This window comes from Phascolarctos cinereus, unplaced genomic scaffold (genome assembly GCF_003287225.1).
Source record: "Phascolarctos cinereus isolate Bilbo 61053 unplaced genomic scaffold, phaCin_HiC Scaffold_4;HRSCAF=312, whole genome shotgun sequence".
Classification (NCBI taxonomy): domain Eukaryota; kingdom Metazoa; phylum Chordata; class Mammalia; order Diprotodontia; family Phascolarctidae; genus Phascolarctos; species Phascolarctos cinereus.
In genome coordinates, this window is record NW_027555847.1 from 510,228,927 (window position 1) to 510,301,015 (window position 72,089).

Here is a 72,089-nt window from a genome sequence, read left to right on the forward strand (position 1 = left end):
TAGATGTAGATATAGATATAGATATAGATATAGATATAGATATAGATATAGATATAGATATAGATATAGATATAGATATAGATATAGATATAGATATAGATATAGATATAGATATAGATGATATAGATATAGATATAGATATAGATGTAGATGTAGATATAGATGTAGATGTAGATATAGATATAGATATAGATATAGATATAGATATAGATATAGATATAGATATAGATATAGATATAGATATAGATATAGATATAGATATAGATATAGATATAGATATAGATGATATAGATATAGATATAGATATAGGTATAGATATAGATATAGATATAGATGATATAGATATAGATATAGATGATATAGATATAGATATAGGTATAGATATAGATATAGATATAGATATGGATATAGATATAGATATAGATATAGATATAGATATAGATATAGATATAGATATAGATATAGATATAGATATAGATATAGATATAGATATAGATATAGATATAGATATAGATATAGATATAGATATAGATATAGATATAGATATAGATGATATAGATATGGATATAGATATAGATATATAGATATCAGTTTTTCTTCAAAACAACAACTCTTGGAGGTAAGTGCCATTATTGTCCCTATTTTGCAAAAGAAGACACAGAAAGGCAAGGAGTGAAGTGATTTGCCCAGAGCTTAAACACCAGAGGTAGGATTTGAACTCAGGTCTATTTTGAGTATAGGTCCAGCACTCTATCCACTTCACTACATTGTTTTATTCTTTGTGTAGTGGAAATCTCATATATGCAAATAGTCCGTTTTATAGATGAAAAAAAAATGAGGCTTAGAGAGGACAACTAACTTGGCCAGTGTCACATAGATAGTTAATAGAAGGACAGTAAAAGAAGCCTTTCTAGAGAGCAAGTTTTGGTAGAGAGGAATATGGGAGTACTGGCTTTACTGAAGGGATGAAGGAAGACTCCCAAAAGAGGGCAAAAGGCGGAATGGAAAAAGGACTAGGTGAGAGTAGGAGGCAAAAGATAAAATTCAGAATTTTATTTGGGGTCTTAATTTTATTTAAAAATAGAACTGTTGTTGCTTAGTCATTTTCAGTTGTGTTTGACTTTACATGACCCTATTTGAGGTTTTCTTGACAAAGATACTGGACTACTTTGCTATTTGCTTCTCTGGCTCATTTTACAGATGAGAAAACTGAAGCAGACAGGGTTAAGTGACTTGCCCAGCATCTCACAAATAGTAAGAGTCTGAGGCCAGATTTGAACTCAGGAAGATGAGTCTTCATGACTCTAGCGCTAGCACACTATCCACTCTGCCACTTAGCTGCCCAGAAAAAATATATACAAATGATCATTTCAAGCTCCTAGGTAATAACTTTCCTGTTTTTGTCATGGGCAAGGAGTGTCCATGAAAAGAATTCAAACTAAAAATTAAGAATCCTAAACTTTAAACCTACTTCTTTTGATTACTAGCTCTGTGCTTCTACACAGCAACTACCTTCTTAGGGACATTCATAGCTTCACTACCTTCTTCACAGTGTTGTTGGTAGGATAAAATGAGATAATAGTTGCGAAAGTGTTTCAGGAAGTTAAAATTCAACAGAACCATAAGGTAGTCTCAGTATAAGCAGTTAATTAATGACGGCCATCAAATAGTTCTACTAAAGAACACTTCCTGCTTGTGTTTCCTCATCTAGAAAATAAAAGGTTTGGAATAATTTATAAAGTCTGTTCTAGATCTAATCCTCTACAATTCAGTTTCTTTACTATAATTTGTGAGACATCATGGCTTGGTTTAAATCTCATCTCAAAAATTTAAAAGTTGTATGACCCTGGGCAAGTCATATACTTTCTTTGTTCATCAGTTTCTTCATCTGTAAAGAGAGGGGTTAGAACTCCTTGGCCTCCTAGGGTCATATTAGCTCTAACTTCAAGAAGCTGTGAATACTTTTTTACTGTTTAATTTATCTTTCAATTCTGAGTCATCCAACCAGCACATTCATTATTAAAAATTAAAAGGCAATAAAATATTATATGGTGTGTTCTCCTTGGGGGATACCCATAGGGCCATCCAAATAACACCAATTTCTCCTTCCCTCATCCTTATGTAGCCATCTACTAACAAATATGACAACAATTTGGACAATTGTTTCTGAACACATGCTTCATTTAAAATCCCAAGTTTCTCATCAATTTCATTTATCAAACTGTAAATATCACAGATCTCTCTGAATCTTACAGAAGATAAATGGGCACCATTTCTGTCCTCCAGTACTGAGCTTAAATGCTATTCTTAATTGTACTTAGATTTTTAATAAAGGCATCTAGGGAAACAGTGTATGGGTTTGTAATTAAATCATTCATCTCAACAAATAATGGAAAGCATTTTGCCTACGTATGCCTTTTTCTTGTAAAAACAATGTCATTTTCTTTATATAACTCTTCACCAATCCTTATTTGGTTATCTCAGTACTGAATTAATTACATGTACCAAAAAATCACAAAATAACTATTAACTTAAGGGTTTACATTAATAAAATAGGGAATCTCTCCTTTCTCTTTTAGAATGAAAACATATTCCAATTTCACTAATTTTATGGTTTAAAAAAAGAATTGACATTTCGTATCCAAGAAAATCCAGCTATTTCCAGTACTGATTTAGGATGTATGGTTGCTATGGTGATACAACACAGTTGGCTGGATTTCATCAGCTACAGCTACTAACTCTCTATTATTTTCTGCTTGTTTATTTATGAATCACTTTTTAAAAGGCAGTAGACTCATTAGAATTCTAACTGCCAAAAGTACACCATGCTCTGCTCATGTGGAAGGGGTATGTCCTCGAAGCTTTTGTATATACATATATGTACCATATGCATATATTGCATATATGTATATACACATGTGTGTATATGCACAGACATATATACACACATATGTACACACACATATATGTATGTATATGTGTGTGTATGTATATATATATATATATATATATATGATAAATAGCTTTCACCACTCAGAGAAGACTAATAATTCTTGGGTCATAGCTTCTAAATCCAGCTAACAAAAGCCAGGCATTATAAGTCAGGTAAAGAGTAAATATTTTCTTTTGATCTCTCTGTATTCCGAGACTTTACATTTTGTGTATGTCATGCTTTTATGTATATGGGCCTATATGCGCATGCTATGGGGAAAAAGTTACTAGAGTTTAGGTATTTTAGTCTAGAAAAGTACTATTGTTTTTCCAAAGACCTTAATTTAGAAAGGCCAAGGTCACCCATCATTGCATTCTGGAACATCATCAGTAGTCTTACCACTGGAATCCAGTGACTCTGGAGGAGAGAGTAAGGCTGATGACTTTGATCAGCTTTGCCTCACTTAAACCCAATTCATTCAAAAGTCAAGATATCACTCTTGTGATGCCATTGGTCCTCTTTGAGAACAAAGGACAAATAACAACAACCTATTTTCCCAATCATCAAGGTCTCCACCAACCTCTTAAAGTACTTCTGTATCTTATATACAAACCCTCTGCTGTGCCTTCCTCCGTCTCAAACATTGTTACTGCTCTGCAATAACTATTAGTAAACTAGGAATATTAGAGGGTCCTGGAACACAACGAAGAAAAATACTTGGAAGGGTTTACTTATGTAGCTCTCCTAAGAAACCCCATATGCTATGTGGAACTTTGTTACCGAATTCTGCCGATGATATTATATCGTAAATAATAATAACCTACATCTACCTATTGCTTTAAAAATTTGAAAACAAAACACTTTATATACATTATCTCATTTCATCCTCAGAACAGTTCTTTGACAGCACAAAAACAGTGGGGGTTTCTTGCTAACAGATATATACATAATAAAGGCTGGAAGGTGTCAGAGAAGACTAATAAAAGCGGGAATCTAGGTTGTACAGTGAACAATGACCTTGCTTTTCATCCCGGTTCAAATTCATTGTTGTTAAGCTGTTCAGTCATTTCAACCATGTCTGACTCTCATAATCCCATTTGGAGTTTTCTTGGCAGAAGATACTGGAGTGGTTTGCCATTTCCTTCTCCAGCTCATTTTACAAATAAGGAAACTGAGGCAAACAGGGTGAAGTGACTTGCCATGGGCCACACAGCTAGTAAGCATCTGAGGTCAGATTTGAGCTCAGGAAGCTGAGTTTTCCTGACTCCCGATCTGGCACTCTATCCACTGTATCAGCTAGCTTCCCTGAAATTCATTAGCGGGCCTCGAGATTTTCTAGTATTGAACTAGACTTTGTCTGAGAAAGAAGAATATGATCTTCTTCCCATACAGAGAGATCAAAAGAAAATATTTACTCTTTACCTGACTTATAATGCCTGGCTTTTGTTAGCTGGATTTAGAAACTATGACCCAAGAATTATTAGTGTTCTCTGAGTGGTAAAAGGTTTTATAGCTATTTGTCATATATATATATATATACACACACACACACACACACACACACACATACATATATGTGTGTGTACACATGTGTGTATACATGTCTGTGCATATGCACACATGTGTATATACATATATGCAATATATGCATATGGTACATATATGTATATACAAAAGCATGTAGGTATATGAGTATTACAATACATACATATGGTGTATGCATGCATGTATATGTATACATATACATAAGGTATCTGCACATATACATACCCTGTGTATACATGGGGTGTGTGTATATACATACACATACACAATATACATATATACATTATACAGATCTCTATATACTTCTCTACACAGAGATACATATGTAGATACAGATATAAATACAGTATATATACCCTAGTTGACTGGACCTAGGATGACTGGCAAGTGTTTCCCTCAAGAGTTAAAATTCAATAGGCATCAAGACAAAGATCAATACACTTTGGTATCTGAAGTCAATGCCCAGTGGAGAATAGATGCCAAGTCACCACAGTACCATCTAAGATCAGCAGAACACAATTCAGGTGAGACTGTGAGTGCAGCAGTTACTCTCAGTTGCAGCACCAGCAGAACAATGCCTCCAATGGAGAATCCATATCAAGCAGGAAGCAAGCCCATCAAGAACAACTTGTGACATCTCCAGAAGGCATTGGTGGCCTTGAAACAATCACAAGCATGAACTGCCTTTCCAGAGTTATAACAGGTCATGCCTTCCCCTGTGTGGGATGCCCATGTGTACCCACTCTTGCCACTGAATATTTATTTATGTGAAAGTGTCTCCAGGTTTATGGAAGGAGTAAGGTTCATTTGCCACTTTTATTATTATGCTACTTCATTAAAAACCTTGAACTGGTTATATTATACAATTAATTACAAAAAACAAATATATGGTGGGGGCTATCTAGATGAATGTGGACCCACAGAGTATCTTGAACTGGAGTTGCTATTCTAAGGGTCCTACATGGGAGAAAGAGACCTCGGCTTCTAGATACAAGTGTCAGCTCTTATGTAGTTCCATAGCTAGGGAAACTGAGGCCCCTCCAAATTGAGTGGCATCTATTTACACAGTAAGTTAGTGGAAGAGCTGGAAATAGAATTGTTTTCTTGGCTTCCAGGACAATGTCATTTCCTTCAGACTACATCACTTTACTTTCCATCCCTCAGATGTACCTCACTTCCAATGTCACTCAGGCTATATACTGGGGTAGTCATTCTCTACTTTCAGCAACTTATGAAGCTCATGATGTTCCAAGGTATGCTTCCTCCCTAGGGTGGTTGTATCTCAGGTGAACTTACCTGAGGTATAAAATTTGCCAGTTGCAGCTCTAACACAAAAGAGGAACCAGAAAGGCAGATGGATTGGATCCTTTCTCCTTGTGTCTAAAGATGGGCCAATATCCCAAGAGGTCCAGGATAGCTATGGGGCCTCCTAGTTCAGAAGATTCTCAGAGGGCCCCTGCCCTCTTCCAAGATCTTTTGAGATTTCTTCATCAGCAAGAATGGTCTCAGACAGTTCTAATAGGTAAGAATCTTCTGTTGAACCTGAAGCATACTATCAAGGACAATTGTTAAATGTGCTAACACTGACTTTGCCCAAACTCTGGAGAAGACTTCAAAGAGACATGTGAACTCAGTCATATATACATGAAACAATCAGTGTTGGTGGAGAATATTTTGTTGTTGTTTAGTCACATATGATTAGTCATATCTGATTCTTTGTGACCCCGTTTGGTGTTTTCTTGGCAAAGATATTAGAGTGATTTGCCATTCCCTTCTACAGCTCATTTTACAGATGAGGAAATTAAGCCACACAGGGTTAAGTGACCTTCCCAGGGTCACACAACTAGTACAAGTCTGAGGCTGGATTTGAACTCAGGTGCTTCTGATTCCAGCGCTACTGTGCCACCTAGTTGTCCTTGTGGAGTGAATATACATATTATCTATTCTCCCACCTTACTTCCCAAAGGGGGTCAGTGTGCTTCAAGAACACATTTATACGCACACATACATACATGCGTACACTCACAAAAATGTAGATGTTGTCTCTGATAAAGACCTCATTTCTAAAATATATAGAGAACTGAGTCAAATTATAAGAATATAAGTCATTCCCCAATTGATAAATGGTCAAAGAATATGAACAAGCAGTTCTCAGAGGAAGAAACTAAAGCTATCTATAATCATATGAAAAAAATGTTCTAAATCACTTATTGATTAGAGAAATGCAAATGAAAATGACTCTGAGGTACCACATCACACCTATCAGATTGTCTAACATGACAAAACAGGACAATGATAAATGTTGGAGAAGATGTAAAATTGGAACACTAATACATTGTTGGTGGAATTGTGAAATGATCCAACCATTTTGGAGAGCAATTTGGAACTATGCCCAAAGGGCTATAAAATTGTGCATACCCTTTGACCCAGCAATACCATTTCTAGGTATGTATCCCAAAGAGATCATACAAATGGGAAAAGGACCCACATGTACAAAAATAATTATAACAGTTCTTTTTGTGGTGGCAAAGAACTGGAAATTGAGGGGTTGCCCATCAATTGAGGAATGGCTGAACAAGTTGAGGTATATGAATCTGATGGAATTCTATTGTACTATAAGAAATGATGAGCAGGAAGACTTCAAATAAACTTGGAAAGACTTGAGAATATTGTACACAACCACATTATGGGATGACTGACTTTGATAGACTGGGCTCTTCACGGCAATGCAAGAATCTAAGACAACTCCAGAAGATTGATGATGGAAATTGCTATCCACACCCAGAGAAAAAGATATGGAGTCTGAGTGCAGATGGAAGCATACTATTTGCTCTCTTTTTCCTTTGTTGTTTTGTTTTATTGCTTCATTCTCGTGGTTCCTCCCATTAGTTCTAATTGTTCTTTACATCATGAGTAATGGGAAAATACGCTTAACATGAATGTATATGTAGAGCCTATATCAAATTGTATGCCATCTGTTGGTGGGAGAGGGGGAGAAGTGAGAGGGCAGAAAATTTAAAACTCAAAAACTTATGGAAGTGAATGTTTAAAACCAAAAATAAATAATTTTTTAAAATGTAAAAAACAAACAAACAAACATAGATGCTTAGGGATTCAAGACCACCTGTACCCTCATTGCCTCATCATAGCCATAGTCTTAGTGTTTCCTTCTTATTTTCTCCCTATGATAAGATTGTGGTTTGCATTGGCATAATTATAAGAGGACAATTTCACTTTGGCAGTAATTGCATTTCCTGGCTAAGAGTATCAGGCCTGATTGGATATTGCAGGATCATGATATATCCAATGGTGAAGTGTGATGGGGTATGGTAGAGAAGTCAAAGAGGTCCAAAATGAGTGTAGCTGAAGAAGTCAAAGTTCAAACTGCGATAGCCGGTGGGAAAATTATAGTCTTAAAAGAGAAGGAGAAAGAGTGTTGTCAATGTAGAGGTGATGACCTGGGAAAGAACTATGGGGTAGAGGGATTGGAGGTCATATTAAGGACAAAGAAGAGGGTTGTGGATCTTAAGACAAAGGGAAAGATGGAATAACAGAAAGTTCTGATCAGATAAAGGAATTTGGGAGTTCATGAACAAGAAAGTGGAACTCTTGTTGGTGATGGAAAATCAAGGATATGACAATCTCTGCGTGTAGTTGAAGTGGATTATAAGAGTAGGCCATGGGAACTGAGTACATTTCAGAACTAGGAAGTTAAGGTATTTGAGGAATTATCAATAAGTATATTGAAGCCCCCTAGTATGAACTTGAATGGACATTGTAAGCCAGGCACTGAAGGAAGGAAGGACAATGTTATTTCCAGGTACTCCTATATAAGCTCTGGATCCAGGGTCCTGGGCTGTGACCTCTTCACTCTGAAGTCAGCCCCATATCCAAACTGCCTGCCTGTGGCCTCAGATTTTGATTCAGGGCCTTCACCAGTGCTCTGGAGACCTTTCTTAGATTAAAAGCATCTTAAATTACCAGTTACTTGCGTTAATATTAAAATTGGTCTTTTTCCATTCCCTTCATCTGGCTATTACTGTGCACTGGCTCCCTCCTGATGACATGCTATCCCTTGTCACCCTTTCTAGTACTGATTGTAGTTTCACTTTGTTCCCCATTTCCACTTCTAGACTGTCCCTCTTCTACCTATCACTCAGGAACCTCTTCTCCTTTGAGGATAATTCAATCCAAATGCATTCAGTCAAGACCCTGGTAGCTATTGTCTACCAACCAGAAAGGCCCCATACAGAAAGTGGTGCTTAAGCCAGGCTTGAAGCATATCCAGGTTTCCAGGAGGGAGAGGTGAAGAGGAAGAACATTTCAGCTGTAAGCAACAGCCAGTGCAAAGGGAATGAGATGGGATATAGAATGTCACATATGAGGAACAGGAAGGATGCTAGTATGGCTGGGCTATCCAGAGGAGAGAAGCAATAGGAGAGAACAATGGGAAGGTAGGGTGGGGTCAGGTTGTGAAGAGTTTTAAATTCCAAAGAGAGAAGCTGTATCCTAGAAATAAGAAGAAGCCACTGGATTTGATACCAGAACTTTAGGAAAATCATTTTGTTTCCCATGTGAAAGAAGGATTTTACAGTAAAGAGACTTAAATTTTGTGCAGGCAAAATGTGATGAGAATTCGAGTGGTGATTGTGTTAGTAGAGGGAGAAAGATACATGCAAGTGATATGGTGGAAGTAGAAAAGACAAGATTTGGTAACTAGTTGGTTATGCAAGATTAGTGAGAGTGAGGAATTGAGGATGGCATTGAGGCTGTAAACCCTGAATAACCAGGAAAATGGTGATGATGAGTTTATTGTATCATCGAGTTGTTTTGTAGAACTTTTTTCTGTGCTCAATCAATTCCATGCTACTTAACTCCTTTAAAAACAATCAATCAATAGATGTTTATTTATTAGAAATGTAACTATGAAAATGAGCATGAACAACTAAACTTGCTCAATAACTATTTCCATTTAAATTAATTAACTTCAACTCAAGTACCATGACACAGTTTCTCTTCCCATCAGAATTCTGTTTTCATTCTTACAAACTTTGTTCATGTGACTCCGTTCTTTTGGTTTTACTATATTTGTTTAGTATTATTTCATCAATATCTTCCCAGAATTCTTTGCTTTCCTTAATCTGGTCCACTTTAATTACATTATACTATTCCATTTTATTACTGTACCACAACTTATTTGTGCCTACCTTTAAAATGTACACTATACTATGAAAATATTTGAACAGATTTTTCTTCGTTGTAGTGGTGATTTTGCTTATCTCCTTTTTAACACACTTGGTTGATTCCCTTTCCTGCTGCCTCATGTCTCTCCGTGTTGCTTTTTCCAGGCCAACATGTGAGTCAAAGGTTGGTAAAACGGAAGTGCCAAATGCAGCATTAGCCACACATGAGTAATTTAGTGATAATTATATCAGGGCTCCCATAGTAAATATTTTCCACTTCATTCCCTGGCTATAATTCTAGTTTTGGTACCAACTCATTGTATGACTTAAGTTCAGTCTTTCCCTTACTTGCTACATCTGTAAAATTGAGATCCACTCTTGCAGTAGGAAAGAGACAGCTGTAATTTGACCAATCAACAAGCATAATGCATTTTGAAAGGATAAAATGTGGTAGCACCAAAAGTCCTATCAAACGACACATTCAAAAGATCTCAATCAAAATCAAGTGCGTATTGATAGATAATTGTTAGCACAAAGCAGTTGATAACCACTGTCAGAGAGGCATCCTTGGCTCTGCTTTGAGCAGCTGGTTTGTATGAATTGCTTATGCTGTACAGTAGGCTGTGCAATTAGGATGTGAGAGCCTATGTGCTTTATTCTAACAAAATCATCTCTCTACTCATCTGCTTGTTCATTACATTTTATGTTGGAAGTTGAATGCCTAATGAAATTGCATACTTCAAATGTCACATATCCTTTAAGAAAATCACATCTACCATATAGGTGCTATGAAAAGATGTGAATGGCAGATGGAAGTGTACTAAATGTTCATAAGCGGAAAAGGAAAATTGACTCCAGAGACATACACAGAAACAAATCATATAGCATTTTTCAGGAAGCTCTCCAGTGTTTGAGCATCTCACATGCTAGGGCTACAATGATAGAGTCATAAGGATAGAAGACATCTCAGGAGTTCTCTATTTGAATCTTGCTACAAAGTATGAGTCTCTGACAAGTGATCATTTAGTTTTTCAATAAATATTTGTAGTGATGAGGGATCAGTAATTCTTGAGGGAGTCCATTCAATTTCTAGACAGGTCTAATTGTCAGGAAAATTTTTTTCTTATACTGAGCTGAAATCTGTTTCCTTATCACATTTACCTACATTCCTCTCTCTGGGTCTAAGGGTACAAGTTGTCTGCCTTCCACAAGACAACCCTTCAAATATTTGAAGATGATATTGATTGTATATCTCCTAAATCTCTTCCCCAAGCTATACACAATTCATTTCCTTCAAATAATACTAATATGGCGTGGTTTTGAATTTCCTCACCATGGTGGTCAGTTCCTTTGGAATGATCTTATCAATGTCCTTCCTAAAATATAATATCATCAATTAAACATAATTCTTTGGATATGTTCTGAATTATCACACCTTTCATTTTAGATACAATACTTCTGTTAATGTAGTCTGAATTACACTAGCTCTTCTGACTTCCATCTCATGCTGCTGAGCTTATAGTTCCTACAAACAGCTTCTTCTCCACATATCTCCTAATCTGTACCTATGCAATTGATTTTTTGGACACAAGGAGGACTTTACATTTATTTCTATTAGTTATCTTTGTATTAGTTTCCACTCACTTTTCCAGCCTACCAAGATCATTTTGGATTCTAATTCTTCAATCCCTTTGTGGAAGAAAGAAGTTAGATTGTTTGGCTGACACTATTATCTACTTGATGATAGGCATATAGCCATGTTCTGGGGGGGGGGTTGTTTGTTTTATTTTCTTTGATCTTTTCTTTTCTCTTATTTTTGTTTTGTCTTCCTTTGCCTTGTGTTTTTACTTAACTTACTGTATACCAGAACTTAACTTCTTTTGACTCCTACAGTCCTATCCAGTAGAGCATAGTGAGAGGAGCAATGGTATAATAGATAGGGCATTGGGCTTAGAGTCAAGAATATCTGGATTCAAATTCTACCTCAGATACTTATGAACTTTCTATGCCTCAGTTTCTTCATTTGTTAAATGAAGGTGCTGGTCCCTTCCAATTCTATATCTATGATCCTATGGGCTATATAAGCAGACCTATGTGACCCTAGGTAAATCTTCAAAATTTCCATATGCCTGAGGTTCTTCTTTTGTAAAATGAATGGTGTGCACTTGATGGTCTCTAATGTCACTTCTAGTTCTAAATCTATAATGCTATGATCCTAAGATAAGTCATTTTCATCACAACCCAAATCCTTGCTAACCTCTTTATTTTTCCTTAAGAACTTTGTGCCAGACTCTCTCAATAGATGACATAAAGGCAGTGCCAATATTTTTCCATCTAGCCCTCTTTTGGGAGAATAAAACCTTCCATGTTCTAGGGGTAACTGGGTAATTCAGAATGTAAGATAGTAGTCCTACCCAGGTATTTATCATTAGGCACCACTGCCTATACAGGGGGAATCTGGGATAATGTGACTTATGGGGCTGCCATTTCAGGGCCTTCCATGACTGTATCCATTAGTGTAAGGTGTTACTAGATGACGTCATTTCATCAGGGGCTTCTAGGTGGTGTTGTGGATAGAACACTAGGCCTGGAGTCAGGAAGAATTGAGCCCAAATCCAGCCTCAGATACTTACTAGCTATGTGACCCTGGGCCTCAATTTCCTCATCTGTAAAATGGAGATAATAAAAGAGGAGGAGAAATTAGCAAGGAAAAGGCAGTTGATAGTGTCGAAAGCTGCAGAGAGGTCAAATCCTAATCTTTCAAAACCTATCTGCTCTATTTGACACTGTTGCCCATCTTCTGCTTCTTGATATTCTCTTTTTTCTGGGTTGTCATGACACTAATCTCACCTCGTTTGTCTCATGGTTTTGCTCCTCAGCATTATTCTGAACTCTTGACAAATCTTGCCGTTATTACTTTCACAGCTTCTCCCAATCCAACCTGTTTTCTTCTTCAACTACCACCTTAGTTCAGCCCTTTACCAACTCTCACTTGGATTATTGCAATAGCTTCCTAATTGGTCTTCCTACCTCAAGTATCTTCTCATCCCAGTTCATCTTTTTTTTTTTTGCCAATTTTCCTTGAACTCAGATCTGACCATCTGACTTGCTTGCTTTTGTCTGTAGGATAAAATACACCATCTTCTTTACCTACACATCATAGACTCTCTCCCTTCCTTTAAGATGAAGACAAATCACAATCCTCTACAAAAATCATTTCCTGGCTCCATCCCAATTGCTAGTACCCTCCCACCCAAATTGTATAGAATTTAGTTACTACTTTATAGATGTTTATATTTATTAACTTTATAAATGCTACATATACATGGATGGGTATACATGTATGCATTGTATATATGCGTGTATTGCTGTTATTCATTCAGTCGTGTCTGATTCTTCATGACCCCATTTGGGGTTTTCTTGGTAGAGAAACTGAAGTGGTTTGCATTTCCTTCTCCAACTCATTTTACAGATGAGGAAACTGAGGGAAATGGTGTTAAGTGACTTACCCAGGATCACCAGCTAGTGTCTGAGGCTGGATTTGAACTCAGGTCTTCTTGATTCCAGGTCTGGTGCTCTAACCACTAAGCAACCTAGCTGCTTGTGTGTATTGTAGATACATAATATGTGTGTATATGTGTGTGTGTGTGTGTGTGTTAATATGTACTTGACATTCACTAGAATGTAAGCCAACATTAAGCCTTTTGTTAATAGGAATTGTTTCAATCTTTGTGCTTGAACATTCGGTATCTTGCATAGTACTTGGTAATACTAAATGCTTAGTAAATACTTGTGGAATGAGTAGAATGAAGATTTCAAAAAATTAATTGGATTTAGTAGTCAAGAAATCATTGGTAATTTTGGAAAGGGTGGTTCCAGTTGAATGATGGAGCCTGAAGCTAGATTGAGAGACTGACATGTAAGTGGAAGGTGAGGAAGTGGAAGTAATGAGTGTAGGCGGCCTCTTTTTTCCCCTAGGAATTTGACTGTGAGAAAGAGAAGAGCTACAGAATGATAAGCTAAATCACTATTAGGATCAAGTGAAATTCCTTTAAGGATGGAGGATACCTGGACATGTTTGTAAGTGGTAGGGGAAGAGCAAGTGACTAAAAGAAATTGAAATGGGAGAAAGGGAGGGAATGATCAACAAGCATTTTTTTTTAGTATCTACTCTGTGCCAGGCAAGGTATATTTAAGGTGGAAAGTCCTGAAGGAGATAAGTAAAAATGGAGTCAAGATGATATTGCAAGGGATAACATAGGCAAGGAGAATGCTCACCTTTTTGTTCACTATTGGAGTAAAGGAGAAAACAATGGGAAGTATGAAGAGAAATTTCCAGGTATGGAGCAGGGGAGAAAGATCATGACAGATGGACTCTCTAGTATGCTGGAGGAATTATAGGAACCCCCAAAGTCACTTAAGCCTTAGAATCAAATGAATAATAGATTAGACTCAGCGTTGAATGGCTCTAAATGTCCATCTTCCTACCCTCATATAAAAGAACTCTTTTCTATAATGTCCCTGATGTAGAATCACCCAACCTCTTATTCATGAATTTTACCCTCTTTTGTGCCACGGACTCCTTTGACAGTCTCATAAAGTCTACGTCTTTTCAGAATGAATTTAAATAAGTGGAGGGAATTCCAGATTTCATTTAAAATTATTAGGGGTAAAAAGGTCACCTACACTCATTGCTTCCACTTCCTCACCTTCCACTTACACGTGAGTCTCTCTTAATCTAGTTTCAAGCTCTACCATGCAACTGGAACTGCCCTTTCCAAAGCTGTCAATAATTTCTTAGTGAAAACAAAGGTGTAAAGGGAAAAAGGACCCATATATACAAAAATATTTATAGTAGCTATTTTTGTGGTGATAAGGAATTGGTATCTGAGGGGATGCCCATCAATTGGTAAATGGCTAAACAAGTTATGGTGTATGAATATGATGGAATACTATTGTGCTGTAATAAATGACAAAAGAATAATTTCAGAAAAACCTGGAAAGACATATGTGAGCTGATGCAAAGTGAAGTAAGAACTAGGAGAACATTATACATAGTAAATAGCATTATTGTACTGATAATTAACTGTGAAAGACTTAGCTACTCTAATCAGTACAGTGATACATGATAATTCCAAAAGCTCATGATAAAAAATGCTATCCAACCCCAGGGAGATAATTGGTCAACTCTGAATACAAATTGAAGCATAATTATTTTCACTTTATTTTCATTTATTTATTTATTTGCAACATGGCTAATATGGAAATATGCTTTGCATGAACTTCATGTGTATAATGGGCATCATATTTCATGCCTTAGCAAAGTGTGGGGAAGGGAATGGAGGGAAAGGATTTGGAAATGAAAATAAAAATATTTAAAAGTAAAAGTAAATAAAGGTCACATTTATTCACTTTCAGGTCCATGGGTTCAGGTTAAGAACTCCTGCTCTATTTGAACAGTTTTACTGACAGGGAGCTCCTTCTCGTTAGTCTATTCTGTTGTACATGTCATTTTCTTGGTTTATGACTGCTTAATTTTTTGTGTATATCTGACTTTTTCTAAAGAAAAAAGTGCTTGGATTAGGAGAAAAGTACAACTATTGACAGCTGTCTTGGAACAAGTACCTATTAAATCTTGCTTTCATCCTGGTGGTTACTATTGGAGACCATGTGTTTCCTTGAGTGGCTGTGTGGGCATTTGACAGAAATGTCATGTGGGAGATTTCTTTATCAGGTAGGACTTGGCCTGGATGAATTCTGAGTTTCCTTCCTACCTTAAGTTTCTAAGAGCCTGTCATTCTAAAAGACAAAGGTGAGATGAGACAGATACCTTTCTCACTATCTTGGTAAGTATCGTGAAGTCATAGCTGTAGCAGGAGGGTGACCTTGTGATCAGGAGCAGCACATTAAGTAGTACGTCCTCAAACTGACCATGATGATTTTGAATTATAGCTGGAGCCCATACAAGCTTTGCAGAGCATTTGTGTATCACCTTTCTTTTTTTCTTTTAAACTAAAAGCACTTCGCTCAGAAAATTGTTGGAAAGAAAAATTCTATCAAAGACTAGTAAGGAGACCTTGCTGTAGATTCAACCCATGGAAGTAAGTGTAGGGAGTGGGCAGGCTATATACCAGAAAGGAAGTCAATAGGATCAGTAGAAAGGAACAACCACAGCTATTTGACGTATGTTTATGTTAAGACAAAGAACCCTCAGCATTGTGCCAAAGAATTTTCCCTAATTGCCTAACCTTTAAAGATAGATGACAAGGAGTTCATTTTTTTTTTCATCTTTGGCTATTTCAGACTTATTTGTTGTTCACTTGTTTCTGACTCTATGTGACCTCTTGGACTTGTCCATGGTGTTTTCTTGGGAAATATACTAGAGTGGTTTACCATTTCCTTCTCTAATGAGTCCCTATGTTAAAGATGAGAAACTGAGGCAAATAAGAGTTAAGTGACTTGCTCAGAGTCACACAGCTAGTAAGTGTCTGAGGTTGAATTTGAACTCAGATCTTCCTGACTCCAGGCCTGGTGCTCTATCTCCTGCACTACCTAGCTGCCCCTTGAGTAGAGGGCTTATGGGTTCCCTCATAGAATGAAAAGTAGAAGGGACCTAGGAAAGTATCTACATCTAATCTCTTTGTTTTGCAGATGAGGAAACTAAGACCCAGTAAATGTAAATGACTGTGGGGCAGCAAAGACTTGAACCCAGGTCCTCTGTATCATAATCCCTCACTGTTATGTGTGGGGGAATACTAATTTTGTGATTCTAAGTCTGTATATTCTTACTCTCCATGGATACTACAAGTTAACACTGTATAATTTTTTGCTTTTAAAAGTTTCTCTTGCCATAGCAGTTTTACATCCCTTCCCTCTCTCTTCTTCTGCTTGCCATACTATTCCAATGCCTTCCCTCCTTTAGTTATTTCATATTTATCCTATGTAGAACTTGCTTTGCATATATTTGTTTGTATGTTGCCTTCCCCATTAGAGAGTAAGCTCCTTGAGGGCAGGGACTGTCTTTTGCCTTTTTTAATATTCCCAGCACTTAGCTTAGTACCTGGCACATAGTAGGAGCTTCATAAATGTTAATTAATTGAATATTCTTTCCTTTTGGCAGTAAACAAAATGAACACTTGTGAAATTGGATCCGTAACAGGAAAGCATAACTGGGTGTAAAGGGAGTGGCCATTCCTACTGAATCACTATCCCTCCCGTTGGAGCTCAGATAGGGACTTTTGAGCATGCTGATGCCATAGAAGAATGAGGCCCTGGGCAAGGAAGGTATATTAGTAAATGCAACATTTCAGAGTCATAGTATGTTGCAGTATGTTCTCCTGGGACTCTGAGCTAACTTCCTTGGCTTTATGGGCCTCTCTGTTTTGTTTGTTTCCAACATCACAATATATATATATATATGCATATATATATATATATATATATACATATATATATATATATATGCATATATATATATATATATATATATATATGTATATATATATATATATGTATATATATATATATATGTATGTATGTATGTATCCATCAGGCTTGAACTTTAAGATGAATTTTGTTTAGACCTATTCTGACTTTTAGTTTACACTTTCTTGTATCATAGGTTGGGTCAAACAGTAACCATTAAGTGGTAAGGTAGGCACCTCTTGTTGGCCAATCACCAAGAGCCATTGCATTTAAGACAGGTCTTTAAGAAAGAAATCTAGCCAGTAAACCTTGGGACAATGAGTGAGGCACATAATCTAATATGAGGAAGAGACAGGGGAGATCACATGTGAGAAGTGATACAGTGGTTTTTTTTTTCAGTTATCCAAAGCTACTCCTGACCATTAAGCCCATCTATTTTTTTTTAATAATAGCTTTTTTTTTAATAGCACTTACATTCCTATTATGTCCTTCTCCTTTCCTCTTCTCAGACAGCCATCTCTTAAAGAAAAAACTAAAATGTAAAAAAGACTGAAACAGTTCAGCAAAATCCACCAACAAATCAACCTGATGGGGTCATGGAACCTGAACCCCTGAAAGGAAAAGACCCCTAAAAGACCTGAACTTTCCCATACTGGTGTAAGACCATGTCTTTGCCTGGAACTTTCCCATACTGGCATTTGGCCCACCTAGATACTCAATAATTCTTTTAACTGTACTTTCATTGCTATCCTACTGTTGAGGTTTAGGGGTTAGGGTGCTGGGACCCCAAAATCACAACATGCGAATCCTATTCCAAAGAATTCAACCCAAGCCTTCTTTCAGTCAAAGACAAAGTTTATTAGAACATCCATCATATTGAGCAGCCTCTTAAGGGGTCTGGATGTTAGTGAGCAATTGGCTAGATTGTAAGAATCTGAGCAGTTTAATGGAGACAAGATGGACCTTATATACAGAAAGACTGTGGGAGGGATCTAGGAGTGGCCAAATACTCTATGAGGTAATAGAACTCCAGGGACCTGAACCTTGTGGCCAAGGGAGAATGGAGCCTAGATAGGATTAAGGATAGGAAGTGGCCTGGGGCCATAGGGCTAGCCTAGGTTAAGGATAATTGGGAGATTGGGTGTAGCCACAATGAAAGGCCAGTTGATGGGATTATAGACTAAGGGAATGCCATATTTGGCCACATGGGAAAGTACAGGGTTTTTCCTTTTGGGGTCTAGATCCATCTTCATCACTACCATTTAACTCCTTTCATTGTCTGCACTCGGCCCACCCCACACTAGTAGTTACTCCTTAATCCCATCCAGATCTTTCCACAGTCTTTTTCTGCACAAAAGTATCAGTCCCATCCTCATCAAATTTGAAGATTTACTAGAAATCCTGCCCACCTAACCAATGTCATAATAAAACCTCACTACTCTGACTGAAAGGTTTCAAGTAGTCAAATTCTTTCAAGGCTGATCCACTCTATACCCTTGCATTCCAGAGTTCCCAGCACCCTAAACCACAACAAACCTAGTCTTACATTATATGCAATGTTTTACTCTCATAGTCCCCTTCCTCTGATGGGGTGATGTGACCTGGACCCCTAAAAGGAAAAGACCATGTCTTTGAAAGCAACCCAGTCTCCAAATTTTCCCATACATTCCAGTAGCCCAAATCACTGGCCCAAGGAATCTGGCTCGCCCCAGCCCACCTAGATAACTTAATTAGTTTATTTGACAGTCTTTTCACTGTTTCTCTTGGCCCACCCTAGACTACTTACACATACCAACCACTACTTAATCCCATCTAGATCACTTAATTAGCCCACTTAATATTCCTTTCACTATTGCACCTGGCCCACCCCAGGCTACTTTCCACTCTTTAATCCCATCCAGATCCTTTCACTGTCCTTTTTGTGTATAAACATCAGTCTTACCCTCATTAAGTTGCAGGTTCACTAGGAACCCTGCTCACTCTATTGACATTATGATAAACCTTGTTATTTGACTTGATGAAGGTTTGAGCTAGTGAATTCATTCCAGATAGATGCCATCCTGTACCCTGACATTTCAGGGTTCCCAGCAATCCCAAACAGAATCACCTACACACACATCTGCAAAGAAGGAAGGAAGGTGAATTCTCAATTCTCTTCTTTGGGGACAAGCTTACTTACTAAACTTTCATGTTATTCAGTCTTAATTACTTTTTATTATTCATTCCATTTCCTTTGCTGTAATCATTAGGCACATTGTTTTCCTGGTTCTACTTATTCTCTTTCTGTCACATAAACCTTCCCATTCCTCCTTACATTCTTCATATTCATCATTTATTATTGTGTAATAGTTGTCAATCATATTTACCCCAATTTGTTAAGCTATTCCCCATTTGATTGGCATCTGCTTTCTTTTCAGTTCTTTGCTTCAACAAAAAGTGCTACTATAGTTTGATGTATATGGGATCTTTCTGTGACCACCCTAAGGTATAGGTTGCTAGATGGACCAATGAATGGAATACTGGAATAGGAGTCGGGAAGAACTGGGTTTAAATCCTGCCTCAAACATTTACTATCTGTGTGAAGCTAGGCTAATCATTTAAACGCTCTGCCTCAATTGTCTTACCTGTAAAATGTAGATAATAATAACCCCTACCTTCTAGAATCATTGTGAAGATAGATGTGCAAATAAATTGAGTAAATATTTGTAAAGTGCTTTGTAAACTTTAAAATATTATGATTAGCCCAGCAGCAGCATCTCTGGGTCACAGGGTAGGGAAATTTCCAATCATTTTCTTAGCATAATTAGAGGAAGGTAGGGGGTCTAGTAGAAAGTAGAGTTTGGAATCAGGAAGATCTGAATTCAAATAATTTCTCAGACATTTACTCACTGTATGATTCTGAGAGAGTTGCTTAATCTCTCTCAGACTTCAGCTTCCTCATTTGTAAAATAAGGATAATAATATCACTCGCTTTGTAAGATTATTATAAGTGTCAAATGTAAAATGTTTTGTAAACTTAAGGTATTATATAAACGTTAGCTATTATTATTAGTAATAATAATAATAACAATATTTAAATTCGATATTGCTCTTCAAAACTGTTGTGCCGATTCACAGCTCCACCAACAGCATATTAATGTGTCTATCTTTCTTCAGTTACTCCAGCATTAGCTGTTCCCATCTTTTGTCATCTTTGCCAATTCACTGGGTGTGAGATGAATCCTTACGGTTGTATGAATTGGCATTTCCTTATCATTAATGATTTGGATCCATCTTTCATGTGTTAATAGTTTGGAATTCTATTGAGAATTATTTGTTCATATCATTTGACCTCTTATTCTCTAGAGAATGGCTTTTTGGTCTTTTATATCTCTTTCAGGTGTCTATATAACTCAGATATCATACTCTTGCAAATAGGTTTTTGTTTCCCCACCCAATTATTTTTTCTCTAATCACTTCTAGTTGTGTTAATTTTGCTCATGCAAAACCTTTTCAACTTCATGCAATTGAAATTACCTATTTTATCTTTCATGATTGCCTCTATCCCTTGTTTGCCTAATAATTCTCTCCTTACCCATACCTGTAAGAGGTATTTGATATGGTTCACTTAACTTTTTTTATGAGATGACCTTTAAAATTCACATATCCATTTTGAGCTTAATGTGGTATATGTTGACCTAAACTTTATTTCTTCCAAACTACTTTCCATTTCTCTTACCAATTCTTTTCAAGTGGCATTTCTTCCCTAAATAAGTTGTGTTCTTAGGTATATAAAACACTAGATTATTGAGTTTAATTATATCTGCTCCCTAACTCACCTTCCTTCCTTCCTTCCTTCCTCCTTCCTTCCTTCCTACAATTTTGATGATAATTTCTTTGAAATAAAATTTGGGGTCTAGAACTGCTGTTCCTTCTTCATTCTCACTTTTTTCCATTATTTCCTCCACAGTAATTTTCTTATTAAGGGATTTTGTTCAGCTCTATATAGTACCCCTTTGGTAATTTAATTGAGATAGCACTAAATCTACAAACTAATTTAGTTATTATCATTTTAATTATATTGACATGGTCCTGCCAAAGCCCCCCCCCCTTTTTTTTTAAACACTGGTTCTTCCTGGTGATAATATATGACTGCCAACTATGGAACTCCATAATCTGAAAGTAATCATAATCAGAAGTGACCAAAAAGAAAATTAGTGAATATAGCTGGTATGCAATGTATTACCAAACATGATTTGCATGCAAGAAGTGGAGTAAAAGGCATGACTGGTATGCATGACCACAAAAAGAGATAGACCTTTCATAAGGAAAGGAGGAAGTATAACAGATGGCCAGCCTCAAGGCTGTACTGGTATCCATGAAAAGTTTAAAAACTTCAACAAAAGTCCCCCAGTATACTAAAGCACGTCTCTATTGGGGCTTGGGGGTGGGAAGTGCAGGGGAACAAAATACAAGATGAGAATGCACAGGTGGTTTGAGATATGCTCTTTGGAAGGTAGAACTCACACCAATGAGATCTCAAATCAGTTAAAATTAGAGTACCTTGAGAAGGTCATGCAGTGTAATCCTGAAGTCAAACAATCAAGACAAATAGTATTGTGTAAATAATAGCAATAATAATATAAGCTTCTATGGAAAGGAGAAGTCCTATGATTTCATCAAATGTAGGAAAATCTCCAGAAAGGAAAGTCCTTTAGCTGCCTCTCATTTATATTTGCACAATATTTTATCTAAGGTTTAAAATGCAAGGGGCAGCACGGTAAAGAGAGAACCGTCATGGAGTCAATAGACTGGAGTACAAGCACTAGAACTTGTGTTTCTATGTGCCGTTGGCACCTAACCACCTCCCTGAGCCTCAATTTCTTCATCTTTAGAATTAGGGTAATAATTCTGAACCCATCCTCCATAGCCCCTTCTTTCCTGAGCAACAGCATGACCAGAAGCTTTATCTACTCTCTTAGCAGCATAACTCAAGTTAGTTTCCATGGGTCTCAGAGACTGAACCTGTTTCCCAAACTCTATTTCATGAGAAGAAATGCACACATGGTCTTCATCCAGCTCTGCCACTCTCTACACTCAAACTGTGCTAAGGCTTAAGGTGGCTTCCACTAGGTCAGGTCATTCTCTTCCAGTTTTGATGTGAAAGGAGGGCAGTAGTCAATCAATAAGCATGTATTAAATGCTTACTGTATGCCAACACTTACTATGTCTCCAACTACCAACTGGGAAGCCAAAGACAAAGGAAAAAAAATGTTCTGCCTATAAGGAGCTTATATTTTAGTAGAAAGTCACTTAAGTTGGCATGTGCAGGACACAGATGAGATGGAAGGTAACAGTAAGGTTGGGGATGTGGGTGGAGAGAGGCACTAACTAGCATCTTTCAAAGCCAGAGCTCTGAAGAGGAGAAAATCAGGAGGGTGTCTTTTGCACTAGAGAAGGGAGATTTGAAAGGATACTTTACCTTTTATACCATGGACCACTTCGGTGGTCTAGTGAAGCCTATGGACACCTATTCAGAATAATATTTTTAGATTCATAAAATATGGAGGATTACCAAGGAAAGTAATTTTGTTGAAATACAGTCATAAAATATTCAAAAACAATAAGTTCTTAGAGTCTAGGTTAAGAACCCCTAGAGGAAATCTTATACCTCAGCATTTGGGAGAAGTTGGTCTAGAGGCTGTCAAAATCAGAATGCTGCAAGTGATGAAGGAGCTAATCAGTTTATTCAAAACTATATTTAAATAATCTATTTCTTCAAAATGACATTTAAAGAATCACTTAATCATTCAGAAAGAGGAAGAAATGGGAAATTATTTATTCTGAAATTAGTAGCTACCAAGAAAAAAACTAATTTTTTTTTCAAACAAGGTCATACATAAAATCATGAACTCCAAACTATTTACAATGCGTTGTAAGAAAAAATGCAAACATTGGGGTTGTATCCATGTTCTGATATTTCTTTTGTCTGAATATTTTTCCAACTTCATTGTTGTAGTTATTATTGGTTCTTAGTAAGGATGAGTATTCTTTTTTTCTTCTGATTCTGCTTTTTCCATTTTACATCCCTTCGTAGACATCTCTCCATGTGTCTATTTTCTTCAGAATTGTCATTTCTTACATCACCACAATATTCCATTACTTTGATATACTACCACTGATTCAGTCATTTACATTTACTGACAATATAGGCTTTATTTTCCCAGTTTTGTGTATCAAAAGCACTACTGTTCTGAATATTATTGTATAGATGGATTGTTCCTTTTTTAATAGCATCCCTAGGATACAGCCCTAGTGATATATTACTGGCCCCAAAGGCAATATGGCTTTTATAATTCTTATTGCATAATTACATATTGCTTCTTCCAAAAGATTGTAGTACACAAGGAAAATAGAAGTTATTTAACACCAACTATATTTCCAGATTATAAAGTATATGATCTGTAACTTTTATGTGGCTACAATGATTAGTTAGCACAGAACTTTTGTTCTTCAGCTAGCTCAATAGTTGGCAGTTAGATGACTACATGATGTGGTTTCAGTTCTACTCAGCCCAATTATTTTCCCCATCAGCCTGCCATAGGTGACAGGGCTTGAAATTCCACAGTCAGAGAATTTAAGAGTTGAGAATCCCTGTGGCCACCTAGCCCAACTAACCCTGAAACAAACAAACAAACAAAGAATCTTGTCTAGACTGCAGTCCCTATGCCTGACAAGGTTCATTCATTCAGCCTTGCTCGAAGACCTTCCAGTGAGGGAGAATTTATCACCTTCCTAAGGCAATGAATTCCACAATTAGGCAGCTCTAATCTAGAAATTTTGGTTGTTTTGTTGGAATTAGTCTAAATATGTTTGCCTACAAATTTTATGCATTGCTCCTTGCTCTGGTCTCAAGCCAAACAATTAAACACTAAATTGGAAGTCCTAAAATTAAAGGTAAGATTAATAAAATTGAGTGTAAAAAAACATTGAATTAATAAATAAAACTAGGAGTTGATTTTTCTAAAAAAAACAAAGTTAATAAACAATTGGTTAATTTGATTAAAAAAGAAAGAGAAGAAATCACTAGTATCAAAAATGAAAAGGGTGAATATACCACTAATGAAGTTATAAACAAAGCAATTATAAGGAATTATTTTGCCCAATTATATGCCAATAAATTTAACAATTTAAGTGAAAGGGAAGAATATTTACGGAATAAGTCTTATCTTGCTTCCCACGTTATCACCCTTCAAATAGATGAAGACAGGTATTATGTCTTCCTTAGTAATGTCTTTTCCAGACTAAATATTCCCTGGTCCTCTAATCCATCCTCATTTCTCATGGTGTGTCAACTCTTCACCATTCTGATTATCTTCTAGCTTGTCAATGCCCTTCCTAAAATTTTGTATCCAGGGGTATACAAAAGAAGAAGGAGGAGGAGGAGGAGGAAGAAGAAGAAGAAGAAAGAAGAAGAAGCTATATGTGATATAAAAAGTGGGACTATTGTGTCCTTATTCCATTGAGCTAGCAGAATATATTGTTAGGCTTCTTGGGTGCCGTATCTCATTGTTGACTCTCAGTTGAGTTTGCTGTGCATCAAAACCCTAAGGTCTACTTGGATCAATTGCTATCTAACCTTCTCTTCTCTCATTGCTTCCTTGTGAAATTGATTTTTTGAGTATACATTTTTATCTTATTCCACTGGTTTCTACATTCTATCCTGTTAAGATCTTTTTGAAACTATTATTATTCTTCCCAAGTCTGTAACATAGGCAAAGTCCATTATTACTCATAAGATCATAAATCCCAGGGTGTGAAGGGGGCCTTAGAGATCATTTAGTTCACTTGTGGCATGAAATATAAATAACAATATCCTTGACACAAGTGGTCATCCAGCCTCTTCTTTAATGTTTCCATTGAAGGGAACTCTTTACTGCTTAAGGCTGCCAATTCCTTTTTCGGACAGTTCCAATTGTTAAGATATTTAAATATTTTGAAGACAATTATCATGTTCTGCACTCCTTTTTCATTTCCCTAACCTCTCTTCTCCAGGCTAAATAGGCACAGTTTCTTCAAATGATAACCATTCACATGGTCTTGAGGCTCATCACCATCTTCTAGATGTTCTTTAGCTTAACATCACAAATATAATTCAGCACCCCAAACTATACATCAGATGTGACCTGACCAAGAAAAATTATGGTGGGACCATTACAATCCTTATTCTGGAAATTGTATTTCTATTATTGAAGCCCAAAATTGAATTAGTGATTGGTGGAGATATATCACGTAATTGACTCAGAGTTAGTTTGTGGCTCACTGAACAGCATTCTTTTTCAGATGAATCACTCAGTGAATTTTCAATGTGCTTCTTCTATTCACTGGTAATACTAATGTAAGAGTTTTATCCCATCTGTAGAACAGTGTAACTACAAGTGACCTATGAAAGTATTATGTGTTAAAAATGTATAGTTCAGATTAATTTGGCATTGGAATAGTCATGGGAATGGGGAGACTGAGAAGGAGAGGAATTGGACTTATAATTTCATGGGGAGAAACTCCTTCTACCCTTGCAAATAAGGCAACTTCTTTGAAAATTATAGTCTTAGAGAAGTGCCTAGGTCACTAAGAGGTATTGGATAAAGGAAGGACTGGAACTCAAATCTTCCTATAGCACAGTAGATAAAGGACCAGGCTCTGAGTCAGAAAGATTTGAAAAGAAAGAGTTTAAATCCAGCCTCAGGTACTTAATAGCTGTGTAACCCTGGGCAATCACTTAAATTGTGTTTGCCTCAGTTTCCTTATTGCTAAAACTCAGATAATAATAGCACCTAACTCCCAGGGTGGTTGTAAGGATCAACTGAGATAATTGTTGTAAACTGCTAAGTGACTTTTCTGCTTACCTCTTTCTTATTTCTCTTCCTCTTTCCCTCTACTTCTTTGCTTTCTTTTACTTCCTTCCTTTTTCCCTTCCTTCCTCTTCCTTCCTTCCTTCCTTCCTTCCTTCCTTCCTTTCTTTCACTTTCTTTCTTTCTCTCTCTCTCTTTCTTCCTCTTTGTTTGTTTCTTTCTTTCTTTTCTCTTTCTTTCTTTCTTTCTTTTCTTTCTTATTCCTTCCTTCTCTCCTTCTTTCCTTTCTTTCTTTCCTTCTTTCTTTCTTGTTCCTTCCTTCCTTCCTTCCTTCGTTCCTTCCTTCCTTCCTTCCTTTCTTCTATATCTCTCAGATTTTCCACCCTTCCTGAAAGTGCACTTCCTTTCCTCTTACCTCCCATTTATAAGTGTTAACTATTTTTATGTGCTTGGTGTACAGTATTTTGTACTCTATTTCTTATGTAGCTGTGTATGTCTCAAGTCTCCTCTGATAGATTAGAATCTCCACGAGGACAGGAATTTCTTGAAGAATAGAAAGGAATAAATCCTTTTCTGGGCAGCTGTCATTTAAAGTGATAGAACTTTGGAATATGAAACAATCAATCTCCATCTTATTTTGTCTTATGATTTTAAGAGTGCTAGGTACGTCTGTGGGCTGCAGGACCTGCCTGACCACCAAGAGAGATTTGACTATGCTTTCACTGTATTGTGCCCAGAACTTCACCTCAAAATATGTTGAATCCAAGACCAAAACCCAGCAACTTTATATCACTCTATAAGTTCCTTAAACCTATATCCCATTCCCCCTCCAAAAGGCTGGTCAGAGATCACTAGGCACCTGGGCAGTCAAATTCAATTAATACTCAAATGGATTCCATTCAAAAGCATTTCTTAAATTCCACCTCCATTTAGATTGAGGACCTGTTAGGCCTTGAGTGAACTACAAGGCTAGAAGGTACTGGCCACAAGGAAGATCCATTACCGCAGTGAAGAGAAGACATCTACACAAAACATTGTATTAATAAACACGCTATATTAAATGACATGTGCAACATGTACAACCTATATCAAATTGCTTACCATTTTAGAGATGGGAAAAGGAAGAGAAGGAGAAAAATTTGGGACTCAAAATTTTTTAAAATGACTGTTAAAAACTGTCTACATGTAACTGGAAAAAATAAAATACTATCTTTAAAAAAAAAAGGAGAATTTCCATTCTGAGTGAGAAAGTGAATTTTTCTGGGCAACAGAATCAAGATGAGAATGGCTGATCCCAATGTGAATGTTGGAGATGTCAGCATGTAGGCACTAATAGAGACACTGAGATATATATCTCTCTGGATCTCTCATTATCGGCCCCCAGGAGTAACCAGTAAATGACTGATAAACGATCATGACTATGGGACACTTTCAATTTCAAGCAAGTGAAAACAACACCTGAAATTTCCATTCCTTAGAACCCATGTGAATCAGATGGCCAATAAAGTAATGGATGAGTATTAACTATAATGAGAACAAAATCTGTCATATTAATGCCTTTTATTAATACTAGTGGGCCTTACCTCACTAATGCCTCATATAGAACATTGACAATACTGTCATAACACAACTCATCCTGTGGAAAATTATTACTTTCCTATGGCCCATGGAAATGAATGTCACTTACAATAGTGTATATGTCCAAGATATAGACATATACACATATATGTACATGTATATACACACTCACATACACAAACACTTATACCGATGTACATATGTATATATTGTGTTGTATGTATAAATATATATTATATTGAAAAAATTAATATTATGTTATATTAATAATAATTATTAATTTGTGATACATCCTTTTCCTCCTTTTTTTGTTAAGACCTCACTCCTGAAGAGGTCAGTCAGTCTCTGAAGGCTGAAACTGAGTAAGGTAATCTTCTCACAGACCCCAGGTATCTACCTGGGCAGGTACCCTTAATTTTATTTTAAGGGCAGAAGCCCTTAATTTTTGTTTACTCTGCTAGATCTTTTTTGTTTACTCAGATCTTTTCCCCCAGGACATAGTTCCTCGTCCTTGATCCCCTCCATTAAAGTTTAGGGTGATCCAGGAGAAAATTAATCAGAAAAGTCCAGATGGAAATGGGTTCCCCTGCCCAGATGATACAAGGCTGCTGAGTCTCATGATCAAACCATGTTCTCAGCAAGAGAAGTTGAAGACATTTAGCCCTCTTCCTCATTAAATGTCCACCAATCAGGGTAGAGTTTCACTTGTGTATGTGTGTAGGGGGTGTGGTGTTCCCTGTCAGAAGGCACACACCTGATTTAAGGTTTTTCAGAGTCTCCCTTGGTGTCTTCGATTAAAGATAAAAATCACTGACCATCAATTTATGGATTATTGGCCAGCCTAATTAATACATTGATTATTCATTACCTGGAAACTCTCTTTCAGGTGTCTTATTCATTACAGCTCATCAACTAACAAAAGCATCAGAGCCCAATACCCCAGATTCTTATCAGAAAACTCAACCATATCTTTTTGGGCCCAAATAAAATAATTTGTCCACAAGAGGGAACTTTCTGTTAAGCACTCTGGCCTTAAATTGACTCCCTATTCTCAACTATTAGATCTTCTCTGTGTAAGAATATGTTCTGTGTCTGTTCTGAGTGTTTTCTGTATGCTGCGGCTATTAATAACTGGTTGCTGTCACAGTGGGGTCATCAATAAAATGTGTTCCAATCGATAGAGATCTCCAGAAGTGGAAGAGGGAGAGAAAGTACAATTTCTGGCCACCTCAGGAGTTGATGTATTGTGAGGTTCTGTCTACAAACCACAAACTGCATAGCAGTGCACTGGAAATCCTTGAAGGATATGGGGCTTCAAAAGGAAGTCTGAGACATTGGTCTGTGAGAGAATAAACTTTAAAAATTACATTATATCAATCAGTCTGAACCAGATAGCTTGTCTCTGTGTGGAGAAATAGCAGATTAAGTGTTTCAACACAGAGACTAAAAAAACAAATAAAAAAGCCACCACCAATAACAACAGAAAAACCAGTTTGACCACCTAGGCATCTGTGTGCAAAAAGATTTCCTTGAGCAAAGGAAGCAATTAGAAAAAGTAATTTTTATTTTTATTCACAGAGACTCTACATTCCTGAGTGGGTTCTTGTCTGTCTTTTTGTCTCTATATGTCTGCAGTGTAATACTTGAAGATCAGCCTTAATTGCTGGCATGGGCTTCAATTGTGCTAGGCAGGGAGCAGAGAAAAGGGTTTTAAACCAGCTTGACCACCAAGACTTTGCCAGGAGGCACTTCTGCATCTCTTTGCTTATGTTATTTATAGTTAAACTTGGGTTTGTTTGTTTTTTTATCTCTTTCTCTGAAAAGGCAAGAGTAAAGAGAATTTTTTTTTTATTAATCTCTTTCTGTCTTTTGATTGTGGCCAAAATTAGAAGACAGACAGAGAAGGGAATATTTTCCCCAATTTATAGAAGTTTGATATCAACTAATTGGAAATTACTGAGGTTTCTTTAAATTGTGGATTGTACAGTGAAATTATTGTAATGAGTCTCAAATTAGCATACTTGGAAATTTGTTTTAAGAAAGTTAAAAAAATAACTTTGAATGTTACAGGCAGATTTATTGTTTTACAGCTAAGAGAGGAAGAAAAGAGATATATATAGTCCGAGGGATTTTTTTTTCTTTCTTTTCTATACATGTGTGTCTGTGAGTAAAAAACAAGCCAATTTTTTTTCTTTTCCTTTTCCCCAAGCAGCAGGGGAGGGGAGGGTATAATAACAACAGCATATCTGTCTATAGCTCTAGCTCATTAGTTCTGTAAAATTTGGATTCAGTCAAAAGGCCACACTTATGGTTCTAGACCTCCACATGTGGACTCAAGGCTGAAGTTTCTCCACGCCTGCTTAGCTACTCAGTGGCACTGTTGCAGTTTCGGGTTTTGGGAACCCCAATATGTCAGGGTAAAGGGGGGTCTGTCTGGAATGAATTCACTCACTGAAAGCTTTTTCCAGTCAAATAACAAGGTTTATTGTTATGCCAATAGGAAAAGGCAGAATTCCTAGTGAATTTTCAGATTTGAGGAGGTGGGGTTAATACGAAAAAGGGGGAAAAGGTCAGCAAAAGATTTTGATGGGATTAAGGAGTGGTAATTAGCCTGGGTTGGGCCAGGTACAGACAATGAAAGAAGTTAAGTATTAAGTGGATGGGAGAGCCACAGGGAAAGGGCTGTTAAAATGATTATTGAGTATCTAGGTAGGCTGGGATAGGCCAGATGCCTCAGGCAAAAATTCAGGGAAAGTTCAAGGACTGGGCTTCTTTCAAAGTCATAGTCTTTTCCTTTTAGGGGTCCAGGTCCCATCACCCCATCATACTAGCTGGACAATGCCCTTTAATTCATTTAGGGAAGGAGATAATGTCTCCAGCTGTAGCCTCCCTCTATTCCTACCTCTCCTTAGTTTATGAACTGGGGTGAGCATGGTGCTGTGAACCCAGTTATAGAAAGCAAGGGCCAATGGCAGCAATTCTCTGTTCCCTCCCCCCCCCAGGAGGCATATTATATGTCTTGTACCTTTAAGTCTTAGAGGACAGACCACCCATGTTTCAGTTGGGATTGATAGTCACCCACTCACACTAATTTGCCCAAAAGATTGAGTTAAAAGTTAAACTGAAAAATTTAAGCCTAAATTGGATTAAGAATTTTTACATATTATGGGAACTAATAATAAAAACAGCATAGCCAAAGGGATTCCCTTAAATGAGCCAGATAAAATAGAAAATGAAAGGGCAATTAGGTCATCTAAAAGATTCTCCCCTTTGTCTAATCAGAATGAAGTGATTTCAGAAGTACTGAACTACTAAGGCTAAACCCCTTTAGCCCCCAAGAAGTTTGTATTATCTGCATCTCAGTACAGGAAATCTCAGCTTTTCCCCAGACCCCAAGATCCTAGACCCAACTTTTCTCCTTTCACCTCATTTTCCCCACCAATTCTAGAAGCTGAATAATTATTTTTTTCTAATGATAAAATATCCAGTAGAAATTTGACAAATGCTATTTGACTAACTTAAGCTGAGTGCGGAAAGTTTGTTTTAACTCAGAAGTAGCAGTAGGGTAAGTTCTCTTCCTGATTTTAAGGCTAAAACTTTAATTAGAAAATGATCTTGGATAATAAGAGCTTGTAAATCCAGGTTTAATTGGGTCCCAAAACTAAAGTTTGTAGATTAAGTTCAATTTAAATCTGAGGAACTGTCTGGCTATGATATTCTGTTCTCTACAATTGCCAACCCAATATCTGACATCAGGGTAATATGTGAAAAGCAAAATAAGTTTTGTGTCCTTTAAGGCACACTTTTATCAAGGTTCCTCTATAGTGGCCTTAAATGAAATCAATTTAGAATTTAGCAATTAATGTTTAGACATGTATGTTACCATTGAAAAACTATATAGGAAATAGTGGTAAGAATTGAAAAATATAATTCTCTTGACTTGTTAATTACTAAGTGTTAACTCTCTCCAGATTCTAAAAAGTGAAAAATAAGTAAACAGAAAAGAGAAGAAAGCAAGTATGAATTAATTTGGAAAAATGTTCTGAGTTGATCTTTGCATTCAACACAAGAGAGCTTGATTGTTAATTGGGCAGCCAAGCCTTTTGTAAGCTGTTTAACCTGGCTGAAAGAACCCAGAACCCCACTTATGTGCTTCAACAGGAGCATCAGTCACTGCAGGCCTCCTAAAAGTTTTTTGTAATTACTCTGGTCTCATTTTAAGTGAAACATGTCTCTCCCAATATATATATTACTATTTGGCATTAAGGCAAAGTATTGGGAAAATGCATGGATCTGAAAATTTGTGGTCTTAAGTCAAATTACCTCAGCTTACCAACTTGTTGGCTGTATGAAAATAGTGCCTGGCAGAAATGTGATAATTCATTGTATTAGAAAAGTAAACTCTTTGATTCTTTTGAGTTATAGATATAGTTTGTTAAAAGACTGATGTAAATATGTTTTTAAAAAGTCTCTATAAATATAGAAAATAGCAATAATGTTTTTCTGTGAAGGTGGTATAGCAAGGACCCCTTATCAGTTAAACTTTTTTTTTTTAATTTTTAAGCAATTGGGGTTAAGTAACTTGCCCAGGGTCACACAGCTAGTGTCAAGTGTTTGGTCTGAGGTTGGATTTGAACTCAGGTCCTCCTGACTTCAAGGCCAGTGCTCTATCCACTGCCCCACTAGCTGCCCCACTCCCCCCCCCTTAGCAGTTAAAAGCAGAATGCTGTGCTCTTACCAACCCTACTAATAGCCTGAAGGAATTAGGTTTGAAATTTAATTTTAGTTGAGAACTAGAAGTTACAAAATGAAAAGATTCAATCCTTACCCATTGTACCATACTGCCCTAAGAATTTTCTGAAGCTTTGACTTTTTAGTCTCCGAGTGCAGTGAGAAAAACCATTTGGTAACTGTGCTCACCCACCCTTTTCAAGCTGGATTGTAGGAAACTCTTTTTTTTTTTTGGCCAGGCAATGGGGTTAAGTAATTTGCCCAAGGTCACACAGCTAGTAAGTATTAAGTGTCTGAGGCCGGATTTGAACTCTCCTGTCTCCAGGGCAGGTGCTCTATCCGCTGCACCACCTAGTTGCCCAGTAGAAAGTTCTTGTTCATAGCATACTTATCCTTGGGCTTTACCCATATTATACATCTAGTGCTATACAAATTCTAGGTATTGTGATCTTTGACCTTAAATATTTTCTTGAATCATGAAAAATCAATAATCATTTAATTAACTCCCTCTCTGAAAACTTTCAAAGATTTCTGCCTGGTGGAAAAAGGCCATGCCCTGCCAGTACGAAAGGAGAGATTTCCAGAAGACCAGACAACTGCATTAGGAGATGCTCTCAGAAACTAGAAAGCTGCATGAGATATCTGAGTCCTAAGAAACGATGGACTGATGAAATGTACATTAGGAGTGGGTTACTGAGAAAAAAAAACTGTTTATCTTTCCTTTCTCTTCTTCTCCATGCACCATTGTTGTTTGTAAGGGGTGCTTGCTGAAGAGGACTGGCCCTAATGGCTCCTATCAATGTGTTGGTCAGTCCCTCTCCCTCTTCCCTTTACATTATTTCCCATCAAATTAAAACATCTAAGCTTCACAGTTAAAAACCTTTTTTTAAATAACATTTTAATTCTACTCGATTATATGTAACAGCCATTTTAACATTTTTTTAACTTTTGAGTTAAAAATTCTATCCTTCCCTCACTCTCCTACCCCCTCTCTGAGACAGTAAGCACTCTGATATAGCATATACATTTGCAATCATGTAAAACATATTTCCAAATTGGTCATTTTTATGGAAGAAAACTCAACCCCCAAAAAACTTAAAAGGAAAGAAAGTGAAAAATAGCATGCTTCAGTCTGTATTCAGATACTATCAGTTTTTTCTCTGGAGGAGGTTAGCATTTTCCATCATGAATATTTTGGGACTGTCTGAATCATTGTATTGCTGAGAATAACTAAGTCTTTCACAATTGCCCATCATTCAGTATTGTTGTTACCGAGTACAATGTACTCATGGTTCTGCCTACTTCACTCTGCCTCAGTTCATGTAAGTCTTTCTGGGCTTTTCTGAAGTAATCGTGCTTGTCATTTCTCATAGCACAATAATATTCCATTACAATCGTATACCACAACTTGTTCAGCCATCCCCTCAATTGATGAACATCCCTTTAATTCCAATTCTTAGCCACCACAAAAAAAGTGCTGCTATAAATATTTTTGTACAAATAGGTTTTTTCTTTTTTTTTCATCTCTTTGGGATACAGACCTAATAGTGATATTGCTAGATCAAAAGATATGCATTTTTGTTGCCCTCTGGGCATAATTCCAAATTGCTTTCCAGAATGGCAGGATAAGTTCAAAACTACAACAGTGTATGAGTGTCCCATAGCCCCTCCCACATTTATCATTTTCCTTTTCTGTCATATTAGCCAATCTGATAGGCATGAGGGGGTATCTCTGAGTTGTTTTAATTTGCATTTCTCTAATCAATAGTGATTTAGAACATTTTTATGTAACTATAGATAGCTTTGATTTCTTTGTCTGAAAACCACCTGTTTGTACCCTTCATCAATGGGGAATGATTTGTATTCTTACAAATTTGACTCAAGTCAATTCTCTATATATTTGAGAAACGAGATCAGAGATACTTGCTGTATTTTCTCCCAGTTTTCTGCTTTCCTTCTAATTTTGTTGCATTGTTTTTGTTTGTGCAAAACTTTTTGAATTTAATATAATCAAAATTATTCATTTTACATTTTGTCACACTCTCTGTTTCTTGTTTTGTCCTAAAGCCTTCCCTCTAAATAGCTCTGACAGGGTAACTATAAAAATCCTTGATGAAGTATTTTTCATACCAGTTAGTGATTCATTGAGTAGATTCTGTCTCTCAATGAAACAAAGAGTGAGAATGAAAGATATTAATGCTATACTATTCTATTAATAACTAATTATTAATTTATAATCCATTCTTTTCCTCTTGGTTTTGTTAAGACCTCATTTTTGAAAAAGTTAGTCTCTTGCAGGTTGTAGCTGAGTAAGGTATTCTCTCAGCCCCAAGGCATCTTACCTGAGTAAGGACCCTTAAGGGCAGGGACTCTTATTTTTGTTTATAAAGTAAATACAATCCAGTCTCAACTAGATATTTACCCCTGGGACATGTCTCCTTGTCCTTGATCCCCTCTATTAGAGTTTAGGGCAAAAACCAGCTCATAAAGGAGAAAATTAGACTGGAAGGACCACATGGAAATGTCTTCCAGATGCCTTGATGCTACTGAGTCTCAAGATCAAGCCACATTCTCAGCAGAAGGAACTGAAGACTTTTAGTCCACCTCTTCATTAAATGCCCACCAATCAGGGTTGACTTTCATTTGCCAGAAGAGTTGTCTGTCAGAAGGTACACAGCTGATTTAAGGTGTTTCAGAGTCTCCCTTGGTGGTTTTGGTTACTGAGAGAACCCACTGGCCATCTATTCATTGATTATTGGCTACATTTATTATTAATTCCTTGGAAATTGGGGAAGAGGGTATTTGCTACACTATGGTAAATGTAAAATATAGTAACATAAAGTGCTTAGCACAGTGCCCGGCACATAATAAGCAGTATATATATGTTAATTGTTTATTATTATTATTATTACTATTATTATTACTATTGTTATCCAGTTTGCTATCATGACACACAGATAATGCTAATTATAAATAATATTTAATGCTAGTGTCCTTATTAAAATAATTTAAAGAATAGCAATAACGTCATTCATGGGTGATGGGGGTGGTGGTGGTGGCAAGAGTCCCTAAGGACTATCAATTTTGCCTCTATGAGATGCTGCATGGCATGCTAGATAGGACATTGGACTTTGAGTCAAGTTCAATACCAGCACCTGAGTTTATAATCCCCTACTAGTCAGTTATTATATATATGACACTGGGTAAGTCATTCAATCTTTCTGTGACTCTAATTTCTCATCTGTAAAATGATTGGCTTATATGTAATGGCCTATAAGATCCAATTCTAAATTTCCAATTCTGTAGCCTTTTTTGGTCAGGGACAGCCTAAGTTCCAAAGTGGTAGAAGGCACAGTTTCCACGCTACCAATCTACAACAGGAATAATAAGTAACTGGGATTTGATATTTGTTGTACACCTGCCCAATGATGAATCAGGCAGATTTTGCATCTCTAAGTTGAATAATGACATCCCTTTCAGCTTGAAAAGCATATTATGCAATGTTAATCAGAAGTAACAGTTTCATTTTACTCTCTTTTTTTTTCCTTTTTTTAAAAAAAAATTATTTTATCAACGATCACTTCTATAAGCTTTTGAGTTTTAAATTTTTCTCCCCCTCCCTCCTCACCTCTCTCCCCAAGATGGTGCACAATCTGGTATAGGCTATATATATACATTCCTATTAAACATATTTTCACATTAGTGATGTTGTGAGTAAGAATTAAAATCAATAGGAGGAACCACCAGAAAGAGGAAACAAAACACAACAGGAAAAAAAAATAGCAAATAGTATGCTTCGATCTGCATTCAAACTTCATAGTTCTTTCTTTGGATGTGGATAGCATTTTCCATCATGAGCCCTTTGGAGATGTCTTAGATCCTTGCATTGCTGAAGGGCTAAGTCTATCAATATTAGTCATCATACAACCTAGCTATTACTATGTACAACATTCTCCTGGTTCTGGTCACTTCATTCAGCATCAGACCATAGAAGTCTTTCCAGGTTTTTCTGAAGTCTGCCTGTTCATTATTTCTTATAGCATGATAGTATTCCATTACATTCATATTACAACTTGTTCAGCCATTCCCTAATTGATGGGCATCCCCTCAATTTCCAATTCTTTGCCACCACAGAAAGAACTGCTATAAACATTTTTGTACATGTGGGTCCTTTTCCCATTTTTATGATCTCTTTGGGATACAGCCCTAGAAGTGCTATTGCTGGGTCAAAAGGTATGCACATTTTTATAGCCCTTTGGGCATAGTTCCAAATTGCTCTCCAAAATGATCAGATCATTTCACAACTCCACCAACAATGCATTCATGTTCCAATTTTCCCACATCTTCTCCAACATTTATCATTTTCCTGTTTTGTCATGTTGGCCAATCTGATAGGTGTGATGTGGTACCTCAGAGTTGTTTTGATTTGCATTTCTCTGATCAATAGTGATTTAGAGCATTTTTTCATATTACTATAGATGGCTTTAATTTCTTCATCTGAGAACTGCCTGTTCATAACCTTTGACCATCTATCAGTTCCTCTCTTGGGCAAAGGGTATGAGACTGAGATTTGGGATAAACCTCAGGTAGAAAAATCCAAAATTGGCAAAAGTTTTGACTTTGAAAATACAGCAAACATATTCCATATGTGCCAAATCAGTGCTATACCAACAGCAGTTTTTTTTTTTAAAAAAAAGAGGTTTTGTTGTTTTTTAAAAAAATTTTGTAACTGCTTTTTTCTTAGGACCATTCTGATACTGACAACATATAAGTGATCTCTGACTTAAGGCCTTCCTTTTTCCTTTCTTTCCTGCAACAATTCTACTCACGCCTTGGAAGTGTCTTCTCTTCTGTTCCACCTTGAATTATGCTCCAAGCATCTACCAAAATCTATCCTATAAAAGTAAATTCAAAAATAGGATTTGTGGTAAAATGAATAGGTGTTGTGCTTTTTTAAAAAACATTTAAGTAATACTCCTTGAATTGCAAGATGTGTCTTAGTTATGTCTCCCATAGCACCCAGTAAAATTCTAGAAACAATGAGCACTCAAAAATGTTATCAATCAACTAATGACGGCTTAGGCTAAATAAAATTAATTAATAAGATTAGTATGTATAAGATGTGTACTGCTCTTCAGAAAACCTAAACAACAAATATAAAGATAGAGATGGCTAATACATGTAAGTTCACATTTTTAAGGATGTAGAGACTTAAGAGTCCTTATCCTTGATGTAATTCAAACCACTCCTATTATCAATAAAGAAAATGAGGCCTAGAGAGATGAAGCAACTTGCCAAGAGCAAACGATGTCAGAGCTAGAATTTGAATTAGAGTTTTCTGATTCATAACCCATATTATTTCCACTGCTCCATAGTCATATACTTGGTTTCTACTTTGGGCAGGACAGATGGTCTTTGAAAACCTAAAGGAATGACAGCTGGGCAATTGTTCATTGACCATATATTCAAAGAGCATTTATTAAGTTCTTTCTATGTGCAAGACACTGTGCTGGATACTGAGGATTTAGAGATAAAATCAACACAACCTCAAGGAGCCTCCATTCCATTGGGGTGGAAATCATCTCTAAGCAAAAAATTAAATACAAAGTTATTTCCAGAGGGACATCTAATCTAACCCTTTTATTTTACAGATGAGGAAACTGATACCCAGGAGGCAGTGACTTCCAGAAGTAGAGAAATAAGAGTCATCAGTAAGTTAAATGTCTTGCAGGTAAGAATCAACTGATGCAGAGTTGGACACAGATCCTCAGATTTCAAAGCAAGTGTTCTTTCTGCTGTGCCTTGCTACATATCTGGTTCCTTACCTGTCCTCATCCATATTTTTTGCTGTTCCAAATAATACTTGCCTTCATGATTTAAACATCTGTTACTGAATATCAAAGTGCCTGGAATGTATATGGCATTTAATAAACATTTTTTAACTGATTATATGACGTCAGTCTGGTGATTCTTCATCATCTGTATTTACCATATTGATTATAACAGTCAATCAATAATCACTTATTAAGTGGTATGTGATAGGCACTCCTACATACTGGACTATCGGTGCCCATGTCCCTCTAGCATGAATGAAGCTAAGTATATGCTTGAATCTGTCTCCCCATCATCAATTAACCCTTGATTTCTGGCCATGTAGAAGTGGATCAAGACAGAATATTGGATTTGGAGGCAGGTACCAGAGCCCGATGATAGGGATTCAGAAGAAGGTAAATGGCTAACGTGGCCTGGAAGCCTTGGTTTGAATCTCAGTTTTGATGCTTACTAGCTTTTTGGCCATATCCAAGTCATTATACCCCTGAGAGTCTTAGTTTCCTCATCTGTTAAATGGGATCAACAACATACTGCTTGAGTCATGGGCTGGAAGATGTTTTATAAATCTTAAAACACTATATAAATGGGGTCTACAACTATATTATATGGAATCCACCTTAGCACATCAGAATGGAGAACAAGGTAAGTGGTACAGACAGTTGGGATGGTAAATCCATGGGGAAGTCAAGTTTATCAGTAATACAAATGTGTCTGGCTAAATCAAGGAAAGAAAGAGAAAACCAAAGTGTTAGGTCTCACATGATTAATCAAATATCAGAGTCTGAGTCATAATGAGAATACACCATTCACATCCATCACAACCAGAAAAAGGGAAAACCAAGCAATAACGGTAGGTTGTATCAGCTTGGCCGTGGAGCTAGATGGCAACTGTGAGTATAAGAGGGAGCAAGCATTTATTAAGTGCCTACTATATGCCAGGCACTTTCCTAAGCCCTTTACAAATATTATTTGATTCTCACAATAACCCTGGGATGTAGGTATTATTGTTATCTCCATTTTACAGTTGACGAAACTGAGGGAAACAAAGATTAAATGACTTGCCCAGGTTTGTACAGGTAGTAAGTGTCTGAGGCCAATTTGAACTCAGGTCTTCCTGACACTAAGCCCAGCACTCTGTCTACCCCACCAGGTAACTGCCTTACTTCCATGGCAAGTAAGGGCAACTTTTGATTTGGTATGTTGGTCTGTTGAGGCAGCCCATTCTGATGTCTTTTGAAAGTATTTACTAACATCTTTTGTTTTCATTTCACTTTCATTTCTACATTTATACTTCCATTCTCTGTTATCCAATCCTTGTAACTAATAAGAAAAAAAGGAAAATGTTAATTAACAAACTATATAACACAACAGCTGAGTCTTAATCATGTATTCATTGTTCCCCTCCTTTGCAAAGAAAGAAGCAAGGTATGTTGTTTTGCCTTTTCCTTGTGGCCAACTTTGGCTGCTACAATTATACAACTTTCAATTTTTTTCTTTTTTTCCTTTTATATGTTGTTTTAGTGTTTTATTATATGTTATTTTCCTGGTTCTACTTTGATCATTCTTCATTAGTTTATATAAATCTTCTCATGCATCTCTAAATTCTTCATATCCATTCTTAGTGTTTCATCCATTACATTCATGTACCAAATTCTTTTAGCCATTCCCCAACTGATGGATACCTGTTTTTTTTTCCGTAATGCATTGTTACCACAAAAATGCTGTTATTGATGTTTTCATGTATTTAGAACCTTTGCTTTTCTTTTTGACCTCTTTGGTCTATCTCAAAATGGAAATTCTGGGACGAAGGACAGGAACATTTTAGTCATTTCCTTGGCTTAATTCCAAATTGCTTTTCAGGATGGTTAGACCAATCTACTATTCATGGAGTATTAATTTGCCTATCTTCTGCAAATCCTTTGACATTGACTATTTTTATCAACTTAAGAATTTTCTGAGAATGAGGTGAGTTCTTAGTGTCTTTGATTTGTAATTAATAACAATATTTCATATTATTGTTAATATTTTGCAATCCCACTTTTGAGAACTCTTTGTTCATATCCTTTGACCTCCCCTCCCCCAAATGTCTGGAATTCTTTCCCCTTAATTTCTTCCCCCTGGCTTTCCCTGCTTCCTTTGTGTTTAAGCTAAAAGCCCACCTGCAAAAAGCCTTTCTTGCCCTACTCTATTTCATGCTAGTTCATTATTTCCAGTTTATTATGTATTACATCTTCTTTGCACATAGTTCTTTGTATATTGTTTCTCCCATTAGATTGCAAGCTTCATGAGGGAATAAAGGACTGTCTTTGCTGTGTGTGTGTGTGTGTGTGTGTGTGTGTGTGTGTGTGTGTGTATTTCCAGTGCTTAGCATAGTACCTGGCAGCTTTAAGTTATTTTATACATGCTTGTTGATTTTACTTTTCTTGATCTTTTATCCATTGGAGAACGGTTCTTGGTTTTACATATTTGTGTCAGCCTATATAGCTTGGTTATAATATCCTTATCAGAGATGTTAAATGCATTGATTTTGTTCATACAAAAGTTTCATGATTTCATCTTTTGTGATCATCTCTATCCCTTGTTTGGTTAGCAACTTACCCCTAGCCAGAGCTGGGAAAGGCACCTGGTCTTGGAGTCTTCTTTTTTTTTTTTTTTGTTTATATGTTCTTTCATATTGATGTCATGTATCCATTTTGAGATTATTGTGAAATGTAGCATAAAATTATGGTCTAAACATATCTTCTACCAGATTACTTTCCAGTTTTCCTAAAAGTTGTTGTCAAATATTTCTCTTCTTCAGACCTATAGCATGTTTTCTGTTCTGTCCAGTCTTTCAGAGTTCAGCAATTGTAATTTATCAATCATTTCCAATATTTCATTTATTATTCTGGGACATAGTTCTCCCTACCTTGATAACTTTTACTAAGGGAAGCTGGGTTGCTCTCTTGATATCTCCTTGGGTTTCAAGTATCTATTAATCATTTTTGACCTATTATTTCTAGGCCTAGCATTGTTGCAAGACTTTCATTGACTAGCTTTCCTTCTAGTGTCATTTAGCATCAATCAAAAAGTTATTAAGCATCTACTATATGCCAGACACAGTGCTGGGCCTGAGAGATGCAACTTAAGAATAAAATAGTCCCTGATCTTGAAGAACTTACAGTCTTTCATGATCTTACTTTGTATTATCATCCCATCCACCCCCAAGCAGTGGTTCCATCCCTTATTTTTACCTATAAATGAGAATCAAATGAGATACTGTTTGTAAAAATATACACAATCCTTGGCATACAGTAGGCACTATATAAATGCTTATTTCCTAACACCTTCCCCTATCATCAGCATCATCTTCTTTTTTTATTCTTTTCCTCCTCCTCCTCCTTTTGTATGGCTTAAAAACCACAGCTTTTTGTTGTAATTAGCATATATTACCAGACTGTTCATTCTGAGTTGTAATGCTTGTGCTCCAGATACCTTTAATAAGACTATGCCATAGAGTCACTGCTGACCATAGCATGGATTCAGTTGATTGGCAGAGGTGGGTAATGAGGACAGAGGCTAGATTTCAAAGGATTGAGAAGTAAAGTGGGAAATGGAAAAGTGGAGGCAAAGAGCATAGAGAGCTTTTATCTTTTGGGTAGGGAAGGTAGGGAAAATACAAAATGACATCTTGCTAAGTTGGTAAGGTCAAGTGAAGTCGTTTTTGTTTGGTTTTTAGGAAGGGAGTAAATCTAGTAACATTGTATGCATTAGGGGATGACCCTAGAGGATAAACAAAATTGAAAATTATGGGAGGAGAATAGAAGATCAAAGAGGAAACCTCCCAGCAGGGATAGAAGGTGGTGGGATCAAAGTCACAAATACAAGGATTGATCTTGGCAAGGAGAAGAGCTCACACTTTATCAGAGACTGGAACAAAGAAACAGACCATCGAGGGATATTACTGAGTGAATCTGAATTATAGCATTAGGAGAAGAGTGAACTCTATCCACTATACCATCTAGGTACTTATAGATATAAAGCTGAAAGGGACATTAGAAGGCAAATACTCCATTCCCCTCATTTTACAGATAAATTAAGAGATCTGAAGGGTAAAATTACTTTCTTAAGGTTATTAAGGTAGAATTAATGTGGCAGGCGTCAAATCCAGGTCCTCTGACTCCAAATTTAGTACTCTTTCCAATATCCCAGAAGGTTTGGGACAGTGTGGGGAATATTTATAGTATAAATGAGAGAAGAGCAAAAGCACTGGTAGGCAGCAATTAGGGCCCAACTAAGATAATGATGGGGTGGTGGGACCTGGATCCCTAAAAGGAAAAGACCATGTCTTTGAAAGCAACATATTACCTGAATTTTCCCATACATTTCAGTAGCCATGATCACTGGCACCTCCACACAATATATCTGGCCTACCCCAACCCACCTAGATCACTTAATTAGTTTATTTGACAGTCGTTTCACTGTCCTGTTGGCCCACCCCAGACTGCTTACATATACCAACCATTCCTTAATCCCATTTGGATCACCTAATTAGTCTCCTTAATAATCCTTTCTGTACTGTACCTAGCCCACCCCAGACTATTTAATATTCTTTTCACTATTTCACCTGGCCCACCTCAGAACTATTACTTACCACTCCTTAATCCCATCCAGATCCTTTCATTGTACTTTTTGTATATAAGCATCAGTCTCACCCATTAAGCTGCAGATTCCCTTAGAATCTTGCCCGTTGTACTGGCATTACAATAAACTTTGTCATTTTGAAGGGAGAAGGTTTGAATGCATGAATTCATTCTAGGCAGAAGCTGCCCTGTACCCTGACATTTCAGGGTTCCCAGCAACCCCAAACCACATCAATAACATGAATCTGTGTTGGGCTAAATTAGCAGGGTTACATAATTTTATTAAGCAATATTCAGCAGACAACTTCCTTCTGTTTTTTAGAATCCGCTTCAGAATATTAGGATTCCCTCAATACCTCCTCCACCCTTTAGCAATAAGTCACACATTTATTAGTTGTCTTATTTTCAGAGATATAGTACTCCTCTGGACTCTCTGCCCTAACCTAACCTTGAACTTGCAGGCAGATTCTACAGAGGGCAAATGACTAATACTATGATCATATATATAAGGACAGCCCTAAGGGTGTGGGTTTCTAGTATTTTTGCTTACAGGCCCCTATCTATGTTTCTCATTGATTATCAGCCAGTAGCATCAATTAACTTTTAGCAAAGAGATTTGCTGAAAAGGGAAGCATTCCCCCTGAAATAGGTACAGACTATCCCCTTGCACAAATGAGATCCCTGTGTCGGGTAGGCTCAAACTTAAAGTAAACTAGTAGTGAATTACATATGTGGCCAAAAAAACTCACAACGCCCAGTTCTCAGAAAGTCCTTTGTCTCCTTTACAAAGTTTCTACAAAATTCCTCTTAGGTATAGCTTTCTCCTGGGCTTCTAGGATTAGTGACTTTCTAGGGAGCACAAATGACACCTCTCTGCCACTTAGGATCTTATTCCCTAAAACTATCATTGTCCCAAATTGTCTTTCCACATCTGTTTCCAAATTCTTCCTCTGTTTTCTGCTATTAGTACTCCAGTAGTCACTGCTATTGCCTCTGATCATCTGGAAGAAGGAGAGTTTCTCTTCCTCCCCCTGAGAAATTTCCTCCCAGGGACTTGGCTGGAGCTCTTTCACCACTAGACTGGCCTACTGATGAAATGTGTGACTCCATGTAAGGGTGGGGTATCTACTCCACTCCAAGCAATTACTAAAGACTTAGGAATCTTAAGGGCACCTAGATGGCACAGTGGATAGAGTGCTAGCTGTGGATTCAGGAGGATCTGAGTTCAAATCTGGCCTCATACTCTTACTAGATGCCATCTCCAGTTGTCTTGATCCATATCTGGCCACTGGACCCAGATGGCCCTGGAGGAGAAAGTAAGGCTGGTGACTTTGCATAGCCCTTCCTTGCTATAATCCAATTCACTTGCAAGTCATAGAATCATCTTCCTGATGACGTGGTCCTCTTCAAGAATGAAGGACAAACCACATGCAGCCCTGTGCAAGCCACTTAACTGTGTTTGCCTCAGTTTCTTTATCTGTAAAATGAGTTGGAGAAGGAAGTGGCAAATCATTCCAGTATCTTTGCCAAGAAAACCCCAAACGGGGTTAAGAGGAGTAAAACATTGATACAGTCTAGGGGTGCTAGGAACATCAAAATGCAAGGGTACAGAGTACATCTGCCTCAAAAGAATTCAACCACTCAAGCCTTCTTTCGGTCAAGAGACAAGGTTTATCATGTCCCCAATAGAAATGGTCAGGATTCCGCAGTTTTGCCCTATAGCCCATTTCTTCAACCAATATGAGATAGATGTAAGGCCCTCTAATCACCCTTCTTGCCATTTGCTGAATATTTTTCATTTGCTAAGGTATGGTGCTCAGAACAAAACACAATACTGTAGATGAGATCAGATGAGGCCCAGAGTACACTGAGACATTTAGGTGGAGGAAGCTATTCCCCTCTTAATTCAGCCAAAGATTGCATTAAGGATCTTTTGTTTGTCTGGTTTTTTGTTTTTGTATTTTGTTTGTTTGTTTTGGTTGTGGCATGATTGCTATCTAATCATACGTCTCTTGTCTTATAGTTATGAAGCTAATTTTTCATAGTCAAGGGCAAGATTTCATATTTATCCCTCTTGCATACATTTTATTAGATTCATTTCAACACTACAGCCCAGGCCTGCACAACCTGTGGCCCTCAGGCCACTTACAGCCTCAGGGCTGCTTGTAGCATGCCAAAGGATTGCCTCTACATATAAAGGATGTTTTCCTCTACATTTTTCAGGGATGGACTGAAATTCTTTGGCATGCCACAGGCTGTGAAGGCCTGCTGGCTTGTTATGATCCCTTTGAATCTTGACTGTCACCCAATATGTTAAAAATCCATTCCAGCTTTGTGATGTATTCATACTTAATAAACATGTAAATTATGCTTTTATCCAAGCCAATGATAAAAATATTAAATAGAAGAGGACCAACAGTGTCTCACGGTCAATATTGATGTGATTCAATTCTTCCTGTCATATGTCTACTAAGTAATTGAGCAAGGGTCTCACATTTATAGTACAAATAGTTAAGTTAATGATTGTGTGTGATCTAAAAAACTTTAGGATTCTTAGCACATTCTGTCTCCTTGTCCACCAATCCGGTACCATCAGAAATAGACCTTGCAGGACTAAGAGCAAAATTTTTTTTTTGTTTCATGTCTTTTCATGGTCAGAGAATTCATCACTAGATGATCAGCCTACTAGCGATGAGTCTTACAACTGAGAGCTAGATTGGTATCCGTTGTCAAGATATTACTAGAAGCCTGCTGGCATCATTTTCATGATTCTCAAGGCTTGTCCTTTCTATCCCCTATGAAGCACCAGTACAGGGCTTTGCAAAGGGAATTTGCTATAAAAATTATATTACATGATAAATGCATTAGAGCATTACAAAATAAAGTTGTGTGTGAAGTCTAAGAGAGACCTTTCTAGAAGACTTCCTAAAGGAGGTAGCATTTGAGTGGGATTTTAAGAATAGGTAGAATTTCTTAAAAAGATACAAGTTCAATAAACAGCCCTCCCATGGGCCTGTGCCAGTGTTGTCTTCTGTGAATTCCTGTGTCAGGGCTAAGAAAGCACAGGAAAAAAAAAAGTTCTCCAGATTATTAAAATCTGGAGAAATAAAATGGAATAATTTAATTCCATTTAACCCTCCTCCTAATTAAATGAAAGTTCTCAGGAAGTGGAATACCTCTGACTTGACCCCATAGGAAACAGCTCTTGCATAATTCTTCAATGAAATTACTACTAAAATGCTTGTTAGATCATTACATGGATTCTGGATATAAAAAGTAGGAAAAAGCAGACAACTGATAATCTTTAAATAACAGAAAGAACATGCAAGATGATGTTTATATAACAAGTTCATAGCCATAATCCCTAAAGTCATTACTCAAAATATAATTTTGTAGGTTTGCCTAGGGAGAGCTACCGAATTTTTCTTTTCCTATAATTTTAATATAGATGAAATCAATGTCAATCTTCCCTGAATTTTTTGCCTTGACTATTATGATGGTCATATGTGTTATTGTGTGTTTCCTTGGTGCCTGTCATATTACTGGTGATTTATGGGACACATTTACACTGCTAAAACTTCTCTGACTTAGCTACTTTGTTGGCATTATACTCCATACTTCCCTGGTCATGCTTGTGCAGATACACAGCTCTATGTCATGTAGTCAATTCACTTCTGTTCTGGTCCCTTTCTTCAATTATTCATTATAACTCATTTGAAAAGTTACTCTATCAATGTTTCTTTCTGGTTTGTGAATAATTTACTTTTTCTTGAGGTCATTGACAAGTAGTGCCATATTTTTTCCAAGTTGTTATTGTATTGTGTTATGTTTGTCCTTGGTTCTCAAAGAGGGCCATGACGTCAGGGAGATGATGACATGACTTGCAGTTGACTTTGACTTGAGTGAGAGAGGGATGTGCAAGGTTACAAGCCTACTTTCTCCCCCAGAGCTATCTGGGTCCAGTGGCTAGATATTGATCAGGATGACTGATGGCCCTTTTAAGCTAAGATCTTTTCAGGTTCTCACTTTGAGTGAGGTGACGCCCATTCAGTGAAGAGGCCTTTTTAAGAAGTGAATCAAAGGATGACCCCTTTAATTAAAAAAAAATTAAACTTGGAGGGGAAACCCTCAGGGTTGCTGGACAAAAGAGAAACAGTTACTATTTACATTTACTCTGAGCCAGGAAAGCCCAAAATATAACCATTAAGTGTTGCTTGTCAGGGACCCATTGTCTAATTTATGAGCTCCAGAGTGAACTGGGTTTAAGACTTGGTCTTTGAGAAAGAAATCTAGCCAGTAAACCTCAGAGAGGAGAAGGAGAAGGACAAGGAGAGGGAGGAGAGGGCCATGGCCAGGAAGAGGAAGATTTTGATTATAGGGACCATCCCTTGACTCACTTCTTAAAGAGGCCTATTCACTGAATGGGCCTTACCTCACTCAAAGCAAGAATCTGAAAAGACCTTAGCTTTAAAAGGCCAGGGGGGAGCGGGAAGGGTGCAGGAGGGGATGGGGGGGCGAGATAGATTGATGGGAGTGGGGAGGGACTGGGAAGGGCTGCAAGGGTCGCACCTCCTGGACCTCGGGCTCCCATCCACCCACCCTTGCAGATTTCTGGATCCAGGCTCCCAAAATTAGGATGAAACCAGGAAACATGCACCCTTTGAGCAGCTCCATCACCATCAGCTGCTACACACCCCTCAAGGCCGACTACTTCCACCTGGAAGCTTGATTTTCCAGGTGATGTTCACCTTGGAGAAGAAGTAATGGCTATCTACGTGGGGCACGAATGTCACATGTACCAGCCCTCCCTAAGGTGTTTACAGCAAGCCCTCCATGAACATCACTCCCACTAGTGAAGGAAGGCAGTTTGGTGGTTGCCCACTGGAAGGACCTCCTTCAGGTCTGGGTGCTGATCAGGGGGGACCCCGACACAGAAAACTTTGTGGTGGAGCAAAGAGACAAGGAGTTCCAAAACCGAAGAGAGGACATGAATCTGAGCCATGCTGGAGTGTACATGTGCTATGGTCACGATGACAAAAATCCGTACCTGTGATCCCACGCCAGCAACCGCATGTCAGTGTCCATGGGTGACGTCTAGAAGAACCTTGCTCCCAGATACTCTATAAAAGCCAAAGCCTGTGGGCATAGCCCTGCCCAGGTCAGCACGGGTACAAGAATGGAACAGCCAGACCGACAGGACTCCCTCCTACCTCTCATCCCCCAAACCAGGCTAAATAAAGTACTTCTGATAGAAAAAAAAAGGGGGCCGGGGTCTCCCATTGCATCCTGGGCCATCTCCAATCATCCTGATCAATATTTGGCTGCTGGACCCAGACCCTCTCTCTGAAGGAGAAAGTGAGGCCATTGACCTTGAACAGCCCTCCCTCACTCAAATCAAAGTCAACTGCAAGTCTTGTCATCATCTCCCTGATGTCATGGTCCTCTTTAAGAAGGAAGGACAAAGACAACTTGAAAGTAGTTGGAGCTGCCTGACGACTAGGTTCCCAGCTGGCCAGTTCCAGTTGGGTAGTTCAACTGGTTGTCCCCTGTTATCATATTAGAGTACCTAAGTATTAGAGCTTCTTTAATGTGACCTGGGTTACCTGTTGGAGCTAATGTGTTCTCCATCTGTGTAGTAGGATCAAAATCAATTAGGGTCTCTGCCATGTAGACTAGGCTAGATGTTGCCTAAAAGGAAGAAAAGCTATCCTCAAGAATCCATTGGCCTAGGAGACTTGAGCCACTGATGTGGTTTTTACTTCATCTCAGGCAAATTCTTAACTTTCTTTTCATAGAATTAAAAGGAAAAAATTATTTTGAAGTTGTTATCAAAATTATTTTTTTAAGTTCACAAACTAATTAATCTAAGAACTAATCTCCGACATACAAAAGACCAATCCACCAAGAAGTGGTGACACAGTAGACTAGAGTGTTGGGCCCGGAGTCTGGAAGACTCATCTTCCTTAGTTTGAATCTGGCCTCAGACACTTACTGCCTATATAACCCTGGGTGAGTCACTTAACCCTGTTTGCCTCAGTTTCCTCACCTGTAAAATGAGCAGGAGAAGGAAATGGCAAATCACTCGAGTATCTTTACCGAGAAAACCCAAATGGGGGCATGAAGAGTTAAATAAGACTGAAAATAACTGAAAAAATCACAACTTTGTGGATGCTGCATTGCTCATTGAAGTCAACCAATGTCTAGAATTTTTTTTTCCAGAAGGTATTACAGTGGCCTTCTGATCAAACTTACTCTTCTGATTTAGATACATTTCATTACTGAGACAAGAGGGGTTGCAGTCAAAACATTGCAATATCCTTTCTGAGTAACCTTACCATGCTATTGTTAAGTAAGCATTTTTGATAAGTGTTCTTTGGTATCTAGATATTACCGTCATTCCAGTCCCCAGCTAGAACCATTGGTCTGAGTCAGTCACGGTCTAGGACACCGTCATTGGAGTTTTTCAAGCAGTGGCTAAGTGAACACTTAGCAAGTGTTACACTGTGCAAGTGTAATTCCTGTTTCAAGTAGTTGTTGGACCTTAAAGGTCTCTTTCAAATTGAAAATTCTATCTTTTAGGTTTTTATTATAGCACAGGAAATATAACCTTGCTACTTATGTTCTTTCTCCATCTCTCAGCTTCACCCAAATCTATAGTACAGAAAGAAAATAAACTACATTGTTCTAGGTCTAGATGTAATACACTTTTCTAGATTAGCGCTAGCCAAAGGAAAATGTTATTTTTAAAAATTAAGCTTCAGGGATGAGGAGAATACCTTCTCTTTGACCTCAGGATCAGTCTTCTCTCTCTCCTTGGCTGGAGGACTTTGGAAACTTTGAAAAGCCCATAGGATTTTGAACTTCCCATCTTCTTTTTGGTGCCCTGAGGACAGCAATGTCCTGAGTCAGTGTTCCACTGGGAGCCAAGAATAGATTGGATGTGAGTTTGGGAAGGCAGATTCATAGTGCCACAAAGAAGCTATATCCTGCCTATGGGGAGCTTCTTAAGCACCCCACTAACCTCCCCGAGTGCTTGAAGCCTCCTTCCCCTGAAGTAGCCAGTCGCTGTGCTGACCCCTTCTTCCATTAGCAAATTCCTCCTTAGGCCTCCGTTTTGGAGTGGGGCCCAAGCCGGCCAACCTGGCTGTGTTTCTGACTTTCCAAACTTCAGCATCATGACCTTAAGCAGGTACTTTCTTGCTTGCACTCCCTTTTGAATGCCTTCCCCCTATTAAAATGGAAACTACTTGAGGGCAGGAACTGCCATTTTCCCCTTATATTTGCGTTCCCGGTGCTTAGCATAGTGACTGGCACATTGTAAGCTTAATGAATACTTGTTACCTATCTAACCAGGCAGTTTCTCCAAAAACGGGTTAATTTCTCTGACCCTCAGTTTCTTTATTTCTAAAATAGGGTGAATAATCCATGAGGTCTGAAGCAGGCCGTGTCTTGGTGGATAGAGAGCCAGCATTAGAACAGAGAAAACCTGGGTTTTCCCACCTTTGATATGAACTGTTTGGGTGACCCCAGGCAAGTGACTCTTAGTGGTCTAGGCAGTTCTCTTAGATCAGTGGTACTAAGCCAAACAGCAATAGGGGCCACTAAACCATATATAAGTATTCCTTCAGGCCACATATTGTCTTAGAAAACCACACATGTTTAAATATTTATTTTTGTTGTTGTTGTTAATACAGAGAGGAAATACATTTTAAACTGGCTTGAAGTGTTGTAGGCCACATGCAGCTAACATGAGCTTGACACCTCTATCCTAGACTTTAAATTGCAGATTAGATGGCAACCTGTATTGGTAGAGGGAATTTCCTCACCAGGAGTTCCCCATACCGGTTAAATCACTACCCTGGTAAAGCAAACAAACAAACAAGAAAATGCTTGTTCCACTTACCTCACAGGTTTGTAGCACAATCAAATGAGATAATTTACGTGAAGCACTTGAGAGTACAAAGCACTATATAAATATAAGATGTTTTTTCTCCCAGTTGCTACAACAGTGCTTTGAGAATCGTAAGGCTTAATAAACGTTGAACCAATGTCATAGATCACTTGTGTCAGGAAGCTGAAAGCTACAAGCTACAAAGAGAGTACACGGCCACAGACTGCAAATGTGGTTTGCACAGTAACACTTATGGGGGGTGGAGGGAAATTTGGCCTTCTGAGGCATGAGATATAGAGCCTTGAGTACTGTGCCATTTAAGAGATGATAAACCACATAACCTAATGGTACCACATTTGGCATAAGAGACATTCCCAAGGACATTTATGCCTGGAAAAGGAGGTGGGTCAGTTATAGAGTAAGAAGGAAAAGTAACAGATTGACAGGTCAACTGTTACACTGGTATTGACAAAATACTGTGAGAACCTCTCTGAGCCTGTTTCCTTCCCTATAAATGTGTCCCGGATACAAATACGTATACTATGTATTTCATGGGGTTGTTGGTACAAAGCATTCTGTAAGCCTTCATGCTTTATGCAAATATATATTTGCATATATAATATATATAAATATGAATACAAACAGTATATAAATATATATACAAATTTGTATGTATATACATACATACATATGTGTGTATGTTTGTGTGTATATACATACATACATATGTACGTATGTTTGTATGTGCATACATCATTATTTCTCTATCCTGAGTCATGATCTGGGAAATACTTAGAGATGTTGAATGTTATTTTCACTCTTTTAGGCCTTTAAGGAGCTATTATGGAAATTGCTAAAAAAAAAAAAGTAGTCTTTGGTCCATTACCAAAGCTCTGAGTGTAAAAGGACTGGGTTCAGTATTGAAGGCTCTCAGTAATAGCTGGCATTGACATGGAGGGTCAATATCTGCAAAGTGCTCATTTCATCTTGATAGTAACATTCAGTTTTACAAATAAAGAAACTGAGGCTAAGAGAAATTAAACTGATTAGGCAATATACATTTATTGAGCATTTACAACATTCTAGGAATTACTTTAAGCACTGGGGATATGTACAAAGAGTCATCCCTGTCCTCAGAGAACTCAAGTTCTGATGGAGTAAACAAAATGCAAACAACTAAATGTAAACATGTACAAATCCAAGGGTATTGTGCAGGTGAATGAACTGGTTGTGAATCAATCATAAATTATTGATCCATAATCTCTGTTGTGGTATCAGCGGGGTAACAATTGACCATGAAAAAATAAGAATTCATCTTAGCAAAAAGTCAACCTTCACACCTTCTTATAAAGAAATTATCAATGGGGGGGGGAGGGAAATGGCCTCATAAGGAGAATAACAGACTCAAGACAATGCTTGAGCAAAATCATTTTATAAAAAGAAATTTGTTCCTTTCATGCACCCCTTCCCCCTGCAAAAAGTAGAATTCTCTGATCACTGGTCTTGCAACTAGGAAATGAGATTTAAAAAAAAAACTAGATAAAAACCTCCACTTGCCACATGATATGGTTTCCCTTACCCTGGTGGTATTTTTCTGAACAAAAAGGGGGTCGGAACTCCTCAGTGCCAAGTTCTTTCTCCCAACCATAGGTTATAGTAGTAGAGAAAGGAGGAGTGAAGGAGGGAAGGAAAGAAGGAAGGAAGGAACGAAGGAAGGAAACTATAAACACCATATAACTTATCTAGAGATGAGCAGTGAAGTGTTTTAGACTCTGAAAAAAACAGCATTGCACACATCAAAAATTTTGTGTTATGACTATAAGATGAATGTCCTTTTCAAGGCCATGAAAGAAGCTGGGGTGAGGAAGGGACCTAGATATAGATATGAATACTAAAATATGTTTTGCTGTGTAATGTCCTTCATTATAAAGCAGTTGTGGGCTTTATAGATGGCAGTTGGAAGCAAACACAATAGTCCATCATGATAGACAACTCAGAGGAGAACATATGGCTATGACCTTAGGGCCTCACTTCAGAAAGACTTCCTAAGAATCCTGCTATAATACACTGTCTTAGTGCCCCTTTGATGCCATTAGTTTACCAGCATGTGAGGCCCTTTAATGAGACTTTGTGAAAAGTTACTAATTCTTTTTATTCCATATGTTTCCAGTTGTAGCTTTCTTCATTGTGGGATGGTCTCTAGGGGAGAGCTGAGCTAGTTAAAGTTATGTCTTTTGTGTGATAAATGCCATGATTAGACAAGTGTCTTTCACCTTGTAAGTGCTTAATAAATGCTAATTGAAAAGGATGCTGATGGAATAATTATTATTATATTGTGGTAATACAGCAGAATATATATATATATATATGTGTGTGTGTGTATATGAGTGTGTGCATATATGTAATACATGTGTGTATGAGTATGTATGTATAACATATACATATATGTGTGAGTGTGTATGTATAACATATACATATATGTGTGAGTGTGTATGTATAACATATACATGTGTGTTTCTGTGTGTGTGTATGAGAGAGAGAGAGAGAGAGAGAGAGAGTGAGAGGAGTAAATTTTACCAAAGTTGAGGATTCTTAATAGTTACATTATCACTCCATCAATGTGCTTCACTCCTAACCAGATGCCACGTAATGGCAAGAAGAAAATAGTTACAGCTCGTTCCTTCCTGGAACTTACCTCCTCCTCTGATCTCAAGTATATTTATTCACTCTTTTGAGTCATATGAATTGAAAATATTCTGTTTTTAAAGAGGCAAATAAGAATTGGGATCTATTTTGTAAAATAAACAAAAACAAATGTTTTAATATTTTTTAAAAATTTATAATTTAGAAAGATAATTGCTCTCCATGTAAAAGCTAAAAGAAACAGTCTATACCATATATTTTGAAAATATTTATCTTTCATTATGTAAGGGGGTGGGGGAAGGGAGGAGAGAAAGAAAGAGAGTAGTCTAGTAGTGAATAGAGCCTCAGACACATGCTAGCTACATGAATATGGGTACATTTCTTAACCTCTAAGAGCCTCTAGGTAACTCTAAGAATATCAGTCACAATCATCTTTGGCAAAATTTCATTGGTAGAGGTAGTTTTCTCTCTCTTTCTATCTCTGCCTCTGTGGTTGTCTCTCTATCTGTCTCTGTCTTTGTGTGTCTTTGTCTCTCTGTCTCTCTGTCTCTCTCTCTCTCTCTCTGAGTGAGGCTGATGACTTTGTGCAGCTCTGCCTCACTTAAATCCAATTTACATACAAGTCAAGACATCAACCTTGTGAGGTTATTGGTCCTCTTTGAGAATAAAGGATCAATAACAGCTAATTCTCTTTCTCTCTCTCTCTCTCTCTTCTCTCTGTGTCTTTGTCTATATGTGTGTGTATGTATGTACGAATATATGTATATATACACACATATATCCATACATACATACATGCATCTATGTATATGTGTATGTGTGTGTATATATGTAATTTTCCTCAGTAGTAAAGTGAGAAAGCTAGAGCGGTCTCAGGACTCCCTTTTATAGCTACCGACCCGGTATCAAGAAAACCTGAGTTCAAATCCAGCCTCATGCATTTACTCTCTGTGTGACCCTAAGCAAGCCACTTAACCTCTGTCTGCCCCAGTTTCCTCTGCTATAAAAGGGGATAGTAATAGCACCTCTCTTTCAAGATTGTTGTGAGGATAAAATACGGTAATATTCATAAAGTACATTGTGAACTTTAAAGTGATATGTAAGTGCTAGCTATTCTTATCAGTATATAATTACAGATATAGGTATGTACACACATACAAACACACACGTATACATATATACACATACATACATATACACATCTTAGTATATACACTCATAAATATATACATATATCAATGTATAGACAGATTGTGTATGAGTATATATAACATAATATATATTACATGTGTGTATACATGTATACACACATGAATAGTCATTATGTGTTAAAAGGAAACTTGTATTTGGGTCTTCTCTCCTCTGAGGCATATTTTCTAGCCACTGTATCATACTACTCCCCTGTCTTCCATCTAATGGAAAGGTGAACATTTCCAAGGTAAATAGATCATAAAAGCTTTGCATGGAAGAAAATGATCTTTCTGAGAGGGTATTTTTTTTAAATGAAAACATATTTTGTAGAGATATATTTGTATTTGGGTCTCCCTCAGCACTTGTTTACACCTAGCCCCAAGAAAAATATATGTATCCATGATTTCATTGGTGTAGAGAAATTCCCTCTATTGGGCAGGTTAACAAGCATTTGCAATTTATAGCCTTAGAGCATTGTCTGGGGACATGGGAGGTGTGTGTTGGGGTGGGGGGGGGATATAAATGTCTTGTACCAGGGGCTGTCAGCCAGTATGTGGCAGATACAGGACTTAAAGCCAGGTATTCATGACTCTGAAGCCAGATTTTTATTGCCTATGCCCATATTTCTTTTGTGTGTTTGTATGCATAAATGTGAGGACGGGGGGAGGTAGAGAGACAGCTTCTCTTTATTAATCTATCTCGGTATGCATATAGGTATGCATATGTGTGTGTATGTATACACCCATATACATTCATACACACATTTGGGAACTTCTATATTTATATGTATCTTGGTCTACTTCCACTTGGCCCTCTGGAAAATTGAGATAAAAATACTTACTTCCTCCTTCATTATTGGCTATTTGGGAGAAAAGTTTTATAGAAATGCAAATATGTGTTCTATTGAGTCTGTGCCCAGAAACACACATACAAACCCACACACATTTGATGCAACTATTGATATTAGAGGATGGAAATCTAAAAGGAGGCAGCATGATACAGCATTAGATCATATGCTCTGAAGTCTAAGAATCTGGGTTCAATTCCCTTCCCTGATGTTTACTACCTATAGGGCCTTGAGCAAAAGTCACTTAACCTATCTGGGTCTCAAATTCTTCACCTGTCAAATGGGGTGTTTGGACTATATGGCCTCTGGAATCCCTTCTAGATCTAGCTCTATGCTGTGATAACCGTAAGGTTTAGGAGATGAGCAATAAATCCTAAGACCTCTGGTTTGTGTTCTTTCAAACCATTGGTAGGCTCAACTACCATTTGCTTGGGGTGTTTTTCCTGTTCCTGGATAACATTCTAATTTTAAAAGTGTGAAGATTCATGTCCCACACCTTCTTTTGGCCAGTTCAATATAGCTTAAGGACTGCTAACAAGTAGAGAGGGAGCTATTCTGATTCTGACCTAGAATTCTTATTTTTTCAACTGTTACCAAAAGAACACCAAACCTTTGAGAATAATGAAAAAAAATTCACTCAATCAATATGGATATATATGTATATGTATGTGTGTGTGTGTGTGTGTGTGTGTGTGTGTATGTATATATTATACATATATGACTTTAATTCTTTGGTATTGTGTGGCCAGAGCATATAAGTTCTTCGGTTATTTCTTTTTTTGTAATTGTATCCCCAGGGTCTATCATAATGATGAACATATAGCAGGCATTTAATAATTGTTTATTGATTGATTTCCCTTGTGTATTAAGCGATAAACCACAAACCACACCCAGTCTCAGTAGAAATAACATTAGTGATTTGAGCAATTCCTGAAGGCACACACCCTGTGAGAAAGCATGAATTCCATTTAAGTCAAATACATAAGATCCCAAGACCATCACTAGATGCTTCTGAGTTAGATAAATGACATTTTCCATGTCAGCTTCAGAAAAAGTCTGCTTCATTTGCATTGTTTTGAGAAATTTAAATGAGACTGGGGGTGTGGAAGGGGGTGTTTGAGAGAAAGATTGGCAAAGAGATTGAGGAGAAGGGTGGATATCACTGCGAGTAACAATGTAAGTAGAAGAATATGTACCCAAATGCAATGTTGTTATGAAAAAACAAGCTTTTTTGATGTATTTCTTTGATAATGCCTTGGAGAAGCCAAGTTAAAAAAAAATGTTGGGGATGCTAAGGTTATTACATAGATTAAAATTCAGTTTGATAGCTAAAGGGAAGCAAGTCACTGTTGAATTCCTGAGGTCTCTGCTGGCTAGAGTTCCACAGCATAACCCACCTCCCAGAGGTGCAGAAGTCAGAAATGTGTCACGCTTCTCTCTTCCAACAAGTTCATTTTACAAATTGCATGATCATTCTGTTATAGTCCTCCACCTCCCTGGGGTTCCTACATGTTAGGTCTGAGGGGTCTGAAAAATATAGTCACAAATATAAGAGCTGCAACAGTTCAACCCACCTCTTATTTGTTTCTTGTCACAGTTCAGCTCCGGCAAGAGGGAAGCAAGGCCCCCAAGGCTCTACTGCAAGAGAAGTCTGAACAAACCCTGCAGGGCTCCACTTATTTTACCAGTCTTCATGCTCAGGAAGAAATACTCTCCCATTTCATTGGTTCTGCCTTTTATATTATCTATCCTGACTGCTTGGTTTTAATCACTACCATCTTCTTTTGCTGGTCAGACTCATCAGGTTTCCCCCTGCTGGGGGTTGCTGTCCAAGGTCCCTTCATTCTTTTTCTTTAAATGGCCAGCTTCTCATTAACACTAAAAACTTTTCACAAACCAAAATCTGAGTATGAGTCACACATTCATTCGTGATGACTTCATTCCTTTTAAACACAACCTTAAGGTTAAAAAAAAATGAAAGTTTAATTGAGCAGTTCCTTTCTGATTCCTCTATAAGATAAGGCCTTTTTGTTCTACAACCCCTTTATGTGCATGCCGTATAGTCACTTAAATATAAGAAGACGTTTAGCTAAAATATTTTTAGATTATTAGACACTTTATTATATATCTATAGCAAGCAAGACTGTCTTTGTTGTCATATTTTTAATCATCAGAGACTAAAAGGAGCATAATTAAAACAGCTTGCTGCATGCCAGGGAATAAAATTTACTAAGATGTTTATTTCTCTGTATGTAAGTGAGGATGCACTGAATAATAAGGCCCAGGGAAAAATCACTACTCTCCCTTGGTATCTCAGCCTCTTGCCTTGTAGAGAAAAAAAACAAAACAGGAACACATAACACTACTATCTATCTTCAGTTTTCAGATAATCAGTCTCTAAGAACCCTTCTGGAGTCTTACTTTGGCCCTCTGGCCTCTGAGACTAACTTTGTAGGAAAGAAATGGTGTATGAAACCCTTTCCTTCTTCCACATCCCAATTGTACCACTTCCTCATTCCACCATGAAGGGTGTACCAACTTATTCCTAGTAGGGAGTAGAAAATCAAGAGTTTTTAAATGGATACACTTGTGAACACAGCGTTGTTGGAGCAAATTGTTTAACCAGTATCTGTCTGTTATACCTAACCTAACCATGTAACTCTTGTCTTATTATGTGCCTCCAAAACCTGGCTGTCCACCAACTCTAATCTGCCGTACCTGAATGTCTCCTTGATCCTTGAGCGGAGTGTTTGAGCTTGGTTTGACCTCTTAATATTAAGAGCAGTAAAGAGAGAACTAGGGGTCCTGATTTATAGTCACAGTACTGCTACTAATTCTCTCTTTGACTTTGAGCAAGTCACTTCACCATAATAGGCCTCAGTCAAAGTTTCCTCCCTTCTCACTTTAGCATTTCACAATTCTCAGATTTATTTATCTACTCTCTGTCCGGACACACCTCTTCTATGCTTCTTCTTACTTGCACCCTGCTCCCTCCACCTGTTTACAACCAAGTAGCACCACTTGCTGGTCAGACATTGCATAGTTAATTCTTATTTCAGAAAGGTCCTTTCTCCCACTACTTCCCCCTTTTGGCCAAGCTCTGGCTAGCAAGTAACCTCTTGATCCAAGATGGGATACTTAAACAAATTCCAGACCCATTTGTTTTTCTACATGACACTGAATAGAAACCCTCTCAGAGCTGCAGTATATTACTGTCTTTTCCCCAAAAGTTATATTGAAATTGACCATAATGAGAAATAAAAAGTGCTTTCAAGTTCTTGGGTGGAAAGTGTTAAAGAATATTAATAACTTAAATATCTGCAGTAGTGTCTTCTGAGTGAGCTTTAAGTTATATGTATGCTCTCTTATCATTTTGCAATAGTTTCATGCTTAGGTCTACATGTATAATTTTGTGTAAGATTCTCCTACCTTAACTAATTACTCAAAAAAAAAAGATAACTCTAACACATGCACACACATACATAAGAAATGAATTTAATAGTTTTTGTGTATCTACTAAGGGTCTCCCATAGGTTATAGGGTCAATACTTTTATCTATGACTGTGAGATAGGAAAACTAAATGAATTCCATTTTACCGATAGGAAACTGAGGCAAAGGAGAATGGAACGGTGTAATCAAAGCTATATAATAAGAAAGCCAGTACTATAACATTGCTTTCTTGGTTCTTTTTATTGATGCTAAGTGTCGACTATTATTATAGTCACAAAGTAGAAGGGACATGGTAATATTTCATATAGAGTGGGCTGTCACCAAGGGGATAAAATGTCTGGTGACCATGACAAATAAATGAAAATGATGAAGAGATTCATAAGACGGGAAAATATAATATGAATGGTTTAGTTGTGCAGCCATAACAAGGGTAGGGCAATCAGAGGTTTGCTATAGAACCCTGAAATTCAGAGATCATTGACAGCAATTTCATTCTTTGGCCATCTCAAAAAACTACTGAGACGAGTAGCTATTTATTAAGAATAGTTAGCAATATCAGAAAACTTGGCTCTGTCTTGCTGGCTAACCTTCAACCACATTCCCACCCTAACAATTTGTTTAGCATTTCCTGGGATCTCCATATTCTTACTATGAATTAAAATAAGGGGGAAGGAAAACAAATTTTGAAACAAAAGTTTACCACAGATACTCAATAAACTGTAAAACCTACCAAATGGGTAAATCAAAGGATTTTTTTTCCACAAAGTGATCACTCTGGATATAGTGTCACCTCCATTATGGCATATATTTGCTGAAGAGAACTTAAGAAAATTTATTATGTTTTATTTCAATACTCTTATTTCAACACTCAAATGAATTTATCTTTTTTAAAAAAAAACAGATTAAAAAGCTATCATCAGGCTGCTTTCCCTGGCCATATTTTGTTTGTTTGTTTTTGAAATTTGCCACAGAAACCAGAATGGCAAGTTGGGGCTCTGTAATTTGTGTATTTAGGTGCCTTGTCTTCAGATGCAAAATTTTCTTAAGTTATCTTTAGCAAATACATACCATAAGGAAGGTGGCATTATATCCAGACTGATAACTTCTGGAAAAAATCCTTTGATTTACCCATTTAGTAGGTTTTTACAGTTTATTGAGTATCTGTGGTAAACTTTTGTTTCAAAATTCGTTTTCCTTCCCCCTCTAAATGGTTTTGGAATCTTTGGCCCAGAGGTTAATTGACTTCATCCAGGAAATGGACATTTTTAAATGATAATCTTACAAAAAAATATATAGAAAGTTATAGTTTTAAACAATTAAGTCATGTAATGCATTCCAAATAAATTTTTGTATGTATTTTTTATTATTAGCATAATTTTCTATACATTAGCTCAGTTGTTTAAAATTTGGAGTAAATATGATAAAAAGTAACTAAATATAACATGTGATACTATTATTTTCTATAAAGTTTTATGGAGGGGAAGGTTTATACTCTTTCAAATTCTCAGAAAAAATAAGGATCTCTCATTTCAAAAGGGCTATCCAGGTAAAGCTACACCTGAATAGGAATCCACCCCTTATAACAATTATTCATTCAACAACAAGCATTTATTAAGTACTTATATGTGCCCGGAACTGGGGATACAAAGATAGAAATAAAACAATCTTTGACCTCAAGAAGCTTAAATTGTATCAAAGGGGAAAACATGAATGGAGATAAGTCAATACAATGTAACCAGTGGTACTGGTAATAGTGGGGTGACAGCAACTAGGGAAATTAAGATGGGGCTTTTGTAGAAGGTGGTACTCTCTAGCTGAACCCTGAAGGCAACTAGAAATTCTGTGAAGGAGAGGTAAGGAGAGAGTGCAATCCAAGCATGAGGGATAGCTTATTCAAAGTTATGGAGATGAGAAATGGAATATTTCAAAATATGCAACGACTGATACGCCAATGTGATTGGAACCTAGAACATTGGTAATGGGAACATTATGAACAGGGAGTAATGCATAATAAGTCTGAAAAGGTAGATTGGAATCATATTATGAAGAAAATTAAATGCTAAATAAACAATGATGTTTGTGTTTTATTATAAAGGTAATAGAAAGTCCTTAGAATTTGTGGAGTAGAGGAATGACATGATCAGACAAATATCTAAAGGATATCATTCTGGCAGCTATTTGGAGGATAAACTAAAGAGAGTAAAGTCAAATCAACAGGGGGGAGAGAGAGAGAGAGAGAGAGAAAGAGAGCACTTATTGGGACCAATAAACTCTTGCTTCAGCCTGTGATACAGCTGCTGTCATTGTTATGATCCAATTCTTGCTTGGATTTACACTCAGCAATGTGTTTAGGATGTATCTGGCTAAGAAGTATAAAATTCCAAACTTGGCCAAAAAGATATTTAAAAAAAAAGATGTAGAACCCAAGAAGAAATTCTCTGTCCCTTAATTACTAGTCAACTATAGTAACATCTTCTTGAGCTAATTTTATTTCCAAGATTGGGTGCTTTTCTTTACTCCTAAATACACTGAACTTTCTTTAAGCTTAAATGCAACCTTAACACCAAAATTACCTTTTACTATTCCTTTTCACTCCTCTGATACCTGTACCTGCTTGGGAGATTCTGAGACTTGAAATATGGTGCTTGATTAGGAAATGCTAGTTTTGAATAGTGATCTCTCTCCTTGCATCTTGAATTTTGTGTGTGTGTGTGTGTGTGTGTGTGTGTGTGTGTGTGTACACACACAATTACATATACACACATATACATATACATAGATTTTATATACATATATATTCACACAAATCTATACATATATATGTGTGTATATATTGTTGTTTGCCCTTCATTTCTGAAGAAGACCAATGACATAACAAGGCAATATCTTGACTTGGGGTTGAATTTGGTTTAAGTGAGGCAGAGCTGTACAAAGTCATTAGCCTCACTTTTTCTTCCAAAATCACTGAAGTCCAATGGAAAGACAAAAGTCAGGATGACTGGTGATGGCCTACAACATAGGGGATTATGTTGGCATCTTCAATGGCTGACCAAACTCTAAGTGCTCTACAGCACCTGTAGAGGAACGAATCTTTTATCTACCCATTTTACTGAGGGAAGTCTTCACATGCTTGGGATAGACACCACACTAATTCACTGATGGGTCTGTGCCACCTCAGTTAGCCTCAACCTGGTTTAGCCCATCTGCCAAAATACTTTACTGGAGTGTGTCTATATAATGGAGATATATATATATATAGATATATATATATATATATATATATATATTTATATATTATATATTTATATATTTATATACATACATATATATACATATATATATATATATACATACATATATATATACATATATATATATATATGTATATCCACAGTCACATATTAGCATGGATAATTTAAAATGATCTGTATTCAAATTTCTCTACTATGTGGATTTGTGATCTTATTAATGCGGCCATGCCTTCCAAAACGACAGATAACAACTTATACTTGCCTTTTTATCTTGAGTGGCTCTTTTCCATCTTCTTCTATATATCCTCTATGTAGGAGCTACTTTATTTCCGGGGTGGGGGGGTGTCTTACTTTAGATCTCTTCATATAACAAAAATACCACTGGAGCACATGAGCTTTCCATCAATTATCCCTTACTTTTAGTAGATGACTGTTCTATCTCCTGCTCCAATTTTACATACCTATCCTTTGAGCCACATTCCTTATGTAATTCTTCACTGATAATATATAATAGCTTTCTCACACTCACCATGTACCTTTCTATTGCCTTATGGATAACCCCCAAAATATACCTACAAATATAAGTACATATTCATATACACGCTACAGAAACATGAGTAAAATCAGCTCACAAATCAACCCAATCCACAAATTTTTATCAAGTTCTTTCTATGTGATGAACACTGTATTAGGCACTAGAAAAGATGGAAAGTTAATGAAATACAGGGTCCTTGCTTTTGTCAGCTATAGAAACTTTCATGGAGAAAGCATTGATTTGATCAGTAGCCAAACTACTTCCCTGTAGCCTAGAAGCTTACAGTGCTTTTGACAAAATAATGAAGCCATATTGTGAAAGCCCAACTCAGGAAAGTGAATCTTCTCTCCCCACTTTAATACTTCCCCCCTTAGTACTAACAGTACTCATCATTCTTCCCCTTAGATCAATCATATCCCCTTTCTGATACAAAGTAGCAGCAAACTAAGTGGGCTTAAGTGGTTCATAACTAAATATTCAGAAATAATTGATTTGTTTTTGAAAGTCCTTTTACTAGTGAGAAGGCTTCATTAATGTCTGTATCTTGATCCTGACCTCTTACAAGAGCCTCAGTCTGATTCTCCAGACTGTTTGGTCCTTGTCCTCATCATATTGGTATTCTGTCTATCTGCCTGTCCTGTTCTCAGATACTTCCTTCTGAGAAGGAAGCCCTAGCAGCTTTTTTTCATGTGCCCCACTGGCTTTGTTGAATCTGTAGCTTCTTCTCACTTACTGCCATGTGGGGGAAGCACAAATGCTCTCTGCCCTCATCAATGAACCTTCAGGGTACCAGCCCTATCTTTGTTGGGTTACTCTAAATGCTGACAATTTCTGAGCATTACGTTGAGGTGAATGGATCTTATCTTGCTCTATTTTTTGCTACTCTGCAAAAATGGGAATTTTTGCCTCATACTGATTTTTCCATGTGAATTAATCAGATATTTTCCATGAAATACTCTAAGAAATATGTAGACTATAGGAACATATACTAGGGAATAAATTCAACTTTCTGCTTTCATTTTAGTATCATCTTCTCCACACTGATTTATTTCGCATTCCTGCCTTCCAAACAAAAACAACAAAAATGGCACTTCTTTCTAATTCTCACTTTTCTGTGCCCTGATCTCCCTTTTGGGAAAGGAAAAGTGGGAGGCTCAGGGACAGAACATTGCATCTAGATGGCAATTTGGCCCTAATGTAGTTTATTCTCCTAAGGACATTTTTTTTAAATTGCTTTCAGCCACAAGCCCCATCCTTCCCAAGCACTTCCTGTCACAAGAATGAGTGCTCCTGGTCATGTGGGTGTTCATTTTTAACATGCAGAAAATACAAAATAAATTTGGCAACAGGCAGAGCTCATCCTTCTGTTCCTGTGATATTTCTGGCATCACTGGAACAGGAGACGTGTGCCCGATCAGCACTTCAGTCAATATGCCGTTTACGCGAGGCAGTGGCGATATGTTGCCATCAGTCCAACCCAGGCCAGTCCTGGCACAAAGGAAGGGGATTTAGGACCCAAGTAAAGGCTTGGACCCTAAGAAAAAGAGTGTCCCAGGGTGCTTCCAATGACATAGTGACACTATAATATTGGCTGAGTCAGCATGTGACCTAGCACAAAACCATTAAAATCACTTTTGTCCTCGGGGTGTACTCTTCTCATATGCACTTTGAGGACTTTTGGGAGACCTATCTCCTGGACACATATTCATTCAAGTAGGCTGACTTTAATGGGGAATGAGAAGCTCTGATCAGGCTCTCACACATTTCAGGTCCTAATTTTAAAGATTTTGTGACTTCTCTTTCAGGACTTTGTCAGGGATGTTAGTGAGAAAAAGAAAAAGCTGGGTTCTAATCTTGGCTCTTCCTCTAGTTACCTGCATTACTTTGAGCAAGTCTTAAACAATCTGGGCCTGTTCCTTCATCTGTGAAATGAACCTGATGATCTCTAAAGTCCTTTCTGGCTAAAAATTTCTGGTGTATATCAGTTTCAGTTCTTTTTTAGCTGCTTCTTTGTCAGCCTCTTCCTTTAATTGGTTGTTTCCTCCCAGAACCTCCAAGTTAAGTCTTCATTCTTCTCCAAAGCTGCATTCCTGACTCTCTGGATTTTCCCTACCACACCCCCTCCCACTCTATCACGGCCCCCTCCCCCATTTTTTCAGTCTCCTTTTATGTGTCGTCTTCTCCTTTAAAACGTAACATTCTTAAGGACAGAGATTGACTTTCTTTCAGCTTGTATTTACATTCCGTGTGTTTATCACATGTCCTGATGCATTGTTGTTGCTGTTCTTGTTGAGCTGTTTAGTCATGTCCATCTATTCATGACCCCGGGGACTGTGCATGGGGTTCATTTCCTTCTCTAGTGGGTTAAGGCAACCAGAGGTTAAGTGACTTGCCCAGGGTCACACAAATAGCAAGAGGCTGAGACTGGATTTGAACTCAGGTCTTCCTGACTGCAGGCCCAGAACTGTATCTATTGAGCCCCCTAGCTCTCTCCTAGGCAAACAGAGCTTAAGTGATTTGCTCAAGGTCACACAACAAATACACACAGCAAATGTTTAATAAATACATGTTGTCTTGACTTGAAATACTGTGCCTCTTGATACTCTGAAAAAAAGACAGAATATAAAATCCTAGTTAACATAGAATATGTATGTATGTGTATGTGTATATGTGTTTATAGATCCATGTGAGAGATAAACACACATATTGATCTAACTGTGGAGTATAAAATCCTAATCAAGAAATAGCATATGTGTGTCTATATAGACATACCTACATATATAGCTATGCACACACAATTTCTCAGACGTAAATGTTTCAGGCTTTCAAATCTCATTTTATATTTGGGCAGATGTGTGTTTTTTCACTGCTTCCCTTCACTGTATGCTTGTCTCAGCAAAGCAGCTCTTTTTCAGATAAAATGAAAAGAACCAGCTGGAATCTAGGGAAAAGAGGGGAGAAGCCTCCACAGACTAATCAAAGCCCTTGAGACAGAAAGGTGAAATCAACTTGGTCTTTGTTCCAATTTGTTCTGACACCTGAGGTAAGACATCCTGGAAAGATGTGGGTATCTAGAAATGAGATGATTCTGAAATCTTAGAACAGAGGCAGTCCCTTTGGAGGATGAGGGCCAGTTCAAATGAATAATCAGCTTCTAAAATCAGAAAGAAGCCTCTGTCCATTAATACCTTATGCTTCAATGGATCTGCAATGGATCCATGATAGTACTGATTTCTTCTCAGGGATCTGGTTCTTCCTCCATTTCTGGCTGCCAACTTGGGGTCTCTCTGGATCTCCCCAAGACTTAGTTTTTTAACCCCACCCCACAGTGAAATGGTTAGTTTGTTCACTCATTAAGTGTGTTCCCTTCTTATTTTAACCAGGAAAAGGTACTCATACCTCATAAAAGGATCGCCAAACAACAACAATAATTAGCGTTTATGTAGTGCTTACTATAAACAAGGCCCTGTGCTAGGCATTGTACAAATATTTCACTTGATCCTCACAACATCCCTGGGAGGTAGGAGCTATTATTATCCCTATTTTACAGATGAGGAAACTGAGGCAACAGAGATAAAGTGACTTGCCAGCAGTCACAGAACTAGTAAACATCTGAGGCTGTATTTGAATTCAGGTTTTCCTGACTCTAGGCCCACTGTGCCAACGAGCTCACCTGCAGTAACTCTTTACATTTGGTTTGGTGTGTCACTAATACCTGGTGAGTTCATCCCATTCACATTCACAGTAATGATTACTAACTGCGTATTCCTCTCCATCTTATTTTCTTCTGTTTTTCCTTTTCTTTCTCTTTTTATCCTGTCCATCCTCAAAAGTCTGTTTTGCTTCTGACCACTGCCTCCTTTAATCTCCACTCCCTTTTGTCATTCATTCCTTGTAACCCATATCTCAATTTCCTCCCCTCCTATTTTCCTGTCAGTGGTTTTTACTTTTTTTTAATTTTCAATGAGATGTTTCACGTTTTCTTCTAATTTTTTTCATTCTTTTGATTTTTTTTTTGGTGTCTCATGGAGTCATTAGCTTGCACTTGCCTACATTTAATTTTAAAGAATCATTTTCTTCAATGAGCTTTTGCATCTCTTTTTCCATTTTGTCCAGTTCTACCTTTTTTTTTGTGAGGTAGTTGGGGTTAAATGACTTGTCACAAAACTCAATTCTACTTTTTAAGGAGTTCTTTTCTTCATTGAATTTTTGTGCCTCTTTTACCATTGGGTCAATTCTGGTTTGTTTGGTTTTTTTCCAGGATGACTGGATCAGATGAGATCTAGGAAAGACCTTAGCTCAAAAAGGCCATGCATCGGGGCCATCTACAGTCATGCTGATTTATATCTTGCCATTAGACATAGATCGATCTAGAAGAGAAAGTGAGGCTGATGACTTTGCACAGCCCTCGTTCACTTAAATCCAATTCTCTTTCAAGTCATGACATCACCTTCCTGATGCCATGATCTTCTTCAAGATTGAAGGACAAACAACATTCTTTCTATGCTATGGGGGTGGTCAAAGATCAACTCCCACATACTTATATATGCAAATTAATATCAAGGTAAGAAGGTTATATATTTGAGTTATCAAGTAGAGGTCACCTAGAGTAAACTTGTGCCTGTCTCACCCCAAATTTGTTGTAATTAGTGGTAGCAACCAAGTCAATATTATTCACCAACAGAAGTATCTGGGAAGACTTCACCACCCATGGGAAATTTTTCTTCCATTTGTAGCCTGTGATAGAACTTTTCCATTTCAATGGTAACATTTTTGATGAACATATATTTTACCTTATTCAAGGATTACTTGCCATAATCATCTCCTAGGCTTTCATGTAGTTTCTAGGTGATAGTTTGGCTGTATCATTTCAGGGTCATTTTCTGCTAAGCATTCATATTTATAAATGTTAAATCAAGGTCATTTTCTGCTAAGCATTCATATTTATAAATGTTAAATCATTATATGTAGATCACTATGTCATAGATTCCTATCAACTTCTCATACAGAATAGAATTAGCCTGTCAAATATATCTTTTTAAAACTGTTTCCTAGGCATTTGTTCTTATGAATTAAAAAGACCTCCCACTAAGTACTCCGATGTTATATCATAGCATGGAGGTAACTTTGGCTTCTTAAAGGCTCTGTTAATGAAACACAAGTTCTAATAGGCCTTACAAAGATGGAAAGACTTCTGGTACAGTCAGTCCTAGAAGTGGCTTGTGTGTCAGTTATCCAAGATTCAGCCTTGGTAAATTCAAGTGCTTGAGTGACTGAAGGCTGGTCACCATAGGTATGAACTATTTATTTGTTTTTTCTTTCTATTTACCTACTTGCTTATTTGCTCATCCATCTATCTATCTATCTATCTATCTATCTATCTATCATCTATCTACATATCTAATTATTACCTATAGCAACTAATGAAGATGATCCATTAAGGTATATAGGCATTGAGAGCTGTGTCAAGAAAGAGAAAGCTCATAACAGGGATAGCACTAATCCTTTAAATATAAGGTGTGATAATCGTATGGGGCAATGAGGTGGTATAGTGGATAGAATGCTGGTCCTGGAGTCAGGAGAATCTGAGTTCAAACCCTACCTCAGTTATTTACTGGATGTGTAACCCTGGGTAAATCACTTAACCCTGTTTACCTCAGTTGATCATTTGTAAAATGAGCTAGAGAAGGAAATGGCAAACCACTCTAGTATCTTTTATCAAGAAAACCTTAAATAGCATCGCAGAGAGTCAGACATGACTGAAAAGACTTAATAACAACAAATAAGTATTGTAACAACATGGCAAACTTAATTATTTTTACTAATATTCAAGCATTATGTTATCTAGTGTTCTCATAGCATGAATAAAGAGAAAACATTGCAGTGTTAGCAATCACACTATAATATATAATTTGCTCTATCTTAAAAGTATTGTATTTTTGAATTCCTACATTACTTTTCTTATCTTCTTTTCAGTTCATTCATACTGCATCTACCTTCTCTCTCTGTCCCTTCAGTCCACTTCTCCTATTGATGAGTTTCTTCCAGAACCTCCATTTTGGGGAAGAGCTTTGACCAGCCATCATTTAGTCTCACCCACCTTTCTCCCTTTCATTCAATTTCTTCCCTTGCCCCAACTTTTCAGTTCCCTTTTACATGTTGTCTTTCCACGTTAGAATGTAAGATCCTGGGGCAATTAGGTGGTGCAGTGGATGGAGCTGTGGCCTGGGAGTCAGGGGGACTTGAGTTCAAATCTGACCTCAGACACTTGACACTAGCTGCGTGACCTTGGGCAAGTCACTTAACCCTGATTGCCTAACCCCCCCAAAAAAAGAGATTATAAGGTCCTCGAAAGGCTATCTTTCTTTTTACTTATTCTTATAGCTCCAGGGCTTTTCATAGTGCCTGGCCCCTGGTAACTATTTAATAAATGCTTTTTGACTTGACTTCACTTGTGATATGGCATGAATTTCCTTTCAACAATAACACCTTACTTCATATGTCTGAAGGCCTTTTATGTGGAAGCCTCAGTAATCAACATAAAAAAACCTTGAAATAAGCAAAAATCGACACTGAAAGACAAAACACACATACATATATACATACACACACACACAAGTACATGCACTAAAGCCATAAACATTAGTGAGAGTAACTCAGTCCCTCATTCAGAGCCTATTTACTATTACTTTATATATGCTTCTAGCATATTTGGTAACTAGACTTCCAAGGGCAGAGTAAATTTGAAAGAGCAAATTCAAACTAGCATTGGGAAGCAGCAATGGTTAGTGCTTGAGTAATGGCATGTACTTCTAAGGCAAGAACTTTAACAAAAAAAGAGTAATGGTACTTACAGTGAAGAAGAACATGGAGGAGGAGGCAAAAAAAAAATACCTGTAGAAACTGGAAAAGCAAAATAATCCATTGCAGTGTGATTGTACATTTCAACAACTACCAAGAGCTCTTTTTACACTAATTAAGTTCCTAACAATGGACCTAGTGATCAAACAATGCTTACATTATATTCTGTATTCTTGATCTGAGAAGTTGAGTTTGTGTAATTCTAGATGTACATCAAAATATTTAAAATTAAAAGAAAGCATCCTTGTACTTAATGTGATACGTTTCAGCTACCTAAAAGATTCTGTAAACCTTCCATTTTTTGGAAGGTTTCTTCCTTCTTCCATTCTGTAAACATTATATTCTTATAGTTATTGTTTGTCCTTCATTCTCAAAGAGGATCAATGACATCATGAGGATGATGTTTTGACTTGAGCATGAATTGGATTTAAGTGAGGCAGAACTGCATTCTTCTATGATACTGAGTAAATAGCAAGTGGCTATATTGTTATTTGGGCAGCTAGGTGGTGGGGTGGATAGAGTGCTGGGCCTGGAGTCAGGAAGACTCATCTTCCTGAGTTCAAATCTGGCCTCAGACACTTAGTAAGATATGTGAACCTGGGCAAGTCACTTAACCCTGTTTACCTCAGTTCTTCATCTGTAAAATGAGTTGGAGAAGGAAATAGCAAACCATTCCAGTATCTTTGCCAAAAAAACCCCAAAGGGGATCATGAAGAGTTGGACATGACCAAAAAAAGACTGAACAAATACTGTTATTTAACTTTTCATATGTGTATGTCTTTATTTTTATATTAGTGCTTTGATTATGAACTCATTGAGGACAGGATCTGGGTAAATATTTCTTTATAGCCCCCCAGAGTCCATCCATTTTATTTATATAATAGAAAATTCAAATATTTGTTGCTTAAATCTGTTCTAAAACACACATGCACTCACACACACATACAAATCGTGAAAAAGAACATGAACACTTTTAAAGTACCATTTGCCATAAGTTCAAGCTATTCCAAGAATTTTGGCAGAACAGTGCTCCTCCATGCTGACTAATGAGAAACTACCCCACTGTTATTAGCAAAGTCTTCAAAGTCCCAAAGCAGCCAGAACAATAAATAATAAATTTCTAGATAATATGAATGGGTAAAGATTCGCAGAATTTGGCACATGCAGTTCAGATGATACTACAGGAAGATAATAAGCAAAAATCTAACCAGTTCTTTGGAGAGCCTAAATTCCTGCATTTCACAGTGGCAGCCAATTTAGCTTAACTCAAATGCTTTTTCCTCCAGGAAGCTTTCTTTGATTTCCTGTTTGATGATGACCTTCCTCCTTGGAGCTCATATCACACTGTATCTGTAGCTCCCTAAAGCATGTATCATTCATTACTTTTATAACTCTCTTTGTTGGTGTGACCTTTCTATATGCTCCAGGACATATAGGTCCATGTTTTATCTAAATTGAATCATCCTCAGAGTAGCACAATGCTGTGAACACCATAGTGACTGGAAGAATATTTGATTAATCATATGGTTAATTTGAGGAGCAGGTGGTAGGCAGGGACAATAAGGGGAAGGCAAATAGGGTTCCTTCTCAAAATCAAAGGTGGGAGGCTGTGGTGAATGTGTATGTGGAGGAAATATGTGAACAAAGTCAATATCTGGCTTTGTACAAGGAACAGGCTTAATAAGTATTTCTTGACTTGAACTGAGTCTCCAAGTGGTTAATGATTCTAATGACAAATCCATTGTTTACCACTTCCAGTGGTAAAAAACAATTGTCCACAGGAGATTTAGGTGGCTCTGCTGGGCAAAAAGCCATGAGCCCTCTTAGACTTCATGCTATCAGGGAGGTTTACTTACAGTTAGATGTCTCTGGAGAAAAGACATTCCGAGAGCCATATTTCAAACATCCTGTTAAGCTCCTGTCCTAGTCTGACTTCACAACTCCTAATTTCCTTGATTTCTTCATACACATTTTATAAATCTGCCATGTAAAGCTATCAGTGGAAGTAGCATAATAGAATGGAAAAATCACTATTGGATATGGAGAAAGAGGAATTGGGTTCATATTTCAAATGTGTGTCCTAGTCACTTCCCTCTCTGTGCCAAATTTCTTCATCTGAGAAATGAGTGCTAATTAGATATTCTTTAAGGTCCCAACTAGTTTCAATCAAGGTTTCTTAACCTGGGGTCCATGAACTCTCTCTCTCTCTCTCTCTCTCTCTCTCTCTCTCTCTCTCTCTCTCTCTCTCTCTCTCTCTATATATATATATATATATATATATATATATATATATATATATGTGTGTGTGTGTGTGTGTGTGTGTGTGTGTGTGTGTTGTGTGTGTGTGTATATTATTTAAATGTAAATGTTTTTCTTTGTAATCTCATCTATTTTGGTTTATTAATTAAAAAATTTCTGAGAAAGGGTCATCAGACTGCCATAGGGATCCAAGAAACAAAATATTTAAGAACCCATGCTGTAAATACGGTGATTTCTATGATTAAGTATAAACTATAGCTTATTGATTCATTCTTAAGATTTCCTGGATGAATTTACTCAACCACTGATGGATGCAGAGGGAATGAGAATCAAATGCTGTGATATTTCCTGGTTCCTATCTCCAAAGAAGATAGAAAATTCTTCTCTGGATTGAGCATGAGATAAAATCCAAAATGATTCTGGAAATTAGAGACATACAATCTCACACTCTCAAGGCATTGTGACCTTTGAGTGACTGCTG

General features: G+C 37.3%; 1 pseudogene; it reads left to right on the forward strand.

Annotated features, from left to right (window-relative positions):
- The first annotated feature begins 5,863 nt into the window (after positions 1-5,863).
- Positions 5,864-48,350, forward strand: LOC144456569 (uncharacterized; annotated as a pseudogene).
- The last annotated feature ends 23,739 nt before the right edge of the window (positions 48,351-72,089 follow it).